General features: G+C 42.5%; 4 protein-coding genes across 6 annotated transcripts; all 4 read left to right on the top strand.

The window, feature by feature from the left end:
• Positions 1–4,639: 4,639 nt before the first annotated feature.
• LOC106610072 (uncharacterized) lies at positions 4,640–24,277 on the top strand. Of its 2 annotated transcripts, XM_082978191.1 has the most exons (7): positions 4,640–5,117; positions 5,519–5,649; positions 5,849–6,013; positions 11,567–11,728; positions 18,099–18,210; positions 18,434–18,561; positions 21,879–24,277. In XM_082978191.1, exons 1-7 carry the CDS (start codon positions 4,859–4,861, stop codon positions 22,824–22,826), a joined length of 1,905 nt encoding a protein of 634 aa, XP_082834317.1. In that variant the 5' UTR covers positions 4,640–4,858; the 3' UTR covers positions 22,827–24,277. The 2 variants fall into 2 exon arrangements, with proteins under 2 accessions (XP_082834317.1, XP_014064687.2); XM_014209212.3 differs by lacking the exon at positions 21,879–24,277 and having other exon boundaries at positions 18,434–21,602.
• Positions 24,278–24,381: 104 nt separating this feature from the next.
• LOC106610093 (uncharacterized) lies at positions 24,382–29,398 on the top strand. 2 transcript variants are annotated; one of them, XR_014392995.1, is made up of 5 exons: positions 24,704–25,412; positions 25,694–25,824; positions 26,007–26,180; positions 28,396–28,520; positions 28,890–29,398. XR_014392995.1 is itself a non-coding variant. In XM_014209256.3 (3 exons), exons 1-3 carry the CDS (start codon positions 25,157–25,159, stop codon positions 27,279–27,281), a joined length of 1,662 nt encoding a protein of 553 aa, XP_014064731.1. In that variant the 5' UTR covers positions 24,382–25,156; the 3' UTR covers positions 27,282–28,381. The 2 variants fall into 2 exon arrangements, 1 of the variants encoding a protein (XP_014064731.1); XM_014209256.3 differs by lacking the exons at positions 28,396–28,520; positions 28,890–29,398 and having other exon boundaries at positions 24,382–25,412; positions 26,007–28,381.
• An 8,150-nt stretch (positions 29,399–37,548) lies between these two features.
• LOC106610102 (uncharacterized) lies at positions 37,549–49,339 on the top strand. Its single transcript, XM_014209271.3, has 3 exons — positions 37,549–38,013; positions 46,515–46,645; positions 47,003–49,339. The coding sequence occupies exons 1-3, from the start codon at positions 37,758–37,760 to the stop codon at positions 48,170–48,172; spliced, it is 1,557 nt and encodes a 518-aa protein (XP_014064746.3). The 5' UTR covers positions 37,549–37,757; the 3' UTR covers positions 48,173–49,339.
• Positions 49,340–61,931: 12,592 nt separating this feature from the next.
• On the top strand, positions 61,932–71,038 carry LOC106610127 (uncharacterized). Its single transcript, XM_082978395.1, has 7 exons — positions 61,932–62,413; positions 62,825–62,955; positions 63,139–63,312; positions 65,479–65,643; positions 66,021–66,132; positions 66,335–66,456; positions 68,727–71,038. Exons 1-7 carry the CDS (start codon positions 62,137–62,139, stop codon positions 69,633–69,635), a joined length of 1,890 nt encoding a protein of 629 aa, XP_082834521.1. The 5' UTR covers positions 61,932–62,136; the 3' UTR covers positions 69,636–71,038.
• The last annotated feature ends 846 nt before the right edge of the window (positions 71,039–71,884 follow it).

The raw sequence follows: 71,884 nt of genomic DNA, 5'->3' as shown, positions 1-71,884 counted from the left end.
ACCTTGCAATACAATCTTATCTAAAAACAGTTGGACAATGTGCTCTTCAATAAGAAAACCAGTTAGATTTCTAAACCAGATGAGTTCTCAAATAGCAGGTGCCCAATACCGTGGTGGACCTGCACAATGTTGGATGCATTGGAATATAAGGTATGGCGAATGATAAAGAGCCTGTAGGATTATACAAAAAGCAGTTGGGAAATGAATGTTTGCATTTTAAACACTAAATGTTCAGTGAATGTGAGTATAATTAGGTAGTTCACATTATTAACTTTCCTACTAACCTTCTAAAAGTTAACAGTGCCAAAATCTTGCCAATCCATTCATTATTCTACTAACTATGACTGAGTGTGAGACATGTTTTTCATGATGTACGCTCCATGTGTATACGTTTGAACAAACAACACCATCATAAAGTGTTTCACCATGTATTTGTATTTATCTTGAAGAACAATCTGGCCTTAATGGCCATCTACTCTCATCTCCACCTGGCACGGCCAGAAGAGGACTGGCCACCCCTCAGAGCCTGGTTCCTCTCTAGGTTTCTTCCTAGGTTCCTGCCTTTCCAGGGAGGTTTTCCTAGCCCCCTTGCTTCTACATCGGCATCGTTTACTGTTCGGAGTTTTAGGCTGGGTTTCTGTATAAACACTTTGTGACATCTGCTGATGTAAAAAAGGCTTTATAAATGAATGTGATTCTTTGATTATTGAGTACGGAGACAAATAGCAAAGGTATCTCAGGCAGTATTTGGAGTATGTAAATATAGTGTAACCTACCAATCAATGTATATCAAGTGCCATGGAGGGCACAATCTCACAATGTTGCAGTCCAGAAATGAGAGCTTTACCATCTATGCCAAAAGCCGGGCCTCTGATGGAGACTGTAGAACTGTCAGATGCATTCTTCAGTATTACCCCTTCTCTCTAGGCGCATGTGTGTGTCCAGGCACTATAGGCATATTGAAAGGATCCCACCCTGGTCACCAATGTAGCTGACCGATGTAGAGAGAGACAAGGACCTTAGCAGAATGCAATCTAAAGCTTGTGTGGTCCAGAGATGAGAACTCTACCATCTTTGGCAAAAGCCTGGGCTCCTGACGGGAACAATAGAATTGTCCACACTCCATGTTAAAATAGTAATATAAAACAAGTTTGTCACCTGTCAGATGTGAGCTGCTGTCTGAAGAGGAACATCTATAGCTTGCTCCCAAAGACTGAAATAAGATAAATATCTGTTTTTGAGTGCACTTGAAATATGCAGCATGCAACACGAATTGTTTTGTTCATATGAAGAGGTAACTCCATTGACCATTTAGCCAATTTATTGAAAGCTAACCAATGTTTGACTAGTCAAGCCAGCGACTGTAAATGTCAATTTGTGTTTCATTAGCTAGCGATCTCAGTCAGTGAATAGTAGTGGTGGAAAAAAAAAAAAAGTAAAGATACCTTTATAGAAAATTACTCAAGTAGAAGTGAAAGTCACCCAGTAAAGTACTACTTGAGTAAGTCTAAAAGTATTTGGTTTGAAATATACTTAAGTATCAAAAGTTAAATGTAATTGCTAAAATATACTTAAGTATCAAAAGTAAAATGTATAAATAATTTCCAATTCCAGACTGCATTATTTTCTTGTTTATTTTAATTTACAGATAGCCAGGGGCACCACTCAGACATAATTTACAAACAAAGCATGTGTTTAGTGAGTCATCAGATCAGAGGCATAAGGTTGACCAGGGATGTTGATAAGTGTGTGAATTTTATAATTTTCCTGTCCTGCTAAGCATACTAAATGTAAAGAGTACATTTTGGGTGTCAGGGAAAATGTATGGAGTAAAAAGTATATAATTTTCTTTAGGAATGTAGTAAAGTTAAAGTTCTAAAAAATATAAATATTAAAGTACAGATACCCCAAAAAAACGACAAGAAATACTTTCAAGTTTTTTTTTACTTAAGTACTACACCACTGGTGAATAGCACTTGGTTGATCTCTTGGAACAGGACACAGGAGAGCTGAATAGATCATGTGAGACAAAAGTGAGAGACAAGAATGAATTAGTAGTTTGTTTGTGAACTAGAAAATGAACATCCTGACTGTCTGAGGCAGGCTGCTCTGCAATCATCCTACTATTGACAGGGATAATGTGGCATTTCTTATTTGTCAGTAGGAATGAAATTAGTGGGTCCTGCCTTGACGACTGTATTAGATTTACAGTACGTGTCCTATAGATTCTGTCGTCTTAAACTGTTACCTAGAATAAACTGATAGCTGTATCGCTAGCATGTCATTCCAGGAAAGGGGCGTTTAAGCAATCTGCTCCTGCTAGCAAGCAACAGATCGCCTTGTTGTAACTATCAAGCTAGCTACATCTAACAGTCTGGGAGGACAGAGCACTACCACTCAACACCTCCTGCAACTGTTCTGCAGTAAAACCTTGCAATCCCAAGTATTTCTCTGCCGCTGCCACCACAACCTCTATTTTCGGCGACTTTCGATCCATTTCTGCAGTACAATTGACAACCATAGCAATGAATGCCAAGAAACCTACCTTACTGAAGCACATATTGACTTCACCTTCACTTGACCGCTGGCTACGTCCCTTCCGTCTTCAAGAGAGCGAGAGTTGCACCCCTTCTGAAAAAACCTACACTCGATCCCTCCGATGTCAACAACTACAGACCAGTATCCCTTCTTTCTTTTCTCTCCAAAACTCTTGAACGTGCCGTCCTTGGCCAGCTCTCCTGCTATCTCTCTCAGAATGAGCTTCTTGATCCTAATCAGTCAGGTTTCAAGACTGGGCATTCAACTGAGACTGCTCTTCTCTGTGTCACGGAGGCTCTCCGCACTGCTAAAGCTAACTCTCTCTCCTCTGCTCTCATCCTTCTAGACCTATCTGCTGCCTTTGATACTGTGAACCATCAGATCCTCCTCTCCACCCTCTCCGAGTTGGGCATCTCCGGCGCGGCCCACGCTTGGATTGCGTCCTACCTGACAGGTCGCTCCTACCAGGTGGCGTGGCGAGAATCTGTCTCCGCACCATGCGCTCTCACCACTGGTGTCCCCCAGGGCTCTGTTCTAGGCCCTCTCCTATTCTCGCTATACACCAAGTCACTTGGCTCTGTCATATCCTCACATGGTCTCTCCTATCATTGCTATGCAGACGACACACAATTAATCTTCTCCTTTCCCCCTTCTGATAACCAGGCGGCGAATCGCATCTCTGCATGTCTGTCAGACATATCAGTGTGGATGACGGATCACCACCTCAAGCTGAACCTCGGCAAGACGGAGCTGCTCTTCCTCCCGGGGAAGGACTGCCCGTTCCATGATCTCGCCATCACGGTTGACAACTCCCTTGTGTCCTCCTCCCAGAGTGCTAAGAACCTTGGCGTGATCCTGGACAACACCCTGTCGTTCTCCACTAACATCAAGGCGGTGACCCGATCCTGTAGGTTCATGCTCTACAACATTCGCAGAGTACGACCCTGCCTCACACAGGAAGCGGCGCAGGTCCTAATCCAGGCACTTGTCATCTCCCGTCTGGATTACTGCAACTCGCTGTTGGCTGGGCTCCCTGCCTGTGCCATTAAACCCCTACAACTCATCCAGAACGCCGCAGCCCGTCTGGTGTTCAACCTTCCCAAGTTCTCTCACGTCACCCCGCTCCTCCGCTCTCTCCACTGGCTTCCAGTTGAAGCTCGCATCCGCTACAAGACCATGGTGATTGCCTACGGAGCTGTGAAGGGAACGGCACCTCCATACCTTCAGGCTCTGATCAGGCCCTACACCCAAACAAGGGCACTGCGTTCATCCACCTCTGGCCTGCTGGCCCCCCTACCTCTGAGGAAGCACAGTTCCCGCTCAGCCCAGTCAAAACTGTAAGCTGCTCTGGCACCCCAATGGTGGAACAAGCTCCCTCACGACGCCAGGACAGCGGAGTCAATCACCACCTTCCGGAGACACCTGAAACCCCACCTCTTTAAGGAATACCTAGGATAGGATAAAGTAATCCTTCTAACCCCCCCCCCCCCCCCCTTAAAAGATTTAGATGCACTATTGTAAAGTGGTTGTTCCACTGGATATCATAAGGTGAATGCACCAATTTGTAAGTCGCTCTGGATAAGAGCGTCTGCTAAATGACTTAAATGTAAATGTAAATATTCTTTCCATCACTCTCTATTAGTTTCTGCGTACTCACAGAAATCCTCTCAGGATCCCTCACCCTGTAGCGACCTTACTCTACCACTCTCTTAACTGCTTCAGCATGTTTTTTGGGACTCAGGGATTTGACAGCATTACAAGGAATCCTGACGACTTAATGCTCCATCCTCACAGGCACCTGAGCCTGTTTAGGGATGGGATTTAAACTGTGACTGAAGGAGTGGAATGATATTTTAATGTGCTACTGTTGTGTGATCTCGGTTTAACCCCCCCCCCCTTCCCACAATGGAATATTTTGTTTCAATACCCCGTACAGTAAGTGGAGGCAATACACCACAATAGGTGTAGTTTGCCATAAAACCTTAAAGAAGGAGATTTGATGTGTAACACAAGCAGCAGTACCGTAATTCAAAGAACAGCGCGCATTCCCTTCTCATTTAGCCACACCCTTTGAGCTATGACGCCACCCAATAACATCGTTTCTCTTCAGTGTAAACGGAAATGAACAGTGACCAAGAAGAATTTACACATTAGCGTTTTTATTGTTGATATTAAGACGTGTATTGACAACATGGAACTCAAAATGTGACTTATTTAACTGCACAGCATCACATACTTACCCCATGTAGTCTTTAATTCGCGTTGGAGACAGGACTTGGTTGATAGACGTTTTTTAGATAACGCTAGTTAGCTGCTAACAATGGCTAACTGTATGGTTTTTCACACTCAAATAGCCTCCATCATGGAGGTGCTAGCAAATGCAGCCGTAGCAGATATCTGTAAACTCGTAGACGACGACTATGCAGTGTTTCGTTTGGAAATTACTCAAAGCCAGAAAGAAAACAGAGCATTGCGGAGGAAACTACAGCTACTGGAACTGAAGGTGGCACGAGAGCGCGTCACCTCCAGTCGTCCAAGTAGTGTCAAGATCCTCGACCGATACAGAGGAATGGCAAGAGGTACATTTTGCAGAAGGCTGAGGCTGCGCGGCCTAACGCCATCCATATATAACTCAGTGCCTGTCGCCCCGTTCCCCTCTGCACATGTGTTATGTGTTAACTGGAATTGGGTCTTGGTCAGTTTTTGGATAGTATGCAATAATTCACCAGATTACTTAGCTATCTTGAACAAAGAAACAATATAAAATTCTAGCCAGATTAATTTACTGCATTAAACGAACGCAATATGTTGCATGGAACATAATACATTGATCAATAAAAAGTATATCAACTAGTTATGCTAAGTGTTACCTTACATCCTTACCAATTCTAGACAGTGTCAAAACTGTCAATAGTGTACAATATAGCGTTGAGCATTGACAGTAGCTAATGTAACAACCCCCCCCCCAATTCACTCTCAGGTGAAGGACATCTCACTGGAGGCCACAGGAGCTTTGTGAAGCCAGCGGGACACAATACATGGCAAGATGATCAACCAATCACTGTTGATGAGGGGAGTGGAACTTCAACCCAGCATGTTATTGTGATAGAGGTTAGTGTAATAGTGTTGCATAAAAAATTACATTTACTTTGTAAATTAAATTTGGCCCGTTTATTTCAGAAAGGCTCCCCTCAGCTATTCACTTGCTTACATGTACATCTGCCATAGGGGAACTTGTAAGACTTTCCTAAGATGCTGTTATACAATTCAACTCATGTACCAGTAATAACCTCCTCTCTTCTTGTGTCAGTCTACAGATGCAGAGGCTGCAGGTCCTGGGGTCAAGCAGGAGAGTTCTGAAGGAGAGGAAATTCAACGGCACAGCAGAGACATCCAGACTGGAGCACCCGCTGTACCCACGGAGGACCCCACCACCGCTCCAGCGCAGCCCAGGACCCGACGCAACATCATGGAGGTCAGTGGAACGCTGAACGCCGTTCTCAAGACAGAAACAGACACAGAGACTTTAACTGAAACACAAAGGCTAGACACAGGATCTGACCACAGATCAGGCCAAGGGAGACTGGTCTGTCACACAGGATCTGATCCTGCTCCTGGCTCAGAGTATTTACTTTACGGTAATCCGAGCCCGAGGACGGTTCAGTCCCAACGGGACTCAGGTGACGCGTTACATGATCCATCTTGTTCTTACACTACAGAGATGGACCCTGGCAACATATCCTTGGGTTTAGAGACACAGACTAATCTATCTAGAGGGGACTGGAACCGGTACAGTAGTAGTAGTGTATACTCTGAAGGATGCCTAGATAAGCAAGGGGAGGGTTTGGTTGTAGATGAAGTGAAAGTGGAGTGTGAGGTTCCTCTCACATGGAATGCAGATAGTCACCTAGGATACGGACTCTCACAGAGCAGAGGTTTCTTAGATTACAGGGAAAGCTCAGAGACAAATCCGAATGTCGCAACCCACTCCCCTTTACACTCGCTCAGGGATCGCGACCCAGTGTCCACGTCGATTGGGCCTTCCGATTCTCACGGCCACATCCTTTTCGATCAGGTATCGAACTCAAACGACAGGGCTAGAGCTCAGGGAGGGGGAGCAGCATCAGGCAATAGTAAAGAGAAACGGTTCCTCTGCATGTTCTGTAACAAAGGCTTCAGCTGCCCCCAGAAGGTGGAGATCCACCAGAGGGTCCACACAGGAGAGAAACCCTTCAGCTGTACACAGTGTCACAAACGCTTTGCTCAGGCTTGTGACCTGAAGAGGCACCAAAGGGTCCACACAGGGGAGAAACCCTACAGCTGCCCCCAATGTGATAAGAGGTTCTCCCACCAGCACCATCTGAAGAGGCACATGAAGGTCCACACAAGATAGAGACTAGGTGGAGGGCCGAAAAACATTAAGTTGATTGATCCCTGTCGAGGGAGGAGCTGATTTTTGTAGATGACAGTAAAACATTCTTATGATGACTATTACATGTGTTGGTACCTTCAATTCTTGCACATTTTCTCATAAAAAGTATATTCCAAAATTCTGTTGGGCAAATTTTCTAAACTGCTTAATTTTGAACCAATCAGAACTCCAGCACAAACACCTTGTGATGAAGGCAGCCAATGGACTGCTTCTATCTACGACGTAAATACTGCCTCTTGTGAAAACGCAAGCTGCTGTCTGATGAAGAGGAACAGATATAGCTAACTCCCAAAGACTGAAATAAGATAAATATCTGTTTAAGTGCACTGGAAATATGCAGCATGCAACATGAATTGTCTTGATTTTATGTAGAGAGAACGCCGTTTACAATTTAGCCAATTTATTGAAAGCTAGCCAATGTTATTTTGACTAGCCTAGTCAGCTACTGCAAATGTAAATTTATGTTTCATTAGCTTTTTGTCAGTGAATTCAATTTTTTAAATCATGTTTTGTCTCATTTCAAGTAACTAGCTGCAAACTTAAATAAACATTTAATCATCATAAATGCTCCATAGAAACCCAAATAAAAGCATGTAGATAGAAAGATGTGTGTGTCATGAATGGAGGTGTAAAAATGTTGGCTGCATATATGCATATTAGCCAAATCATATAGCATACCTTGCAGTACAATCTTCTCTAAAAACAGTTGTACAATGTGCTTTGCAATAAGAAAACCAGAGTTTGATTTCTAAACCAGATGAGTTCTCAAATTGCAGCTAACAAATCTCATGCATAATGTTGGATGCATTAGAATATAAAGTATGGAAAATGATAAAGAGCCCTTAGGATTATAGAAAAAAAACAGTTGGGAAATGAATGTTTCTTTGTTTTGTTTGAGTTTCAAATACAAAATGTTCAGTGAATGTGAATATATTTAGGTGGTTTAAATTATACATGTTCCTACTAACCTTCTAAAAGTTGACAGTGCCAAGATTTTGCAAATCCATTCATTATTCTACTAACTATGACTGAATGTGAGACAAGTTTCCCATAATGTACGTTTCATGCATATACAGTGCCTTCGGAAAGTATTCAGACCCCTTGACTTTTTCCACATTTTGTTACGTTAGCCTTATTTTAAAATTGATTAAATAGTTTTTCTTCATCAATCTACACACAATACCCCATAATGAAAAAGCAAAAACTGGTTTTTATACATTTTTGCTAATAAAAAAACATAACTGAAATACCTTATTTACATAAGTATTCAGACCCTTTGCTATGAGACTCGAAATTGAGCTCAGGTGCATCCTGTTTCAATCGATTATCCTTGAGCCATTTCTACAACTTGATTGGCGTCCACCTGTGGTAAATTCAATTGATTGGACATGATTTGGAAAGGCACACACGTCTATATAAGGTCCCACAGTTGACAGTGCATGTCAGAGCAAAAACCAAGCCATGAGTTCGAAGGAATTGTCCGTAGAGCTCCGAGACAGGATTGTGTCGAGGCACAGATCTGGGGAAGGGTACCAAAAAAATTTCTGCAGCATTGAATGTCCCCAAGAACACAGTGGCCCTGATCATTCTTAAATAGAAGAAGTTTGGAACCACTAAGATTCTTCCTAGAGCTGGCCGCCCGGCAAAACTGAGCAATCGGCAGAGAAGGGCCTTGGTCAGAGAGGTGACCAAGAACCCAATGGTCACTTTGACAGAGCTCCAGAGTTCCTCTGTCGAGATGGGATAAACTTCCAGAAGGACAACCATCTCTGCAGCACTCCACCAATCAGGCCTTTATGGTAGAGGGGCCAGACGGAAGCCACTCCTCAGTAAAAGGCACATGCCAGCCCGCTTGGAGTTTGACAAAAGGCACCTAAAGGACACTCAGGCCATGAGAAACAAGATTCTCTCGTCTGATGAATCCAAGATTGAACTCTTTGGCCTGAATGCCAAGCGTCACATCTGGAGGAAACCTGGTATCATCCCTATGGTGAAGCATGGTGGTGGCAGCATCATGCTGTGGGGATGTTTTTCAGCAGCAGGGACTGGGAGACTAGTCAGGATCAAGGGAAAGATGAACGGAGCAAAGTACAGAAAGATCCTTGGTGAAAACCTGCTCCAGAGTGCTTAGCACCTCAGACTGGGGCGAAGGTTCACCTTCCAACAAGACAACGACCCTAAGCACACAGCCAAGACAAAGCAGGAGTGGCTTCGGGACAAGTCTCTGAATGTCCTTGAGTGGCCCAGCCAGAGCCCGGACTTGAACCCGATCGAACATCTCTGGAGAGACCTGAAAATAGCTGTGCAGAAACGCTCCCCAACCAACCTGACAGAGCTTGAGAGGATCTCCAGAGAAGAATGGGAGAAACTTCCCAAATACAGGTGTGCCAAGCCTGTAGTGTCGTACCCAAGAAGACTCGAGGCTGTAATCACTGCCAAAGGTGCTTCAACAAAGTAGTGAGTGAAGGGTCTGAATACTTATTTAAATGTGATATTTCATTATATATTTTATTTAATAAATGTGCAAAACTTTTTTGCTTTGTCATTTTGGGGTATTGTGTGTAGATTGAGGGGGAAAAATAATTTGATCAATTTTAGAATAAGGCTGTAACGTAAGAAAATGTGGAAAAAGTCAAGAGGTCTGAATACTTTCCGAAGGTGTGGACTGACAGTGAAATGCTTACTTACGGCCCTTCCCAACAATGCAGAGAAAGAAAAGAGAGATAATAGAAAAGGAACAAATGTATTCAGAATTAATAAATATACACTCTGAAAACCAGCTCCTCCCTCGACAGAAGATCATGTAGCTTGCTAAAGCCCATCACCTGTACGCACTGCAGGAAGAGTTTCTGGGAGAGGAGCTACCTCAGGATACACCAGCAGAAAAAACATTCCACTCTATTACATAGACAGTAAGGCTGGAATTTGCCAGGGACCTCATGATAAAATATTATCACAATAGTTAGGTTCCGATGCAATATTTCTACGTTTCTCACAATTGTATATGTATTCCGATTCGATATTGCGATTTGATGTTCCAAACATATTGCTCATTATATGTCTGCTGCAGAGAGAGGAGAGAGCGTGAGAAAACTAGTTTTTATAAATCTGGGAAATAAAAGTGCTGAAAACATGTTGTCTCACTATTTGAAAAGAAGATGGAGAACAAGCTATAGGATAAAAAATACCTGAGGTTTTTCGCAGGTATGGCCGGCTAGCACCAGCTAACGCTACCTACAGTAGCAAAAAAGTACTAATAATAAAACTTTTTTTTAAATAAATTGGTAATTGGAGTCAAATATCGATATAGTATCTCAAAATTATATTGCAATATGTAACTGACATGTTAAGCAATATGTAACACGATTTGTAACCATTCCAATCATTAAATACATATTAATTTTCATTGTTGTCAACAGAAAAGATCCACAGATGCATTTGGATTAATGAGAGTAACAGATTTCAGTGTTGAATATTCCTGAGCAAAATATTGCATCCAGACATTGTGTGATATATAAGGCAGCGGTCTAAGACACATCGGTCTAAGGCACTGCATCTCAGCGCTAGAGGCGTCACTACAGACCCTGGTTCAATTCCAGGCTGTAGCACAACCGGCCGTGATTGGGAGTCCCATAGTGCGGCGCACAATTGGCCCAGCATCGTCCGGGTTAGGCCGTCATTGTAAATAAGAATTTGTTCTTAACTGACTTGCCTAGTTAAATAAAGGTTAAATACAAATATATTAACACTAAAAAGTCTGTTACATCAAATAAAAATTTAATGTATTTATAAAGCTCTTTTTACATCAGCAAATGTCATAAAGTGCTTTCCAGACGTCCAGCCTAAAACCCCAAACAGTAAACAATGCAGATGTAGAAGCACGGTGGCTAGGAAAAACTCCCTAGAAAGGCAGGAACCTAGGAAGAAACCTAGAGAGGAACCAGGCTCTGAGGGGTGGCCAGTCCTTTTCTCGCTGTGCCAGGTGGAGATAAGAGTACATGGCCATTAAGGTCAGATTGTTCTTTAAGATGTTCATATTGTGTTTCTACTGTGTAGGCTATATGTGTAGGCTATATGATGTTCACAAATGCCTGTATCATTACTTCTATTCAACTACTTTATTTTTTATGAGTAAATGAATGCAGTTTATCAAGTTCATGCAGTTTTTAGTTGAGACGTATGTGTGGTTTATAAATTGTGTATTTAAAACTCAGACTTTTCATTCCAAGACTTTCATTGAGACTCTCTTTAGTATACATCACACCTGATCTCACCCTATTCTGCATACACCCGACAGTGCTTTATAACCATTATACACTTACTAAATATACCTACACACTAACAAACACCTACTGTACACGTCAAAATAGTTAAGTCAGGTTTGTCTGATGGTGACTTTTGACTTATTGTAGCTGACTTTTTTACCCACAACGTCATATTTATGTCCACCAACAATGAAGTCATTCTATAACTACAGTATAGGACTCATGTAGTGGGGATGGGTAAACACTCCATGTTGAAAGTGTGTTTATTATCTGTGTGTACGTACCGGAGCGAGTGTATGTCTGTGTAATCTGGATCACATGTCTATTCCAGGATGAGGGTCCAGAGGTGCTGCTGGTGAAGGAGGAGGGGTGTGAGGAGGGTCTGGGGAACACTGAGGGGACCATGGTCATGGATGACAACCAGACTACACCTCCTCCTGAACCCACAGAGGAACCAGCTGAGCAGCACAGGACCACACATAGTCTCACTGAGGTGAGCCCACTGTAAACTACTGTCTGAATGGTATTAGGTCAGAGCTTGGATCCACAAAGCCTCTCTGAGTTGGAGTGCTGAACTAGGATCAGTTTAGCCTTTTAGACCATGATGAATAAGACAATATAGACAGATGGGGACCTGATCCTCGATCAGCACTTCTACACTGAGACTACCCTGGGGCCGTATCCACAAAGTGTCTCAGAAAAGGTCACAGGAATTTGGTTATAACCTGTTTTAAGACAACAGCAAAAAACTGAGCTCAGAATATGTTTTAGGATGATGTTAAGACACTGCTCAGACAAACTGAGCCAGGAGTAAAATCCACTCATAAAAGTTTCTCAGCTGGTAATCATGAGAGTTTGAGTTACCGTAAAGGAAAGATAGTGATGGCGCTCATTGACATTGTTACGAGGCCTTCCCAACAATGCAGTGAGAAAGAAAATAGAGAAATAATAGAAAAATAATAACAGAATAATAAATACACAATGAGTAACGATACACGGGGTACCAGTACTAGGATAATTGAGGTAGATATGTACATATAACTAGGAATAAAGTGACTAGTCAACAGGACAGATAATAAACAGCAGCGTATGTGACGAGTCAAAAAAAGTTAGTGCAAAAAGGTCAATGAAGATAGTCCGGGTAGCTATTTGGTTAACTATTTTAACTCACTATTTATCAGTCTTATGGCTTGGGGATAGAAGCTGTTCAGGGTCCTGTTGGTTCCAGACTAGGGCTGTGGCGGTCACGAAATGTTGTCAGCTGATGATTGTCAAGCAAATATCTGTCGGTCTCATGGTAATTGACCGTTAATTAACATAAACACATTTAGCATCTCCTGGCTTCCACACTCCTGCCTAAAAGCCACTGATGTTGACCTTTGGAACATCTACATTTTAAAAAGTCTAACAAGTCCATGTAATTATAGCCTACACCTTCACAATAAATCCATTATTTATTTTAGACAGGTCTAAAGAAGCATGATATGAAGAAAATGTAGTCTATTTCAGAAGAACAGAATAGCATGTCCTTATGTTAGGTCCTGATCTGGATATGCCATACGGCTGTGGGCTACACTAGTTAATTTAGCAGACAAGATTTGCTTAGAATTCCGTGGCATTATTTTATAGTATGAAGAATCCAATTGAACAAAGCTGAATAAAATAGAAAGGATATTTTTTCCAAATGATTTGAGGGAGTGCACATGCGGCTATTCTGTGTTGAGTTGTTAACAAATAAATAATTACTCCTATATTCTTAATTTAGAGTTATTAATCTATCTTTAGTTGTTCTACAAACGTTGGTCTATATGTTTTGATTTGTAATACATTGTAAGGCTGCATGATGCGACTCTAATGATGATTTTTTTTTTGTCGCTTGAAAGGCATGAGCTCTGCTTTGTTTTTTTTTGCGCAGGCTGTACACACTTCATCAGTCTCTCATTCACAATTTGAGAAGCACTTGATAATGCCTCGAATTTCCCGGCGGCATCCCCTTTGTGTGGCCATAATGCACCCTAAAAACAATCCATGCCTTTTGCAGCCCTTCACCTTGATTGCTGCATGCTCTGTAGCACTTCTCACTCACACGGCTCTCCATCACGTGATCTGGTCTTTCTCACAGGCTACAAGTGAAGGCAGACACATCGGGTACGCAACTGCGCACGTCCTTATCCAATTCCATGGTGCACATTGAAGATATTGGAAGAACTGTCCACATTTACTTTTCGTCAGCCAACAAGATGAGTCGGCCTAACGAGCAGCAAAAGCACTAGCCTATGTCAATCTACTATCCCCCATAGTACAAAAGTTGGCCTATTATATTCTGTGTGAGAAATAAATATTCCAAACATAGTCTGGGACAGTTGTGGGATGCAATAGATCACAAATTAATACAACCACTAGCATCAAAAAAACTTTTTTACGCAATGCGGCTGATGCAACAGATCAGAATGTTTAGCTTAAAATGTTGATAAACTATTAGGCTATTTGTTCACATTATAAGTGCAGCAATGCGCACACGGCAGTAGGCTATAAGCGCAAATATTTCATTAGCGGGAAAACACCATTATCACAAATGCAATTGTGCATGGAATACTGTTATTATAAAGGTGCATTTTCATGGTGAAAATGATCTTTCCCAAACTTGACACTCACACACTGCTTATGTATGCCAGTTAGGCTCTGCACCCCTTGTGAAATGGATTAATGTGCTTAATTTTAAGAAGTTATTTGGCCACTTTGTAGTTGTGATACAAACATTATCAAGCAGGCCTATGGGCTAGGCTACATGAGGTGTGCGATTATGATAAAAAAAATAAAAACATTTCAAGTATTTTTTTCTTGCCTTGTGCTGAGCAAGTGATAATATATAATTCACAAGTGATAAGTTAATAGTCACCCATCAGACTATTCTTGATTTAATTTTATCTTTACATATACTAAATAATATATATAGCCTTCCCTGTAGCTCAGTTGGTAGAGCATGGTGTTTGCAACACCAGGGTTGTGGGTTTGATTCCCACGGGGGGCCAGCACAGAAAAAAAAAAATGTATATAATTGTATGAAATGTATGCATTCACTACTGTAAGTCGCTCTGGATAAGAGCGTCTGCTAAATGACTAAAATGTAAAATGTAAATATATGTGTGAAATTTGTTTTGATTTAGAATGGACCATTATCATGCACCTGTCTCGAAACAGGGTCAGCGGGAAAAAATACATTTAATCTCTGCACTTAAATAGCGAATGGAGGATGCTTTTCCCGTGGTTCATTTTCATGCCAGCCAGGTAGGCTATACTCCTGTTGTAAAGATAAGCAATGAGCTTAATATTTGCTTAATATTAGGAAAGTTGAGAAATAAATATAGTAGGCCTAGCCTATAGAAATCTGATGGGATCCTCCTTTTTTTTTTAAGAGGCCATCACTCTATTTTATTGCGCAATTTCATAGCCATTGAAATGTTACGCAACATGAGCTCATGAAGTGTTTGATTAGATTTTCGATTACATTTGCATTGATGCCAGAGTGATTAGAGGGACAATAGAGTGCTGAGTACCAGGAAGTTAGCAGGTTTGGTAGGCTACTAATGACCATCAGCAGCATCAGAGCTTGGAGAAGCCTAATTACCGTGACTAAATGGTGACGCGGAATTTGACTGCCTTCATGACTTGTGACTGCCGGTGTGGCGGTAAGGTCACTGCAACAGCCCTATTCCAGACTTGGTGCATCGGTACCGCTTGCCCTGCGGTAGCAGAGAGAACAGTCTATGACTTCGGTGGCTGGGGTCTTTGACAATTTTTAGGGCCTTCCTCTGACACCGCCTGGTATAAAGGTTCTGGATGGCAGGGAGCTTGACCCCAGTGAGGTACTGGATTGTATGCATTACCCTCTGTAGCGCTTTGCGGTTGGATGCTAAGCAGTTGCCATACCAAGCGGTGATGCAGCCAGTCAAGATGCTCTCAATGGTGCAGCTGTAGAACCTTTTGAGGATCTGAGGGCCCATGCCAAATCTTTTCAGCCTCCTGAGGGGGAAGAGGCATTGTCGTGCCCTCTTCACGACTGTGTTGGTGTGTGTGTAGACCATGATAGGTCCTTAGTGATGTGGACACTGTAGAACTTGTAGAACTCGATCCACTCCACTACAGTCCGGTCGATGTGAATGGGGGCGTGCTCAGCCCTCCGTTTCCTGTAGTCCATGATCAGCTCCTTTGCCTTGCTGATGTTGAGGGAGAGGTTGTTGTCCTAGCACCACACTGCCACTTCTCTGACCTTCTCCCTGTAGGCTGTCTCATCGTCGTCGGTGATCAGGCCTACCACTGTCGTGTCGTCAGCAAACTTAATGGTGTTGGAATCGTGCGCGTCCACACAATCGCGATGAACAGGGAGTACAGGAGGGGACTAAGCTTAGTGGTGAGCTTTGAAGGCACTATCGGGTTAAACGCTGAGCTGTAGTCAATGAACAGCATTGTCACCTCTTGACCAGGTGGGAGAGGGCAGTATGGAGTTCAATAGAGATGGCGTCATCTGTGGCTCTGTTGGGTCGGTATGCGAATTGGAGTGGGTCCATGGTGTCTGGTGTGATGGTGTTGATGTGAGCAATGACCAGCCTTTCAAAGCATTTCATGGCTACAGATGTGAGTGCTACGAGGCGATAGTCATTTAGACAGGTTACCTAGGTGTTCTTGGGCACAGGGACTATGGTGGTCTGCTTTAAACATGTAGGTATTACAGACTGGGTCAGGAAGAGGTTGAAAATGTCAGTGAAGACACTTGCCAGCTGGTCAGCGGATGCTCGGAGTACGCATCTGGTAATCCGTGTGGCCCTGCGGCCTTGTGAATGTTAGAACTTTAAACAGGTTCTCTCACATCAGCTACGGAGAGTATGATCATACAGTTGTCTTAAACAGCTGGTGCTCTCATGCATGGTTCAGTGTTGCTTGCCTCGAAGCGAGCATAGAAGGCATTTAGTATGCGTCTCTGTGTGTGGAGTAAAGGTGATCTAGAGTTTTTTTTCGCCACTAGTTGCACAGGTGACATGCTGGTAGAAATTAGGTAAAACGGATATCAGTTTTCCTGCATTAAAATCACCGTCCACTAGGAGCACCTCCTCTGGATGAGCATCTTCTTGTTTGCTTATGGCCCTATACAGCTCGTTGAGTGTGGTCTTAGTCCCATCATCTGTTTGGGGTGGTAAATAGACAGCTATGGAAGATATAGTATTCTAACTCATGCGAGCAGAACCTCGAGACTTCCTTAATATTAGAGATCGCACACCAGCTGTTGTTAACAAAGAGACATACACCTCCCCCTTGAGCTTACTGGATGCTGCCGTTCTGTCCTACTGCTGCCAGATGTATATTATCCATGTTCATGTTCAGCCAAGACTCCGAGAACCATAGGTTATTACAGTTCTTCAGGTGCCGTTGATAGGATAGTCTCAAATGGAGCTCGCCCATTTTGTTTTTCAGTGATTGTATGTTCGCCAATAGAAGGGAGGTTAGAGGTGGTTTATGTACTCGCCGACGTAGTTTGTCAGGGCGCCTGCATGTTGGCCTCTCTTGCGCAGTCTTTTTCATTTCCGAGTCTTTGGGATTAGGGCCTGGTCCGGGGTGAGAAGTAGGTCCTGCTCCTCTGACTCATTGAAGTAAAAATATTAATCCAAATTGAGGTTAGTGATCGCTGTTCTGATGTCCAGAAGCTCTTTTCGGTCATAAGAATTAGAATTATGGGGAATAACTCATCGCGATGAGGCATTGCCAGCTTTGGACTATAGAATGCTTCAGACAACCATCAAATGTTGCAATGGTAAAATGTTTCATATAATTTTACTTTGCCTACTCTTAATTCTTGCCTAATATTTTTGCATGCATAACCTTTTTTGTAACCAATTCCGATGGTTGTTAAAAGCAGAATTTTGTTAATGGGCTATTACAGTTATATCAACACATTCGTCACTACCGTTTAACAACTCTAAATCGCTTTGGCACAGTAGGCATAATCCAACTTGCCGATAATGTTGAATAAAACGTTTGAACAGTCTATAATTTTCATTCAACATAATCAAAGTTAACATAGGCCTTACCATGTGAAACTGATAGACCTTTCAAATGTTTTATGCAACATTATCTAGATGCTTTCAATTTCCAAACCTATAGGCATGCCCAATTTAAGTATATTTTTTAAAGATAGACTGTCAACGTCTATCAAGGTGATATTGCGCTCCAGAGGGATAACCTAAAATAACATAATATAAGTTATTGAAATAATCTTTAAAAAAAATTGGGATTATTTATTAGTCTAGTGGTTAAAACAATTTAGGCATATAATGTGAAATCATTGTCAAAACCGCAAGAGATACTGTTGCAGGTAGGTTGCAGGTCTACATCATTTACGGGTTGATCATATTCAAATATAAACACATTCTTTCAACAACTCCAAAGTAATTGCCTATGGTGCAGGAACCACTGACTCGCTGACCTTTTCTATTATCAAGACACTTGCTGGTAACTCAACTATAGTTAGGACAGCTCATGAGGTCTCCTAAATATCTGTAGACTAGATGGGACTCTTACGACTAAAGATGCTTCAAGCATAGCTTTTATTTTTACCCATTAGAGTAGGAGAACTTCTACTCTGAGACACTGTGTGGATGCGGGCCATGGTCTTGATTAATTTTGTCTTAAGTGTGGGACCATGCTTTTCATTTATTAAACCATTAAAGAGTATCAAGTAATAAAATCAACTAACATGTTTGTATAGTACTCATAGCAATCTCTCATTGCCCAATCAGACGATGCTGCATAGCAGGGTGCTCATATGAGATTTCTTGATCCAACAACCTCTCACTCTGTATCTCTTACAGTCAGTAGACATGGAGGATGGGAAGCCTGATCTGCTGCTGGTCAAAGAGGAGACCTTAGAAGACGGACCAGAGAGCATTGACCTGCTGAGTGGACTAAAGATGGGGGAGCAAGGTAAGGGAGAAATACAGTAGCCTACATACAGTAATATGTCTTCAATGGGAATAGTAATGTGCCTGGCTATTATTCTTTCAGAAAATTAAATCAATACAACTTATGTTTACATACAAAAACACACAATGCATGAATTTGACCAGGTAATTGACAAAAAAAACTCCATATGTAGGGTTTTCCCTGCCATGTTTTTTAAAGTATATTTTGTAACCTCTTCCTTCAGGTGATTGGTTGAAGGAAGATGTTAAAAGAGGAGACTGGGCAGCCATCTTGGATTCCCAGACCGGAGCAGCCAAGGGTCGAGGAGACGACATCACCGAGCTGGCCAGGGCCAGAGGCGACATAGTGGAGGTCAGTGGATGGGACAGCGTCCTCAACTCTGGGCTGGGGAACAACACTGTTAACCACAACCAGAAACAGACAGTCGAACATAAAACAACAGCCAAACTTAGTTTCCATGACAACAGACTGGCTGAGACCAGGGCAAGGCGTAGATTTGGTCTGCAGGGACGGGGTGGTGTTGGTGTGAGTCGGGAGAGAACAGATACAGACTCGGCTAGCGATGCTCCGTCCTGCTCCTATAGTTGTGATTCAGAGAGACTGATGGAGCCTCAGGTTAACCCCTTAACAGGTGCTGCCTTCAGCCTGCCTTCTATAGGATCTATCAACTGGAACATGGACCCTGCGACAACACAGACACTCCCTGGCCTTCATCCTCCTCACACTCTCCTAATGTTAAACCAGACCTCAGACAATGCCAGTGCCTCAACACCAAATGGCAACACAAGCCCATTGACAAATGACAGTAGTGGAGACGGAATCAGAAAAGGTGGTGGCGCCAAAGAGAAGCGATTCCCGTGTTCGTTCTGTGGGAAAGCCTTCAGTTTCCCCCAACAGGTGGAGATCCACCAGAGGATGCACACAGGGGAGAAACCTTTCTGCTGCAACCTGTGCCGGGCCAATTTCTCCCAATTATCCAGCCTGAAGAGGCACCAGAGGGTCCACACAGGGGAGAAACCTTTCGGTTGCCACCTGTGCCGGGTCAGTTTTTCCCACATGTCCAGCCTGAAGAGGCACCTGAATGTCCACACGGGAGAGAGGCCGTTCGCCTGTACGCACTGCGAGAAGAGGTTCTCAGAGAGAAGCTACCTCAGGTTACACCAGCAGAAAATGCACACGGCCCATGTATAGTGTAGAGTAGTATTAGTTAGTTTGTAGTTAATTATGTTTGTTTTGGATGTAGTAGGGAACTGGATCAGAGGAACTGAGGAAAGAATTACTATGATGAGGCAGAGTAGATGATATGGTTGGTGTGATGGGGTCTATAAAAATGCTTCACTGATGAGAAGTGACAACATTGTCCTGTTGTTTGATGCGTGTGTTTTATAATGAGGAACTGATAGTGCCTTAATTCATGTTTACTTGACAAAGTAATGAAGCTGTGTGTAATGTTAAACCTTTTCCAAAGTATTCTCATTCTTTTTATTAAAGTGAGGGTACCAGATTTACAGAAAAGGTCAAGTGTTACCATAGTGAGAAACATTATTCTACTTGTTACTAGGGCTTTTGCGGTAATCCAGCATCCATGAGTCATGACCTCAATAAAATTCTATGTGACCAGTCATGGTAATCTCCTTTTAAGCACTCTGGACATGTGTTAGTGGTACCCAACTCGGTAACGGATCATCAGGTCGCTAATGGCCTGGTACTCAGGGCTCTATCGTCCTTCTAGACTCTCTGACATCAACACAAATGTCATCGAAAATCACAAGCACTTATCATCAAAACAGTATGTGCTTTTAAAACTTACCTCACTGTGATTGGTTGATTGGTTGTCGTTCTGCCCTTGAACAAGGCAGTTAACCCACTGTTCCTAGGCCGTCATTGAAAATAAGAATTTGTTCTTAACTTACTTGCCTAGTTAAATAAAGGTCAAATAAAAAACTGAGTGGAAAAAAAGCTCATAAAAAACGGATTTAAGATATCTTTGGTACAAAATTGGCCTAGCCTAAATAAAACAAATTCAGTCTACATTATAGTGAATTTGTATTTTGTTTTGAATTGCCTAGTAATAGGGCACATTTTATATTTTTCATAATTAATAGGCTGACACATTACCTTTAGCTACAGAATATCTCACCACCATGTGCTTCCATCTCCTCCCCCGCTTTCCTTCATGACATTCTTCAGCGCGCAGAGAGAGGCGCTGTCAACAGTTTAATGAAATACCGTATACAGTTTCGGTGTGAAAACATGTTACTATCGATGTTCTCTTACAGATTTCACTTAGTTTCCCAAATGAAGCACTCGGTAGCTGCAGGAACAGGGTTGGAGTGCCCATGGCATACAGAGTTTGGGCGGAATATCTATCACATGTTGCGCCGCGACATAACCGTAGTTTACCCGATATGGGACGAAGCGGCGATTCGCTATTCGATACGGATGATATGTATTTTTTTTCTCTTGCCCATGTTTCTGCCAATTTGATAATGGGCCATTCTAGATCTAAACTAATTTTACATATTATTTACGATTAAATTGAGAATAGTCTGGTGAAATAATGGTCATTTGATGAGAGCTGGAGGGAACAGCATGTGCAGCCTGAGACAAGGAACAGAGCACAAGCTTTTCTTTGAAGTTTTCTCAAAATCGCCAATAGCCTATTGTCGCATCATGCAGCCCATATATATTTTGATTTCTAAGGCATTCTAAGGTTTGTATCATTCACAACTAAAATGGCCAAATTACTGAAAATCTAGCATATAGGACCTGTTTCAAATTATGACTTTTACGCTCAACATAGACACTTCATATGCGCACTCCTCTGGAATGGGAAAAATATAATTTCTATTTTAAGTTCAATTATAATCTTCTTACTATAAAATCATATAATATAAAATAATGGCATGGGACTTAAGGATATCTTGTCTGCTAAATGAACAAGCCTACAGCACGGCGCATAGCCATAAAATGATGTATTTTTGACAGTGTACAGTAGGGAAACTCATATTCTATTCTTCTGAAATACATTTTCTTCATATCATGTATCTTTAGACTGGCCTAAAATAAATCATGGCTTTATTGTGATGGTGTATATTCAATTAATTGATGATATCTTTAAATGTAGATGTTCCAAAGTTCATCAGCAGCTTGTATGCATGGAGGCCTGGAGATGCTCAACGTGTTTATGTTAATTACTGGTCAATTACGTGAGACTGACTGTCTTGCATGACAATAACCAGCTGACAGAATGTCATGACCACCACTGCCCTACTGATTTTGTCATGACCACCACAGCCCAACTTATTGTTTTCTTTAATAAAAAGTACTGTACTTTACATTATGTAAGTGTATTACCATTTTAGTTGAAATTAAATACAAAATTGACTCTGTGCTGACTGGCTTGTTTTTTTGTGTATCATTGCAGGGACTGAGTTTCCCTTATTTCAGTCGAACCAAAACATTATACTTAATTGTTGAATCAACACATATGGAATTTTTTTTAAATAATAAACTCCAATGGCTCCATATTGTTAGGTACTTGAATCACAGTGTTAGAGATGGGCTTGACTGTGGGTTAACATTTTATAATATGTCATGTTTCTGTGTGTACACCAGAGTTTCTTATATGAACCTTTTATATGCTCTTTTGTAAAATTTGTGTTTAGTCTGCAGTCCATGAGGACCTGCTGATATCCGGTGTTGCTGGCAGGAGAGAGTGGACCTCTGAAGAGGCTGGTCACAAACCCTGGCCCTGGACTAAGACCCTGGATCAGGAGCCATCGTTATTCCGTCCCGATTCGGAACTAGGACCGACCCACGAGGGGCAGAGATTCCACCACTACACAGAACACAACCAGTGGATAGGTGGACTGAACAACCTCAGTCCTGGTGGTCATCAGAGAGACCGAGGCTCCAGTCAGGGATCCAGTCTGCAGCCCAGACCCTTCTCTTCACAGTCTCAGTGCAGGGATGAAGCAGGGCCTGGGGCTGATAGAGCTGGACCCTCCTGTTCCTATGATTCAAACACCACAGTATCCATGATGAACAGAGCAGGTCACTCTAGGCTTCAGCCTTCACAGAGAGTGGTGGGAGACACCCCGGGTGGTAGTCTAACAGGAAGTCTGTCTTCTCCTTCAGGATCTCGTCTAATGCCTGGTGACTGGGTTCATAGAAGGCCTGGGTCTGGACCTGGGTCTAGCCTTCCTCGGTTACCTCATGGTTACCTCACCAATACAGACAGGGTCAGGATGGGCGTTCACCACGAGAGGCACCTAACCTATAACACAGCACACAATCCCAACAACACCCAAACAATGGCTAGAGGTCAAGGAGGGAGCTCAAAGACTAACCACCTGACGGTGGTGGCTCCTGCTTCTACCTCCTCTGGTGTCATAGGGTCACAACGTAAGAGGCCAAGCAATAGGACAGATGCTGACAAGCCGTATGCCTGCCCCACATGTGGGAAGAGCTTTGCGGAGGCAAGGTATGTGAAGCAGCACCAGACCATTCACACCAAGGAGAGGCCCTTCAAGTGTAAACTATGTTCCAAGAGCTTCTCCTTCCTGAGTTACCTCATCAGACATAGGAGTGCCCACAATGGGGATAAATCGTAGCAATTCTTTAGCTGAACTATTATACTTATCATGTGAAGTGTCATGGGCTAAGAGTTTTTATTTTTTATTACTATGTCCCTCAGTTGAGCATCTGGGTATGCTAACGTTCTCCCATAATACTGATTGGTTGTTTGGTGTGCTGACATAGCCGACACACTGTCATTGAAATCTAACACTATATAAATACAGTGCATTTGGAAAGTATTCAGACCCTTCACTCAGTACATTATGGAAGCACCTTTGGCAGTGATTACAGCCTCGAGTCTTCTTGGGTATGATGTTACAAGCTTGGCACACCTGTATTTGGGGAGTTTTTCCCCCATTCTTCTCTGCAGACCCTCAAGCTCTGTCAGGTTGGATGGTGGGCGTCGCTGCACAGCTATTTTCAGGTCTCTCCAGAGATGTATGATCGGGTTCAATTTCGGGCTCTGGCTGGGCCACTCAAGGACATTCAAAGACTTGTCCTGAAGACACTCCTGCGTTGTCTTGGCTGTGTGCTTAGGGTTGTTGTCCTGTTGGATGGTGAACCTTTTCCCCAGTCTGAGGTCCTGAGCGCTCTGGAGCAGGATTTCATCAAGGATCTCTCTGTACTTTTCTCTGTTCATCTTTCCCTCAATCCTGACTAGTCTCCCAGTCCCTGCCTCTGAAAAACATCCCCACAGCATAATGCTGCCACCACCATGCTTCACCGTAGGGATGGTGCCAGGTTTCCTCCAGACGTGACGCTTGGCATTCAGGCCAAAGAGTTCAATCTTGTTTCTCATGGTCTGAGAATCTTTATGTGCCTTTTGGCAAACTCAAAGCGGGCTGTCATGTGCCTTTTACTGAGGAGTGGCTTCTGTCTGGCCAGTCCACCATAAAGTCCTGATTAGTGGAGTGCTGCAGAGATGGTTGTCCTTCTAGAAGTTTATCCCATCTCCACAGAGGAACTCTGGAGTTCTGTTAGTGTGACCATCTGGTTCTTGGTCACCTCCCTGACCAAGGCCCTTCTCCCCCGATTGCTTAGTTTGGCCAGGTGGCCAGCTCTAGGAAGAGTCTTGGTGGTTCCAAACTTCTTCCATTTAAAAATAATGGAGGCCACTGTGTTAATGGGGGATTTTCAATGCTGCAAAAATATTTTGGTACACTTCCCCAGATATGTGCCTCGATACATTCCTTTCTCGGAGCTCTTCGGACAATTCCTTCGACCTCATGGCTTGGTTTTTGCTCTGACATGCACTGTCAACTGTGGGACCTTATATAGACAAATCCAAATCATGTCCGATCAATTGAATTTACCACAGGTGGACTCCAATAAAGTTGTAGAAACATATCAATAATGATCAATGAAAACCGGATGCACCTGAGCTCAATTTCGAGTCTCATAGCAAAGGGGCTGAATACTTATGTACATAAGGTATCTGTTTTTTATTTGTAATAAATTAGCAAAAATGTCAAAAAACCTATTTTCACGTTGTCATTATAGGGTATTGTGTGTAGATTGAGGAAAATAATTAATTTAATCAATTTTAGAATAAGACTAAAATGTCGAAATGCACTGTATATTCCCCTTTGGAATTTGGTTTTACCTTTTGTTCTAGTCATAACAAATATAATGTCCCTCCCAACATCATTTTGCATAATCAGGTGGTACCTGTTCCTTTAAATACTATAATTAGGTGGTCAAATCTGTTAATTAATGAGAAATCATGTTGTCATTTTGATATGTTGACTTTTTATTAACTTGTTTATCATTTAGAATTAAAATGGGCTTAATCTTGCCTCGAACCCATGAAAGGGTTTCCACTAGATTCTACGGCCACAGTCATAATTGGCAATATCGTAAAAATGAATGAAATAAAAAAGGCTTTTTGGTCATTATTTAAGGTTATGCATAAGGTTATCAGAGTGGTTAAGGTTAGTTTTAAAATCAAATGTTAAGAGACATTGTGGAAATAGGCAGGCTTTAGACAATTATGATTTTGGCTGTGGATGCTAGTGACGACTGCTTGAAAGATACTGATCATGAACAGGAGGTTTGACGTGTAACGTAATAAGCAGTACCGTAATTCAAATTACAGCGCGCATTCCCTTCATTTAGCCACACCCTTCTATGACGCCTACCAATAACATCATTTCTCTTCAGTGTAAACGGAAGTAAATTACGAGGAACAACATTCACGTGTTTGTCGTTGCTATTTAGACATTTATTAACACCATGGCACTTAAAATTACTAATTTAACGGCACAGAATCACATACTTACCATATTTAGTCTTTAATACATGTTAGAGACAGGACTTTGTGATAGATATATAGTTAACGGTAGCTAGCTGCTAACGTTAGCTAACAATGACTAACGGTATGGTTTTCCACACGCAAATAGCCTCCATCATGGAGGTGCTAGCGAATGCAGCCGTGGCAGAGATATGTAAACTCGTAGACGACGACTATGCAGTGTTTCGTTTGGAAATAACTCAAAGCCAGAAAGAAAACAAAGCATTGCGGAGGAAACTACAGCTATTTGAACTGAAGATGGCACGGGACCGCGTCCTAGCCAGTCGTTCCAGTATCAAGATCCTCGACCGGTACAGAGGAATGGCAAGAGGTATATTCTGCAGAAGGCGGAGGCTACCCCCCCCCCCCCCCCCCCCCCTCATATTCTAACCATATTGTATTTACTGCATTTCCTATGATTTACTCAGTAAAACAACTATGTGATGCATGGAACATAATACAATACAGAGAAATAAATAGCATATCAAGACGTTATGAGAAGTGTTACCTTAAATCGTTTCCAATTCTAGACAGTGTCAATAGGGTACAATATACAGTTGAGCATTGACAGTACCTAACTTAACCCCATCTTTCCCCCAATCACTCTCTCAGGTGAAGGACATCTCACTGGAGGCCACAGGAGCTTTGTGAAGCCAGTGGGACACAATACATGGAGCGATGACCAACCAATCACTGTTGATGAGGGGAGTGGAACCTCAACCCAGCACATTATCATGATAGAGGTTAGTGTCATAGTGTTGCATAAAAAAATGCTACTTTGTAAATCAATAGCCTGTTTATTTCAGCAAGGCTTTCTTCAGCTATTGACTTGCATACATGCACATTTACCATACGGGAGCTTGTTGGACTTCCCTACGACATTGTTATCCAATTTAGGTAATAACCTCCTCTCTTCTTGTGTCAGTCTATAGATGCAGAGACTGCAGGTCCTGGGGTCAAGCAGGAGAGGTCTGAAGGAGAGGAGGACCCACGGCACAGTAGAAACATCCAGACTGGAATGGCTGGAGTGCACCCTGTAGCCACAGAGGACCCCACCACCGCCACAGTGCAGCCCAGGACCCAACGCAGCATCACGGAGGTCAGAGACAGACACAAGTCAGAGACAGACACAGAGACTTTAACTGTAACACAAAGCCGTTTACACACAGGATCTGACCACAGATCAGACCCAGAGAGACTGGGGCTGGGGCCACTGGGCTGTCCTCCTGCTCCTGGCTCAGAGTATTTACTTTACGGTAACCCGAACATGAGGGCTGTTAATTCCCATCTGGACTCAGGTGATGTGTTAGAGACTGGCAATGATCCGTCTTGTTCTTACACTACAGAGATGGACCCTGGCAACATGCGATTGGGTTTAGAGACACACACTGATCTGTCTAGAGTGGACTGGAACCAGTACAGTAGTAGTGTATACTCTGAAGGGTGCCTAGATAAGAAAGGGGAGGTTATAGTTGTAGATGAGGTGACTGTGAAAGTGGAGGGTGACCCTCCCACATGGAATGCAGATAGTCACCTAGAAGACAGACACTCACAGGGCAGAGATTTCTTAGATTACAGGGACAGTTTAGAGACAAATCAACATGTTGTGACCCACTCCCCTTTACACGCACTCAGGGATCACGACCCAGTGTCAACGTCGATGGGGAACTCCGATTCACACAGCCGCGTCCTTTTCGATCAGGTATTGAACTCAGACGACAGGCCTAGAGCCCAGGTAAAGGGAGGGGGAGAAACATCAGGCGGTATTAAAGAGAAACAGTTTCTCTGCACGTTCTGTAACAAAGGCTTCAGCTGCCCCCAGAAGGTGGAGATCCACCAGAGGGTCCACACAGGGGTGAAACCCTTCAGCTGTACCCAGTGTCACATGCGCTTCGCCCAGGCTGGCAACCTGAAGAGGCACCAGATGGTCCACACAGGAGTGAAACCCTTCAGCTGTCCCCAGTGTCCCATGTGCTTTGCTCAGGCTGGTGACCTGAAGAGGCACCAGAGGGTGCACACAGGGGAAAAACCTTACAGCTGTACCCAGTGTCCCATGCGCTTCGCCCAGGCTGGTCACTTGAAGATGCACCTGAAGGTCCACACTGGAGAGAGGCCGTTCGCCTGTACTCACTGCGGGAAGAGATTCTCAGAGAGAAGCTACCTCAGGATACACCAGCAGAAAAAACATTCCACTCTATAACAGAAAGTAACCATTCCAATCGATAGCTTCTGATGTTTAGATCCTACCCTGCATTAAAGACACAGATGAATTTTCATTGTCAATCAAAAATAGCCACAGATGCATTTGAATAATGAGAGTAACAGATTTCAGTGTTTAATATTCCTGAGTAGAATATTGCATCCAGACATTGTGTGATGCACTGTATGATATACTGTACAACCCTAAAAAAGTCTGTTAGATAGTGTTTGTACTGTGTCGGATATAAGATGTTCACAAATGCCTGTTTCATTACTTCCATTCAACTACTATTTTTTAATGAGAAAATGAATGCAGTTTATCGAGTTAATGCAGATTTTTAGTTGAGAAGTATGTGTGGTTTTCATATGGTGTATTTCAAGACTTCCTCCTGTGATTCAACTTTTCCTGTTGTAAAGTGATATCCCAAGTATAAATACAATGTTGAACAAAAGTTTTTTTTGTTTTTTTTTACACAACTGCAAACTTCAAGGAGTACGGCATTCAATTAGTTGGTTTGATGGGAAGTTGTGATGCCATTGGCCTAGTGAACAAAAGAAGAAAGGCCCAACTCACCCATTTGTGCTATGTCCTGGACCACCTATTGAGATGTGCCTTTTTGTTAAGTAAATCAGGTGTTAAGAGGTGAAAAGGAGACTGGATTGGCACCTTAACACTTGTTCATGTTTAATAAACACAAAATGGGACTTTTCATTCTAAGACTCATTGAGACTCTCTTTAGAGACATCCCATTTCACCCTATTCTGCATACACCGAACAGTGCTTTATAACCATTATACACTTACTAAATATACCTACACATACCCACTAAATATACCTACACATACCCACACACTGACAAACACATACTGTACACGTCAAAATAGTTTAGTCAGGTTTGTCGGATGACTGACTTATCATAGCTGACTTATTTTTACCCACATATTTATGTCCACCATGATGGGTTTAACAACAATGAAGTCATTCTGTAACTACAGTGTAGGACTCAAGCGTAGTGATGATGGGCAAACACTCCATGTTTCAAGTGTGTTTATTATCTGTGTACGTACCTGAGGGAGTGCATGTCTGTGTAATCTGTATCATCTGTCTCTTCCAGGAGGAAGAGGGTCCAGAGGTGCTGCTGATGAATGAGGAGGGGTGTGTGGAGGGTCTAGACTACACCTTCTCCTGAACCCACAGAGGAACCAGCTGAGCAGCACAGGACCACACAGTCACACTGAGGTGAGCCACTGTAAACAATTGTCTGCATGTTATTAAGTCAGGTCCAATATCCACAAAGCAACTCAGAGTAGAAGTGATTATCTAGGATCATATTTGCCCTTTACATAATAATGAATAACACTATGTAGACAGATCCTTGATCAGCACTTCTATTCTGAGACTGCAGATAAGGGACCATGCTTTTGAATTATCTAACCATTAAAGAGTCAAGTAATCAAATCATCTATCACTTTTCCAGTTTTAAATCAACTAACATGTTTCCATTGTACTCATAGCAGTCCCTCATTGCCCAACCAGAAGATGCTCCATAGCAGGTTGCTCATATCAGATTTCTTGATCCAACATCCTCTCACTCTGTATCTCTTACAGTCAGTAGACATGGAGGATGGGAAGCCTGATCTGCTGCTGGTCAAAGAGGAGAAAATAGAAGATGAACCAGAGAGCATTGATCTGCTGAGTGGACTAAAGATGGGGGAGCAAAGTAAAGGAGAAATACATATAGCCTTCATACAGTAATAGAGCTTCAATGGGATGCCATCTTGGATTCCCAGACCAGTGAAGGCAAGGGCCCAGGGGACATCAGCAAGCAGGCCAGGACCAGAGGCGACATAGTGGAGGGGGATTGCTGTGGGATTATTTAAGATACTCTTTGAAGAGATAGGGTTTCAGATGTTTTCGGAAGATGGGCAGGGACTCTGCTGGTCTAGCTTCCGGAGGAAGCTGGTTCAGGGCATAAAATTAACACCTGCTAAATGCGGGTAGATTTACCTATTGACGGGTAAGAATTTCTATTTCACCAGCCACGTTGGTGGGTGGTCAATTTGCAGGGCTCTACAGTGCCAGCATTACATTTGCAAATAAAAATAGTAAAAAGACAAGTATGAGCACATCTTTTGTTTCATAGCTGCTAGTTGCACAAAGAAATATGAATCCTATATCCCACGTCGCGCAGAAACACTGCCTGGCTGGGAAGTTGTGTGCACTGAGTGAAGTGCTGAGAGATTCATTTTTAGAGGCGCTGCACACAGGCATAAAAGTTTGTCTAATTTACTCAAAAGTCTACAAAGTGAGACTTTATCCTCAAGTTTCTTGGCTATTTACATTGTTTTGTTCATAAGCTTGGCTGTTTTTCAACATTCGTTTGATTCTGCTACTTCAACTGATAGTTTAGAGACACCCTAGTCAGGTCCCAAATCTCACAAGCACACAGACACACCTAACACGACTCGAAGTGGCCCCGATACCACGTTAACCTTCCCCTTAAAGTGGAAGCTGAACATTTTCTCTTATCTGATATTTTGGTTAAAAGACTCAGGTCACTAAATGTTTTATGAAGTTGAGCAAAATACCACATTACTTCATACTAATACATTTCTTGTTTTGAAACATGACAAAGCATCGTCATCTGTTTTATTGTTGTTGATGTAAAAAATCAGAGTGCCTGGTAAATGTTTATCTACCTTCCACAGTGGCTGGTGGTCCAAAAAGTATATTTTAGGCCCTGAGCTGGTTCCACCATTGGGGTGTCAGGACAGAGAAGAGCTTGGACCGGGCTGATCAGGAGCTGCCCTCCCGTAGGGGTGGGAGGGCTGAAGAGTCCAGAGGTGCCAGAACGGAGTACTTGGATTGGGGTGTAGGGTTTGAGCATAGCCGGAAGGTAGGGAGGGGCAGTTCCTCTTGCTGCTCCGTAGGCAAATACCATGGTCTTGTACTGTATGCGATCTTGGACTGGAAGCCAGTGGAGTGTGCGGAGGAGTGGGCTGACATGGGAGAATTTGTGAAGGTTGAACACCAGACGGGCTGCAGCGTTCTTGATAACTTGCAGGGGTTTGATGACACAAGCGGCGAGCCCCGCCAACAGAGTTGCAGTAGTCCAGACGGTGTCGAAGACAGTGGATAGATCAAGGACGATGAGGAGAGAGAGTCAACAGTGCAGAGAGCCTCCTTAACACAGAGAAGAGCAGTCTCGGTTGAGTGACCATCTAGAAGCCTGACTGGTTAGGGTCAAGAACATCGTTTTGGGAGAGTTCGTCAGAGACCGCACACTAGTGTTTTGGAAAGAAAATAAATAAGGAATACCAGTCTGTAGTTTGACGTCAGAGGGGTCGAGTGTTGGTTTCTTGAGGATGGGATGACTGCCCATTTTGAAGTCAAGAGGGGACGCAGCCAGTGGTCAGGGATGAGGGAAGAGAGGAATGGGAGGTCTCCAGAGTTGGTCTGTAGAAGGGAGGAGGGGGTCGAGCGGGCAGGTTGTCGGGCAGCTAGACCTCACTAGTTGCAGAATTTCATATGGAGAGAGGGGAGAAAGAGGTCAGGGAGTAGGGTAGTTCTGTGTGACTGGGACCAGTGGACTCAATAGGCTGAGTGAATGAGAAGCGGATGTCATCAACCTTCTTTTCAAAGTGGTTGACAAAGTTATCTGCAGAATGGGAGGGGGTGGACAATTAAAGAGGGAGAAGGTGGAAAAGAGTTTCCTAGAGTTGGAGGCAGAAGATTGAAATTTAGAGTGATGTAAAGTGGCTTTTGCAGCAGATACAGAGGAAGAGGAGGTGGAGAGGAGGGAGTGAATGTAGGATAGGTCCTCCGGAAGTTTAGTTTTCCTCTATTTTCACTCAGCTGCCCGCAGACCTGTTCTCTAAGCGCGCAATGAGTAACTCAGCCACAGAGCCGGAGGAGAGGACCGAGTCTTCCAGGAGGAAAAGGGACAGTGTGAGTCATAGGATGTGAAAAGGGAGGATGATAGGGTCAAAGAGACAGGAGGGAGAAGGATTTAGCAGAAGGGAGAGATAATATAGAAAAGGAGAGAGTTGTGGGAGAGAGCGAGCGAAGATTGCGACAGTGCATGACCATCTGGGTCGGGGCTAAGTGGCTAGGGTTGGAGCAGAGGGAGACAGAAAAAGAAACAAATTAGTGATCAGAGACCTGGAAGGGGGATGCTGTGAGATTAGTAGGTGAGCAGTCTCTACTAAATATGAAATCAAGTGTATTGCCTGCCTTGTGAGTGGGAGGGGACTGGGAAAGGGTGATGTCAAAGGGAGGGGAAAGAAAGAGTTGGAAAGAAATTAATCAAAGGCAGACGTCGGGAGGTTGAAGTCACCCAGTACGAGCGGTGACACATCGTCAGAAAATGAGCTTATCAAGGAGTTCATTGAGGAACTCAAAGGGCACCTGGTGGAGGATTTGATAACAATGTTATTATTGCACACAGGGGAGAAATCGTACACCTGCCCCCAGTGTGAGAAGAGGTTCTCCCTCCAGCACTGACTGAAGAGGCACCAGAGGGTCCACACAGAGGAGAAACCCTACAACTGCCCCTAGTGTGAGAAGATATTCTCCCACCAGCAACAGCTGAAGATGCCCCTGAAGGTCCACATGGGAGAAAGGACCTTCGTCTGTACGCATTGCGGGAAGAGGTTCTCAGAGAGGAGCAACCTCATGATACACCAGCAGAAAATGCACACAGCCCAAGAATAGTGTATAGTGTGATATGTAGTACTAGTTCGTTTTTGTACATTTTATTATTTTGGATTTGGATGTATAGAGAACTGGATGAGGTGAACTGAGGAAAGAATGAGTGTGATGAGGCAGAGTCGATGATATATTGGTGGGATGGTGTCTAAAAATGCTTCACTGATGAAAAGTGATAAAGTTGTACTGTTCTTTGATGCTGGTGTTTTATAATGAGGAGATGATAGTGTTTTAATGTTTACTTGGGATAAAGTAGTGAAGCGGTGTGTAACATAATGTTGAAACTTTTTCAAAGTATTCTAAAATGAATTTGTTCAAAGCGAGGGTACCATAATTTACAGAAAATGTAGTGTTACCATAGTGAGAAAAGTTATTCTACTTGTCACATGTATTATTGTGTGCAATAAGAATAGTGTACTTCATGTTATGTGAGTGTATGACCATTTTGTTGAAATTAAATACAAAATTGACTCAGTGCAGACTGACTTGGTTATTTTTGTATAATTGCAGGAACTGAGGAACCCTTCTCAGTCAAACCAAAACATGATACTTAATTCTTGAATCAACACATATGGCCATTTAATAAACTCCACTTTCTCCAAATCGTTAGGTACTTGAATCACAGTACCTAATACTAAGATGGGCTTAATATTATGTTTCTGTGTGTACAGTGAAGAGTTTCTTAGAGTTCTTTCAGAAAGTATTCACAACCCTTGACTTTTTCCACATTTTGTTGTGTTACAGCCTGAATTTAAAATGGATTACATTTAGATTTTTTTTCACTGACCTACACACAATACACCACAATATCAAAGTGTAATTATGTTTTTACACATTTTTATAAATCAATTAAAAATGAAAATATTAAATGTCTTGAGTCAATAAGTATTCAACCCCTTTTGTTATGGCAAGCTAAATAAGTTCAGGAGTAGAAATGTGCTTAACAAGTCACATAAGTTGCATGGACTCACTCTGTGTGCAATAACAGTGTTAAACATGATTTTTGACTGACAGCCTCATCTCTGTACCCCCCACACAATTATTTGTAAGGTCCCTCAATTGAGCAATGAATTTCAAACACAGATTCAACCACAAAGACCAGACCAGGGAGGTTTTCCAATACCTCGCAAATAAAGGCAACTATTGGTAGATGGATAAAAATGTAAAAAAGCAGTATTCCCTTGAGCATGGTGAAGTTTTTAATTACACTTTGAATGGTGTATCAATACACCCACTCACTACGAAGATACAGGCGTCCTCCCTAACTCAGTTGCCGGAGAGGAAGGAACCCGCTAAGGGATTTCACCATGATTCCAATGGTGACTTTAAAACAGTTACAGAGTTTAATGGCTGTGATCGGAGAAAACTGAGGATGGCAAACTTAATTGACAGAGTGAAAAGAAGGATGTGTGTGCAGAATAAAAATATTCCAAAACATGCATCCTGTTTGCAATAAGGAAAATAAGTAAAACTGCTAAAAATGTGGCAAAGAAATGAACTTTATGTCCTGAATACAAAGCGTTATGTTCAGGGAAAATCCAACAACACATCACTGAGTACCACTCGTCAAGCATGGTGGTAGATGCATAACGTTATGGGTATGCTTGTCATTGGCAAGGACTAGAGAGTTGTTTTTGTTGATAAAAATAAACAGAAGCACAGGCAAAATCCTAGAGGAACACCAGGTTCAGTCTGCTTTCCCTCAGACACTGGGAGACAAATGTACCTTTCAGCAGGACAGTAATCTACAACACAAGGTCAAATATACACTGGAGTTGCTTACCAAAACAACCTTGAATGTTCCTGAGTGGCCTAGTTACAGTTTTGACTTAAATCGATTTTGACTTAAATCTATAGCAAGACTTGAAAATGGCTGTCTAGCAATGATCAACAACAACTTGACAGAGGTTGAAGAATTTGTTAAAGAATAATGTGCAAGTATTGTACAATCCAGGTGTGCAAAGCTCTTAATTCTTAGGGATAGGGGGCAGTATTCGGAAGTTTGGATGACTGAGGTGCCCAAAGTAAACTGCCTGTTACTCAGGCCCAGAAGCTAGGATATGCATATAATTGGATAGAACACACTCTAAAGTTTCTAAAACTGTTAAAATAATGTCTATATATAACAGAACTGATATGGCAGGCGAAAACCCGAGGAGAATCCATCCAGAAATTAATTTTTTTGAGGTTACCACTCAAAGAAATGGCTGTCTATGGTAATATCAAAGGAATACCTCCCAGATTGCAGTTCATAGGGCTTCCAGTAGATGTCAGCAGTCTTTAGAAAAGAGTTTCAGGCCTGTTTTTTGAAAAATGAGCTAGAATTTGTAGTTTTTCTAGGTGGTTCCCATTTTGGCTGTAGTATTGTGGCGCGCGTGGATGAGGGCGCGCACTTCGTTATTTATCTCCGGTAATGAACATACTATTTTCCGTCTTAAATTGTATCATTTATTTACATATTAGGGTACCTGAGGTTTGATTAGAAACGTTGTTTGACTTGTTTGGACGAAGTTTATTGGTAACTTTTGGGATTCCTTTGTATGCATTTTGAATGAGGGAAACCGGTGGATTACTGAATCAAGCGCGCCAACTAAACTGACTTTTTTGGGATATAAAGAAGGACTGTCTCGAACAAAACGAACAATTGTTATGTAGCTGGGACCCTTGGGATTGCAAACAGAGGAAGATCTACAAAGGTAAGTGATTTATTGTATCGCTATTTCTGACTTTTGTGACGCCTCTGCTTGTTTAGAAAATGTTTGTAATGCTTTTGTATGCGGGCGCTGTCCTCAGATAATCGCATGGTATGCTTTCGCCATAAAGCCTTTTTGTTAATCTGACAAAGCGGCTGGATTAACAAGAAGTTAAGCTTTTAAACGATGTAAGACACTTGTATTTTCATGAATGTTTAATATTACGAATTTTGTATTTTGAATTTCGCACTCTGCAATTTCACTGGATGTTGGCGAGGTGGGACTGATCCGCAAGAGGTTTTTAAGCTTGTTCAGACTGCAGGCCTTAACGCTCAAATCAGATTTCTTTTTCAAATCCGTTTTGGACTACTGACTGTCCAAACAGCAAATTACAATTGACAAAATCGGATGTGTGTGTTCAGACAGCAGTCATTTGCTGACAAAGATACACTAGTTGTCATAGTAACGACGGGTGTGTGTGCAGTGGTGTAGGCCAATTGGTGGTGGTGCTTGTGCTGATGTAGCAAGCTAAGGTGACAACAATGCTTGCCATGGACGTTTCCCAGTTGTTTTGAATGTTCAAAATCATAGGTTAAGAACACGTTTAAAGACTCAAAGGATAAGATGATCCAACTTTCAAAACAAGTATTTTTTGGCGAGTCACAGCCGTCAACTAGCTAGCTGCCATAGCTGTTTAGTTTTCTAGCACATTCACGTATTTGTATGTAAACAATTAACAAGCTAGTTATCTACATAACCACATGTTTTTGTCCAATTGTCAGAGTAGCCAGCAAGCAACAAGCTATGCCGAATAACAGTCTAAAAAAAACACTTGAGGGAAAATAATCGGATATGACTTGTGTGGCCAGGAATCAGATTTGTATCTGACTTCAAACCACCTACAAAAATGTGGCTTGAAATATTCGATTCCATGTGCTTTTTGACTGTTCAGAATACAGGAAATATAACAGATTCTAATCAGATATGCAAATAAATTAGATTTGATTAATTAATTTTAGATTAGATTTGATTAACTGTCAATGTGAGCAGCTTTAGAGACTTACCCAGAAAGACTCACCTGTAATCGCTGGCAAAGGTGATTCTAACATGTATTGACTGAGGGATGTGAATACTTATGTAAAATGACATATCTGCATTTCATTTTCAATACATTTGAAAAAAATCGAAAAACATGTTTTCACTTTGCTATTATGGTGTATTGTGTGTAGATTTGTGAGGGGAAAAAATATTGAATACATTTTGAATTCAGGCTGTAACACAACAAAATGTGGAATAAGTCAAGACGAATGAAAAGTTTCTAAAGGCACTGTATGCTCTGATAATGTAACCTCTACAAAATAAATGCCTTTCTTATAATTTCACATTGTTTTTATGTCAACATATAAAAAACCATGACAATTACTATAAGAAAAATACAATATTTGTATATACATGTTCAGGTATGAGTTGTCATGGTTAAGGATGGACAGCACTTCCTACTGAAGTGTTTATTTATCTACAGCTATGCCTTTGGTCTCCCATCCTGGGGTTTAACCAAGCCAAGCCCTGCTTAGCTTTGATATTTGTCACGGACTACTAGCAATGTGAATGAGAATAATTGTTGAGAGATCTCCACTTAATAATTAAATAGAATCACCGCTATCCAACAATTCTTCCTCCTATCCTTCTACTCCTACTCCTTCAGGTTTTCCCCTGTCTCCTGCTACTCCTCGCAGCAGACTTGGCTTCATTCTTCAATAAGTGTGACGTTGCGTGCTTCAATGACGTCAGACAGTTGTATGCAAGTGCTTTGAAATGTTGTATGTCCCACGTACGTGAGACCTTAGAAGGCTTAGCTTACATGTCTCTCGTATTTTTTTGAATACAATCCAAGCAAAAGCTCGTTATTACTATGGTCCAAGTGTTTTGAAATTCAAATGTCCCATGCACGCATATCTCCCATATCTGTTATGTGTATTATTGCTATGAACCCCCCATGGCTGTAGCAAACATTGCCACTTAGTAATTTACTTACTCGGCCACATACTATTGGCTGTAATTATACTGATGTACGTCACCATGTCACTGTGTTCATCAATGCAACAACGACCAAAACATGCTCAAGTCAAGTCCCTCTTAACCGTTTCCGTTATTAAAAACCAAGAGCTCACACGCTTATCTATCATCTGTGGTATGGGATCTTTACAAAAAGTCCTTGACTTCAAGCTGTTGTCAGTAAATGGCCTGAAGCCTTCAGGTCTTGTGATGACTGGGGGCAAATATTAAACATAAACAAATGTGAACCTGTACATGATATTCCAGACTGACTGTTCTCTACAAATTTAATCCATGTAGGACATTTTAACGTCTGTTTAGGAGGGTAATTCACTTGTCATTTGAAACAGGCTTGTGTAAATCCCTGTTTTTAGAGACAGTAAACCTAGGAAGAACAAGGACAGGGATGTAATCGTTCGTCCAAACAGTTGTGCAAGTAAAACGAGAGTTTCTATTGAACAAATTCAGTTATGTCCCCATTCTTTTTACAGTCTATGTAGGTCCCTCCCCGTATCGTTCCATTTGCTTCCATTTAAGAAACGTTTTGCAACAGAATCGGCGTAATGCATATAATAAAATACAAATTAATACGGCCCAGCTGAATATTTACCTTACTGAGGTGATGTAGATGGAATAAAGTAATTACTTCTATTCTACTATATTCTTGCTAACACACTGTTCTTTATAAACAAGTCTGCTCTGAGTTTGAAATATACTGATCATAGGACATTTGATGTGTAGTAACCGTAACTAAAAGAACAGCACGCGTTCATCTCTCACTTAACCACACCCTTTAGCTATGACGCCAACCAATAAGATCCTTACACGGAAGTGAACGAGAACAATTTCGTCACTTAGCGTTTTAGTTATTTAGACCTTTGTTAACACCCGGGAACTCAAAATATGACTTATTTAACTTCCCAGTATCACATACTTACCCCAAGTCGTGTTTAATTCGTGTTGGTGAAAGCACTTGTTGATGTATGTTATCTAGGTAATGCTATTTAGCTAGCTGCTAACAATGGCTAACTGTAACGAAATGGGTTTTCACACTCAAATAGCATCTGTCATGGAGGTGCTAGCGAATGCAGCCGTGGCAGAGATCTGTAAACTCGTAGACGACGACTATGCAGTGTTTCGTTTGGAAATTTCTCAAAGCCAGAAAGAAAACAGCGGATTACGGAGGAAACTACAGCTACTGGAACTGGAGGTGGCACGGGAGCGTCGTCCCAGTAGTGTCAAGATCCTCGAACGATACAAAACAGGATTGGCAAGAGGTACATGTTGCAGAAGGCCGAGGGTGCTGTCGCCCCGTTTCCCATGTGTTCAGATGTTTTACCAAGAATTGGGTCTTGGTCAGTTTTCGGATAGTATGGAAAAATGTCCGTGATTACTTAACTACCTATCTTGTGCAAAGACACTATCGTATTCTAACCAGATAAGCGAGACTGTTGGATGAAGAATTAAAGCAGTTAGCGTCGCTGCCTCGAAGAAACATTCACCATATTTTGGGGATGTCATACGCTTACAATGTTTATTATAGCTTGAACAGACACTAATTATTTTTGTTTGGGATCTTTGTAAAATACCTATTTTACCTAGCTAGAATGCTAACGCGCATTGACATAGGCTGTAGTATTTTATTTATTTAACTAGGCAAGTCAGCTAAGAACAAATTCTTATTTACAATGACGGCCAAACCCGGACGACGCTGGCCCAATTGTGCGCTGCCCTATGGGACTCCCAATCACGGCCGGTTGTGATACAGCCTGGAATCGAACCAGGGTGTCTGTAGTGACGCCTCAAACACTGCGCCACTCGGGAGCCCAGTGGCCTAAAGTTTGCCCAAGAGCCATTTTACTGGTTGAAGTTGTTTAAAAAAAAAAAAGTGTAATGCAGTTGATTTGTGATGAGACCAGTGGCGATTTTACCATGTAAATCTTGGTGGGGCAAAAAAAAACTAAATGTGGGATGCATGCCAGCAAAGCCACAACACCAAACAATACATGAATTGCACTATAACGGTGACAAACGGTGCCCACAAACTGTTAGGGCCTACATAAAGCTGTCCCAACACCTTACCACTGCTACACCTGGCTATCAGTCGAGCCTTGTCTGGCAGTGAAACAGTTCATTCAGCCTCATTTACTGCCTTTAAAAAAAACATGGCTAACTTGCTTAAACAAATGTGGTTTCTACTGACAATTGAGATGTACAAACTATGGCATAAGGGAAGACAAGCGGATGAGGCAATCTGTAATTTTGATTAAGACAATGAGCAAGCGACAACGGACGTAGTCATAACTATTTGTTGAGCACTTTTGAAATGTACAGCGACAGAATTCAGAACATGGGCCGTTCTTACAGTGTTTTCCCTGTACACCAAGTCAGAACCGTAGGATAAATAAAGGGGGCATATAAACAGACAATGAAAGCTCTTACAATATTCAATGAATACATTTCTCTAAAACAGGTTATAGGCTACATGTGCACCACCAAGTTAGAACAGTAGGTGAAATTAAGAGGTGAAAATATACCAAATGATTAGGGTGAGGCACATTGAATGCCATTTGGGTCTTGCGTCAAATAACACAATTCTATTATAGAATGTTAAGCACTCACTTTGTGATGTCACTTAAACAAGAAGGTGGCGGGGCGGTCCTTTGTGGGCAAATTTTGTCATCAAAGTCTGGCATTATTTGGATTTATGGTGGGAATTCGGGGAAAAAACACACAGCCACTCCATTGAACAGCAGGCTAGTGGTTGCTTTGCAATGCTTGCAGTTAGCCACTGATACCTTCCATACCACTCCTTGTTGAATGTGCGATTTCAAACTTGTCGCGTAATCTTTGTCCAATGGCCGATGAGCACCGATACGTTTTATCTATAATTTCTCTTCATATGACAAGGATTAAAAAGGATTTGCCAGTAAATTGTCGACTTGATTCATGATGATGACTGCTAACTAAGACTTTGAAAGTAAGATGTTGACATCAAGTCAAAGCTACTGTACATATAATGTGATTTTATGTAATTTTATCTGTGGCCAATGATCTTGAGCCTTCTTGGAAGGGCACTTGTAATATAACTCTATGGCAGGACCCAAAGGGCTGAAACTTTGGATGTCTACCCTTACTAAAGACTTAAACTTGGCGATGACGTAGTGTCCCCATGAGTGACAGAACACTAAGCCAATCATGGCGCAATGCTCCTATTTTCTGCTGGCTCACCCTAACACCACAGAAAGCACTGAGCTAAGCTGAAACACCTGCATTTTGGAGCTGCTTTACTCAAGAAAGCAAAAAAAGAGACCATGTTTATATGCGGCTTTATTAGCTCAATTATATATATTTTTACGTTTGTTTGCAAACTGATATGTGACAGGTATTAATGCCAAAATAACATGCAAAACAGGCAAGCTCCACATTTTTCTTATAAATATACACTACCGGTCAAAAGTTTTAGAACACCTACTCATTGAAGGGTTTTTCTTTATTTTTACTATTTTCTATATTGTAGAATAATAGTGACGACGTCAAAACTATGAAATGACATACGGAATCATGTAGTAACCAAAAAAGTGTTAAAGGACACCAATAAGCAGAAGAGACTTGCTTAGGCCAAGAAACACGAGCAATGGACATTTGACAGGTGGAAATCTGTCCTTTGGTCTGATGAGTCCAAATTGGAGATTTTTGGTTCCAACAGATGAAATACACATGTGATCTCCACATGTGTATTTCCCACCGTAAAGCATGGGAGGTGGTGATATGGTATGGGGGTGCTTTGCTGGTGACATTGTCTGTGATTTATTTAGAATTCAAGGCACACGTAACCAGCATGGCTACCACAGCATTTTGCAGCGATACTCCATCCCATCTGGTTTGGGCTCAGTGGGACTATCATTTGTTTTTCAACAGGACAATGACCCAACACACCTCCAGGCTGTGTAAGGGCTATTTGACCAAGAAGGAGAGTGATGGAGTACTGCATCAGATGACCTGGTCTCCACAATCACCCAACCTCAACCCAAATGAGATGGTTTGGGATGAGTTGGACTGTAGAGTGAAGGAAAAGCAGCCAACAAGTGCTCAGCACATGTGGGAACTCCTTCAAGACTGTTGGAAAAGCATTCCAGGTGAAGCTGGTTGAGAGAATGCCAAGAGTGTGCAAAGCTGTCAAAGAAAATGGTGGCTATTTGAAGAATCTCAAATATAAAATATATTTTGATTTGTTTAATAGAGGTTTCTTTGCAGTAATTCGACCATGAAGGCCTGATTCACACAGTCTCCTCTGAACAGTTGATGTTGATATATCTGTTACTTGAATTCTGTGAAGCATTTATTTGGGCTGCAATTTCTGAGGCTGGTAACTCTAATGAACTTATCCTCTGCAGCAGAGGTAACTCTTGGTCTTCCTTTCCTGTGGCGGTCCTCATGAGAGCCAGGTCCATCATAGCGCTTGATGGTTTTTGTGACTGCACTTGAAGAAACTTTCAAAGTTCTTGACATTTTCCGCATTGACTGACCTTCATGTCTTAAATTAATGATAGACTGTTGTTTCACTTTGCTTATTCGAGCTGTTCTTGCCATAATACGGACTTGGTCTTTTACCAAATAGGGCTATCTTCTGTATACCACCCCTACCTTGTCACAACACAACTGATTGGCGCAAACTCATTAAGAAGGAAAGAAATTGCACAAATGAACTTTTAACAAGGCACACCTGTTAATTGAAATGCATTCCAGGTGACGATCTCATGAAGCTGGTTGAGAGAATGCCAAGAGTGTGCAAAGCTGTCACCAAGGCAATCGGAGATTGTAACATTCTCTGTTTCACGGGAACATGGCTCACTCGGGATATGTTATCAGTTGGTACAGCCACCCGTTTTTTTTTCACGCATCACGCCGACAGAAACAAACTTCTCTCTGGTAAGAAGAAGGGCGTATGCCTTATGATTAACGAGTCGTGATGTGATCATAACATACAGGAACTCAAGCCCTTTTGTTCACCTGACCTAGAATTCCTTACAATCAAATGCCGACTGCATTATCTACCAAGAGAATTCTCTTCGATTATAATCACAGCCGTGTATATCCCCTCCAAATCAGACACCTCAACCGCCCAGATAGAACTTCATTGGACTTTGTAAACTGGAAACCATATATCCTTAGTCTGCATTTATTGTAGCTGGGGATTTTAACAAAGCTAATCTGAAAACAAGGCACCCTAAATTTTATCAGCATATCGAATTCACGACCCGGGCTGGCAGTGTTCTGGATCATTGCTACTCTAACTTCTGCGACGCATACAAAGCCCTCCCTCGCCCTCCTTTCGGTAAATCTGACAGCGACTCCATTTTGTTGTTCCCAGCCTATAGACACAAACTAAAACAGGAAACGCCCGTGCTCAGGTCTGTTCAACGTTGGTCCAATCAACTGGATTCCACTCTTCAAGATTGCTTCGATCACGTTGACTGGGATATGTTCCGGATAGCCTCAGACAGCAACATTGATGTATACGCTGATTCGGTGAGCGAGTATATTAGCAAGTGCATCGGTGATGTTGTACCCACGGTGACTATTGAAACCTTCCCCAACCAGAAACCATGGATTGGTGGCAGCATTCGAGCAAACCTGAGCGCGAACCACTGCTTTTAATCATGGCAAGGCGACCGGAAACATGACCGAATACAAACAGTGTAGCTATTCCCTCCAAGGCAATCAAACAAGCTAAGCGTCAGTATAGAGACAAAGTAGAGTCACAATTCAACGGCTCAAACACGAGACTTATGTGGCAGGGTCTACAGTCAATCACGGATTACAAAAAGAAAACCAGCCCCGTCGCGGACACTGACGTCTTGCTCCCAGACAAATTAAACAACTTCTTTGCTCGCTTTGAGGACAATACAGTGCCACTGACACGACCCGTTACCAAAACCTGTGGGCTGTCCTTAACCGCGGCCAACATGAGTAAAACATTTAAACATTTTAACCCTCGCGAGGCTGCCGGCCCAGACGGCATCCCTAGCCGCGTCCTCAGAGCATGCGCAGACCAGCTGGCTGGTGTGTTTCCAGACTTATTCAATCAATCCCTATCCCAGTCTGCTGTTCCCACATGCTTCAAGAGGGCCACCATTGTTCCTGTTCCCAAGAAAGCTAAGGTAACTGAGCTAAACGACTATCGCCCCAGTAGCACTCACTTTCGTCATCATGAAGTGCTTTGAGAGACTAGTCAAGGATCGTATCACCTCCACCCTACCTGACACCCTAGACCCAGTCCAATTTGCTTACCGCCCCAATAGGTCCACAGACGACGCAATCGCAATCACACTGCACACTGCCCTAACCCATCTGGACAAGAGGAATACCTATGTAAGAATGCTTTTAATCGATTACAACTCAGCATTTAACACCATAGTACCCTCCAAACTCGTCATTAAGCTCGAGACCCTGGGTCTCGACCCCCGCCATGTGCAACTGAGTCCTGGACTTTCTGACGGGCCGCCCCCAGGTGGTGAGGGTAGGAAACAACATCTCCACCCCGCTGATCCTCAACACTGGGGCCCCACAAGGGTGTGTTCTCAGCCCTCTCCTGTACTCCCTGTTCACCCATGACTGCATGGCTATGCACGCCTCCAACTCAATCATCAAGTTTGCAGACGACACTACAGTGGTAGGTTTGATTACCAATGACGAGACGGCCTACAAGGAGGAGGTGAGGGCCCTCGGAGTGTGGTGTCAGGAAAATAACCTCACACTCAATGTCAACAAAACAAAGGAGATGATCGTGGACTTCGGGAAACAGCAGAGGGAGCACCCCCTTATCCACATCGACGGGACAGCAGTGGAGAAGGTGGAAAGTTTTAAGTTCCTCGGCGTACATACACATCATGTACAAACTGAAATGGTCCACCCACACAGAGAGCGTGGTGAAGAAGGCGCAACATCGCCTCTTCAACCTCAAGAGGCTGAAGAAATTTGGCTTGTCACCAAAAACACTCACAAACTTTTACAGATGCACAATCGAGAGCATCCTGTCGGGCTGTATCACCGCCTGGTACGGCAACTGCTCCGCCCACAACCGTAAGGCTCTCCAGAGGGTAGTGAGGTCTGCACAACGCATCACTGGGGGCAAACTACCTGCCCTCCAGGACACCTACACCACCTGATGTCACAGGAAGGCCAAAAAGATCATGAAATACAACAACCACCCGAGCCACTGCCTGTTCACCACGCTATCATCCAGAAGGCGAGGTCAGTACAGGTGCATCAAAGCTGGAACCGAGAGACTGAAAAACAGCTTCTATCTCAAGGCCATCAGACTGTTAAACAGCCATCACTAACATTGAGTGGCTCCTGCCAACATACTGACTCAAATCTCTAGCCACTTTAATAATAAAAAATTGGATGTAATAAATGTATCACTAGTCACTTTAAACAATGTTTACATTACTCATCTCATATGTATATACTGTGCTCTATACCATCTACTGCATCTTGCCTATGCCGCACGGCCATCGCTCATCCATATTCAGTGGGGGGGGGGGGGTGTATTTGATCCGCTGCTGATTTTGTACGTTTGCCCACTGACAAAGAAAGGATCAGTCTATAATTTTAATGGTAGGTTTATATGAACAGTGAGAGACAGAATAACAACAAAAATATCCAGAAAAACGCATGTCAAAAATGTTATAAATTGATTTGCATTTTAATGAGGGAAATAAGTATTTGACCCCCTCTCAATCAGAAAGATTTCCGGCTCCCAGGTGTCTTTTATACAGGTAATGAGCTGAGATTAGGAGCACACTCTTAAAGGGAGTGCTCCTAACTGCAGCTTGTTACCTGTAAAAAAAAAAAAGACACCTGTCCACAGAAGCAATCAATCAATCAGATTCCAAACTCTCCATCATGGCCAAGACCAAAGAGCTCTCCAAGGATGTCAGGGACAAGATTGTAGACCTACACAAGGCTGGAATGGGCTACAAGACCCTCGCCAAGCAGCTTGGTGAGAAGGTAACAACAGTTGGTGCGATTATTCGCAAATGGAAGAAACACAAAATAACTCTCAATATCCCTCGGCCTTGGGCTCCATGCAAGATCTCACCTCGTGGAGTTGCAATGATCATGAGAATGATGAGGAATCAGCCCAGAACTACACGGGAGGATCTTGTCAATGATCTCAAGGCAGCTGGGACCATAGTCGCCAAGAAAACAATTGGTAACACACTACGCCGTGAAGGACTGAAATCCTGCAGCGCCCGCAAGGTCCCCCTGCTCAAGAATACATGTACGTCTGAAGTTTTCCAATGAACATCTGAATGATTCAGAGGACAACTGGGTGAAATTTTGTGGTCAGATGAGACCAAAATTGAGCTCTTTGACATCAACTCAACTCGCTGTGTTTGGAGGAGGAATGCTGCCTATGACCCCAAGAACACCATCTCCACTGTCAAACATGGAGGTGGAAACATTATGCTTTGGGGGTGTTTTTCTGCTAAGGGGACAGGACAACTTCACCGCATCAAAGGGACGATGGACGGGGCCATGTACTGTCAAATCTTGGGTGAGAACCTCCTTCCCTCAGCCAGGGCATTGAAAATGGGTCGTTGATGGGTATTCCAGTATGACAGTGACCCAAAACACACGGCCAAGGGAACAAAGGAGTGGCTCAAGAAAGACGCACATTAAGGTCCTGGAGTGGCCTAGCCAGTCTCCAGACCTTAATCCCATAGAAAATCTGTGGAGGGAGCTGAAGGTTCGAGTTGCCAAATGTCAGCCTCGAAACCTTAATGACTTGGAGAAGATCTGCAAAGAGGAGTGGGACAAAATCCCTCCCAAGATGTGTGCAAACCTGGTGGCCAACTACAAGAAACGTCTGACCTCTGTGATTTCCAACAAGGGTTTTGCCACCAAGTACTAAGTCATGTTTTGCAGAGGGGTCAAATACTTATTTCCCTCATTAAAATGCAAATCATTTTATAACATTTTTGACATGCGGTTTTCTGGATTTCTTTGTTGTTATTCTGTCTCTCACTGTTCTAATAAACCTATTAAAATTATAGACTGATCATTTCTTTGTCAGTGGGCAAACGTACAAAATCAGCAGGGGATCAAATACTTTTTTCCCCCACTGTAGTTATATGTACATATTCTTATTCATTCCTTTACACGTGTGTGTGTGTGTGTGTGTGTGTGTGTGTGTGTATATAAGGTAGTTGTTGTGAAATTGTTAGATTACTTGTTAGATATTACTGCACAGTTGGAACTAGAAGCACAAGCATTTCATTACACATGGTTAGCAGATGTTAATGCGAGTGTATGTGACCAATAAAATTTGATTTGACTTCGAGGATTATAAAACATATTTTGATTTGTTGAACACTTTTTAGGTACTACATGATTGCATATGTTAATTTCATAGTTGATGTCTTCACTATTATTTTACAATGTAGAAAATAGTAAAAATAAAGAAAAACCCTTGAATGAGTAGGTGTCCAAACTTTTGACTGGTACTGTACATGCAAAACACAGGCAAATATAGTTTTTTGACTTCACACAAGGCTTAAAATCCTATTATAATCCAAAGGTAGTGTGAAATACATTTACATGTTTCTCATGAATGTATGTTTTTTTGGTGTGTTTTCAGATTACTCCCTTGTGTTCAGTAATCAAATTGCATGCATTTCCCTTGTGTGGCAATGTTTGCAAACACAGAAAGATGTCTATACCACTGTAGTTAACCTAACAACCGCTTTTCACCCAATCACTCTCTCAGGTGAAGGACATCTCACTGGAGGCCACAGGAGTTTTATGAAGCCAGCGGGACACAATACATGGAATGATGACCAACCAATTACTGTTGATGAGGAGAGTGGATCCTCAACCCAGCATGTTGTTGTGATAGAGGTTAGTGCAGGGCTCTCCAACCCTGTTCCTGGAGGGCTACTGTCCTGTCCTCCAACCCTAATCTAGTGCACCTGATTCTAATAATTAGCTGGTTGATAAACTGAGTCAGGTTACTTAGAACTGGGGTTGAAGTGAAAACCTACAGAAGGGTATCTCTCCAGGGACATGGTTGGAGAGCCCTGGCTTAGTGTAATAGTGTTGCATTACAAATTACAGTTACTTTGTAAATCAAATGTGGCCCATTTATTTCGGAAAGGCACCCTTCAGCCATTCACATGTACATTTGCCATAAGGGAGCTTGTGAGACTTATCCAATTCTACGCATGTACCGGAAATAACCTCCCCTCTTCTTGTCAGTCTGCAGATGCAGGTCCTGGGTTCAAGCTAGAGAGGTCTGAAGGAGACGAGGACCCACGGCACAGCAGAAACATCCAGACTGGAGTCGAGGACCCTACCACCGCCGCAGCGCAGCCCAGGACCCGACGCAGCATCACGGAGGTCAATGGAACGCTGAACGCCGTCCTCAAGTCAAAGACGGACACCAAGACGTTAACTGTAACACACAGTCTCTTACACACAGGACCTGACCAAATATCAGACCCAGGTCTAGGGAGACTGGGCTGTCCTCCTGCCCCCGGCTCAGACTATTTACCGGTATTTCACCAGAGCCAGAGGACGGTTAATTCCCGTGGGGATGGAGATGGTGACGCGTTAGACACTGGTGGTGATGATCCTGCTTGTTCTTACACTACAGAGAAGGACTCTGGCAACATGCCCCTGGATTTAGAGACACAGACTGATCTGTCTATAGGGGACTGGAATCAGTACAGTAGTAGTGTATACTCTGAAGGGTACTTGGATAAGAAAGGGGAGGGGCTTGTCATAAATGAAGTGACTGTGAAATTGGAGGGCGACGTTCCTTCTACATGGAATGCAGATAATCACCTAGGAGAAGGACACTCGCAGGGCAGAGATTTTTTAGACTACAGGGAAAGCTTAGAGACAAATCCAAATGTTGCGACCCACTCCCCTTTACACACGCTCAGAGATCGAGACTCTGTGTCCACGTCGATGGGATCTTCAGATTCACACAGCCATGTCTTTTTCGATCAGGGATTGAACTCAAACAACAGGGCTAAAGCCCAGGCTCGGGGAGGGGGAGCAACATCAGGCAATAGTAAAGAGAAACGGTTCCTCTGCATGTTCTGTAACAAAGGCTTCAGCTGCCCCCAGAAGGTGGAGATCCACCAGAGGGTCCACACAGGGGAGAAACCATTCAGCTGCACCCAGTGCCACATGCGCTTCACCGAGGCTGGCACCCTGAAGCGGCACCAGAGGGTCCACACAGGGGAGAAACCTTACAGCTGCCCCCAGTGCGAGAAGAGGTTCTCCCGCCAGGACAAACTGAAGAGGCACCTGAAGGTCCACACGGGAGAGAGGCCGTTCGCCTGTACGCACTGCGGGAAGAGGTTCTCGGAGAGGAGCTACCTCAGAATACATCAGGAGAAAACCCATTCCACTCTATAACATAGAAAGTAACCATTCCATTTGATAGCTTCTGGCGTTTAGATCAAAGCCTGCATTAAAGGTAGATTTTCAATTTCTGCAACAACTAAGAGTGTTGGAAGTGCAAGGCCCAGACATTGTGGAATATACACTGAGTGTATAAAACATTAGAAACACCCGCTCTTTCCATGACATAGACTGACCAGGTGAAAGCTATGATCCCTTATTGATGTCACCTGTTAAATTCACTTCAATCAGTGTAGATGAAGGGAAGGAGACGGGTTAAAGAAGGATTGTTAAGCCTTGAGACATGGATTGTGTATGTGTGCCATTCAGAGGGTGACTGGGCAACACAAAATACTGAAGTGCCTTTGAACGGGGAGGGTATGTTAGTAGGTGCCAGGCGCACCAGCTTGTCAAGAACTGCAATGTCCAACAGTTTCCCGTGTGTTTTAAGAATGGTCCACCACCGAAATGGCATCCAGCCAACTTGACATAACTGTGGGAAGCCTTCGAGTCAGTATGGGCCAGCATCCCTGGTGAAAGCTTTTGACACCTTGTAGAGTCCATCCATGCCCCAACGAATTGAGGCTGTTCTGAGGGCCAAAGGAGGTGCAACTCCATATTAGGAAGGTCAAATCAAATTGTATTTGTCACATGCGCCGAATACAACAGGTAGACCTTACAGTGAAATGCTTACTCACAAGCCCTTAACCAACAATGCAGTTTTAAGAAAAGTAAGTGTTAAGCAGTAAAATAACAGTAGCGAGGCTATATACAGGAGGTACCGGTACAGAGTCAGGAGTCTTGTGACTTGGGGTTAGAAGCTGGTAAGAAGCCTTTTGGACCTAGACTTGGTGCTTCGGTACCAAGTCTAGAGAGAACAGAAGGTGTTTCTAATGTTTTGTACACTCACTGTATAAGACATGTATACACCTAAAAAGTAGTTAACATATTGTTTGTACTGTGTAGGCTATATGATGTTTACAAATGCATCTTTCATTACTTCCATTGAACAACTTAATATTTTTCCCAAGATATTATTTTAATGTGAAAATGAATGAAGTTCATCAGGTTCATGCAGCTCTGTAGTTGAGACGTGTGTGTGTGTGTGTGTGTGTGTGGTTTTCATATGGTGTATTAACTTGTTTATGTTTAATAAACACAAAATGGGACTTTTTAGTCTAAGACTTTTGTTGAGATTCTCTTTCGTATACATCACATCTGATCTTACCCTATTCTGCATCCACCCAACAGCACTTTATAACCAATTTACACTTAATAAATATATCTACACATATCCAAACACTACCAAACACCTACTGTACACATCAAAATAGTTTAATCATGTTTGTCTGACTTATTTTTTTATTGTGTTTTTGGCTTTAATATTGCGGATAGATTGACGCTTACATCAATGTAATTGTCTGCATAATTTCCAATCCCCCATATTTTGGGGAAAATGTATACACACACACACACTTTAAAAATATATTTTCCTTTATTATTCCCTGCTAACCCTACCACCCCTAATTGGAGAAAACTAATAAACAATAACACATATGCTTCTACTTCCAGCTTATACATACTATATACATTTTACAGACATAATCTATTTTTACAATAGTTATATTTTGTTTGTTTTTTAGTCCTGGCCTTCCTCTATTTCTGATGTCCATCCAGTTTGATTTCTATTTGCCATATATTTGTAACTGTGCTATTTCACAAAAGTTCTCAACCTATATACATTTTACAGACCCCGTATGTTTTACATTTGTTATCTTATTAGTTCCACCCTTCAGCTCCATTCAACCCCTCCCATTCTTCAGCCATTCCTGGACCTGTGACCAAAAATGGGCTACATATGGACAGTACCAGAATAAATGATCTAATGACTGCCTCCTCACAGCAGAATCTGCAGAGCTGGGAAGGTTGTATTCCCCATATAAATTTATATTGGTTGCAATAATTTTGTATAATTTAAATTGCAAAATTCAAAATTTGAATAGGCTAGTTTTGCATGTCAATTCATAAACCATGTGCCATGGAATCGGTACATCGAAAATCTCTCCCCAACTATTTTGCCATTTATATGGCACAGCTGTCAATTTTTTGGTCCTTAAATGAAACTGGTATATATTTTTATATCACAATTTTCTTTAACCAATTTTGGTCTTTAATGCAGGGCTGACAGATAAGTTCCTTACTTTTTCCCTCTTCCACTTGCCTCTTCCATTGTTTGTCTGACTTTTAACTTATCATTGCGGACTTATTTTTTTACCCACATATTTATGTCCACCATGATGGGTTTAACAACAATGAAGTCATTCTGTAACTACAGTATAGGACTCAAATGTAGTGGGGATAGGTAACACGCATACTTGCGAACATAATTAATTTTCTCTTGCTCAAAATACGTATCAGCCAATTAAAACCATTGATGTACTTGCACGTAACAGAACGCTGAATTGTAGCTGAGGTGCGTTCAGTTCGCTTGAACGTTGCGGAAAGGTTAGTACTGAACGACACGTTTCCCAAAAACATTCTTGTACGTTCTTTAACAGACTTTGGTGGGTGTGGCTTGAAGCAATGAGTGACTTATTTAAAGGGCAGTGGCCATGCTGACGGCGTTACCCAACCCTTCCCCGTTTTTTAACTGGTCGTTCAGTACAGCATAGTTTCCGTTCAACTGTACGTTCCAGAATGTAAAAACGTAGTGAATGCAGCCCTGGTCCCATCAGATAACATGGCACACATTAGCCCTATGCTTTCCTCACCAGGTGGCAGTAATTATATCCCGTAACAAATTCTTAATAAGATCTTTAAAGATCTTCCCTTATATCCCCCAACCAATATTATTTCTTAAAATAGGTCAACCTTGGCCACTAAAAGGATATTATAAACCTACAAATTCAAGGTTTGTTTTTGTTTCGTTGGTCTGTAACAAAATGTTCTGTGCCAATATTGCATTGATGCATCCTTGACTAGACGACTAGTTACTACTGTTAAACATTTTCAAATGTTTTTATATATGACAAATTCCCACGTTTCTGTTTCACACACATCCATGTGCTTTTATGGAACAAATAAAAATAAGGTTGGTTTATCTTACATCATAAGAAAAAAACAGAAGAACCTTGTGGATTTGTCAAATAGCAATCATGTAGGCTACCATTATCACCATCACTTCTAGGCAGCACACACTGCTAAAGCGGTTGACCTGAAATCTATAGTGCACTTTAACCATGAGCCCCTCCCGCAACAATATTTTTTGTTAGGAAAAAAACAGTTTACTGCTGGTCCTTGATGCTCGATTCAAAACACATGTGACTAAGTGGATGACTATAATAATGCATAGCCTATAAAATGTTGTGGGCAACTCCAGTCCTCGAGGGCCTGATTGGTGTCACACTTTTTCTCCATCCCTCGCAAACACAGCTGATTAATCAAATTGCATTCTAAACTGAAGATCATGATTAGGTGATTATTGGAGTCAGGTGTGTTAGCTGGGGCTGGGGCAAAACTGTGACACCAATCAGGCCCTCGAGGACTGGAATTGCCCACCGCTGTTGTAGGCCTTCATGTAAGTGTAGCCTACATAAGAATATAGCCTACACTAATGTGTTCTCGCCAGGAGAGGGCGTAATTACTCTGGGTAAGCTCCACTAGGCTTTAACCTCACCGCACTGGAAGCCGAGGCTACAGTTAATCATCATAAATTCAGGTGTACCATGCGAAGTTCCATATGCATTAGTAGGTTATAGCATAAGAAGGACACTATCTGATGTGAATTAATGTAGGCTATAGCTCTACTATTGATTGGACGGTGTCTGGGTGAGCCTTTTCTTGTTTGCTTATGGCCCTATACACCAGTATCTGTTTGTGGTGGTAAATAAATGGCTATGACAATTATGGATGATAACTCTTGGTAAATATACTGAACAAAAATATAAATGCAACATGCAACAATTTCAAAAATGTTTCTGAGTTACAGTTCATATAAAGAAATCAGTCAATCGAAATAAATTCATTACGCACTAATCAACGGATTTCATATGACTGGGAATACAGATAGGCATCTGTTGATCAAATACATAAAAATAAAAAATGGGCCTCATAATGGACCTCAGGATCTCGTCACGGTATCTCTGTGCATTCAAATTGCCATTAATAAAATGTAACTGTGTTCGTGGTCTGTACCTTATGCCTGCCCATACCATAACCCCACCGCCACCATGGGGCACTCGGTTCACAATGTTGACATCAGTAAACCGCTCGCACATATGACGCCATACACGTGGGTAGAGAAATTAACATTTAATTCTCTGGCAACAGTTCTGGTGGAAATTCCTGCAGTCAGCATGCCAATTGCACGCTCCCTCAACTTGAAACATCTGTGGCATTGTGTTGTTTGAGAAAACTGCACATTTTAGTGGTCTTTTATTGTCCCCAGAACAATGTGCATCTGTGTAATAGATCATGCTGTTTATTCAGCTTCTTGATATGCAATACCTGACAGCTGGATGGATTATCTTGGCAAAGAAGAAATGCTCACTAACAGGGATGTAAACAAATTTGTGCACATTTGAGAGAAATCAGCTTTTTTTTATGGAACATTTCTGGTAACTTTTATTTCAGCTCATGAAACATTTGAACAACACTTCACATGTTAAATCAGTCAAATGTATTTATTAAGCCCTTTTTACATCAGCCAATGTAACAAAGTGCTGTACAGAAACCCAGCCTAAAACCTCAAACAGCAAGCAATGCATATCTAGAAGCACGGTGGCTAGGAAAAACTCCCTAGAAAGGCCGGATCTTAGGAAGAAACCTAGAGAGGAAACAGGCTCTGGGGTCAGTCTTCTTCTGGCTGTGCCGAGTGGAGATTATAACAGAACATGGCCAAGATGATGTTCAAACGTTCATAGATAACCAGCAGGGTCAGATAATAATAATCACAGTGGTTGTAGAGGGTGCAACAGGTCAGGAGAAAATGTCAGTTGGCTTTTAATAGCCGATCATTCAGAGTTAGAGACAGCAGGTGCGGTAGAGAGTCCAAAACAGCAGGTCCGGGACAAGGTAGCACATCTGGTGAACAGGTCAGGGTTCCATATCCGCAGGCAGAACAGTTGAAACTGGAGCAGCAGCATGACCAGGTGGACTGGGGACAGCAAGGAGTCATCAGGCCAGGTAGTCATGAGGCATGGTCCTAGAGCTCAGGTCCTCCGAGAGAAGAGCGAAAGAATAGAGGGAGCATATTTAAATTCACACAGGACACTGGGTAAGACAGGAGAAATACTACAGATATAACAGACTGACCCTAGCCCACCGACACACAAACTATTGCAGAATAAATATTGGAGGCTGAGACAGGATGGGTCGGGAGACACTGTGGCCCTGTCCAACGATACCCCCGTACAGGGCCAAACAGGCAGGATATAACCCCATACACTTTGCCAAGGCACAGCCTCCACACCGCTAGAAGGATATCTTCAACCACCAACCTACTACCCTGAGACAAGGCCAAGTATAGCCTATGAAGATCTCCCCCACGGCGCCAACCCGGACAGGAAGATCACGTCAGTGACTCAACCCACTCAAATGACGCACCCCTCCTAGGGACGGCATGGAAGAGCACCAGTAAGCCAGTGACTCAGCCCCCATAATAGGGTTAGAGGCAGAGAATCCCAGTGGAGTGAGGGGAACCAGCCAGGCAGAGACAGCAAGGGCGGTTCGTCGCTCCAGTGCCTTTCCGTTAACCTTCACAGTCCTGGGCCAGACTACACTCAATCATAGGACCTACTGAAGAGATGAGTCTTCAATAAAGACTTAAAAGGTCGAGACTGAGTCTGCTTCTCTCACATGGATAGGCAGACCATTCCATAAAAATAGAGCTCTATAGGAGAAAGCCCTGCCTCCAGCTGTTTGCTTAGAAATTCTAGTGACAGTAAAGAGGCCTGCGTCTTGTGACCGTAGCGTACGTGTATGTATGTACGGCAGGACCAAATCGGAAAGATCGGTATGAGCAAGCTCATGTAATGCTTTGTAGGTTAACTAACAGTCCTAGCCTTAACAGGAATCCAGTATAGTGAGGCTAGCACTGGAGTAATATGATCAAATTTTTTGGTTCAAGATTCTAGCAGCCGTGTTTAGCACTAACAGAAGTTTAGTTAGTGCTTTATCCGGGTAGCTGGAAGTAGACCATTGCAGTAGTCTAATCTAAAAGTGACAAAATCATGGATACATATTTCTGCATCATTTTTGGACAGAAGGTTTCTGATTTTTTCAATGTTACGACTATGGAAAAAAGCTGTCCTTGAAATATTCTTGATATGTTTGTCAAAAGAGAGCTCAGGGTCCAGAGTAACGCCGAGGTCCTTCACAGTTTTATTTGAGATGACTGTACAACCATCAAGATTAATTGTCAGATCCAACAGAAGATATCTTTGTTTCTTGGGACCTAGAACTAGCATCTCTGTTTTGTCTGAGTTTAAAAGTAAAACATTTGCCCCCATCCACTTCCTTATGTCTGAAACACAGGCTTCCAGGGAGGGCAATTTTGGGGCTTCACCCTGTTTCATCGAAATGTACAGCTGTGTATCGTCCGCATAGCAGTGAATATTAACATTATGTTTCTGAATGACATCACCAAGAGGTAAAATATATAGTGAAAACAACAGTGGTCCTAAAACAGAACCTTGAGGAACACTGAAATGTACAGTTGATTTGTCAGAAGACAAACCATCCACAGAGACAAACTGTTATCTTTCCGACAGATTAGATCTAAACCAGGCTAGAACTTGTGTAGACCTATTAGGGTTTCCAATCTCTCCAAAAGAATGTGGTGATCGATGGTATCAAAAGCAGCACTAAGGTCTAGGAGCACGAGGACAGATGCAGAGCCTTGGTCTGACGCCATTAAAAGGTAATTTACCACCTTCACGAGTGCAGTCTCAGTGCTATGATGGCGTCTAAAACCAGACTGAAGCGTTTTGTATACATTGTTTGTCTTCAAGAAGGCAGGGAGTTGCTGTGCAACAGCTTTTTCTAAAATGTTTGAGAGAAATGGGAGATTCGATATAGACCAATTTCGTTTTTTATATTTTCTGGGTCAAGGTTTGGCTTTTTCAATAGAGGCTTTATTACTGCCACTTTTAGTGAGTTTGGTACACATCCGGTGGATAGGGAGCCGTTTATTATGTTCAACATAGGAGGGCCAAGCACAGGAAGCAGCTCTTTCAGTAGTTTAGTTGTTATAGGGTCCAGTATGCAGCTTGAAGATTCAGAGGCCAATACTATTTTCATCAATGTGTCAAGAGATTTACAGTTGAAGTCGGAAGTTTACATACACTTTAGGTTGGAATCATTAAAACTCGTTTTTCAACCCCTCCACAAATTTCTTGTTAACAAACTATAGTTTTGGCAAGTCGGTTAGGACATCTCCTTTGTGCATGACAAGTCATTTTTCCCACAATTGTTTACAGACAGATTATTTCACTTATAACTCACTGTATCACAATTCCAGTGGGTCAGAAGTTTACATACACTAAGTTGACTGTGCCTTTAAAATGTTTGGAAAAATCCAGAAAATTATGTCATGGCTTTAGAAGCTTCTGATGGGCTAATTGACATAATTTGAGTCAATTGGAGTTGTACCTGTGGATGTATTTCAAGGCCTACCTTCAAACTCAGTGCCTCTTTGCTTGACATCATGTGAAAATGAAAAGAAATCAGCCAAGACCTCAGAAATAAAATTGTAGACCTCCACAAGTCTGGTTCATCCTTGGGAGCAATTTCCAAACGCCTGAAGGTACCACGTTCATCTGTACAAGCAATAGTGCGCAAGTATAAACACCATGGGACCACGCAGCCGTCATACCGCTCTGGTCTCCTAGAGATGAAGGTACTTTGGTGCAAAAAGTGCAAATTAATCCCAGAACAACAGCAAAGGACATTGTGAAGATGCTGGAGGAAACAGGTACAAAAGTATCTATATCTACAGTAAAACAAGTCCTATATCGACATACGCTCAGCAAGGAAGAAGCCACTGCTCCAAAACCGCCATAAAAAAGCCAGACTACGGTTTGCAACTGCACATGGGGACAAAGATCATACTTTTTGGAGAAATGTCCTCTGGTCTGATGAAACAAAAATAGAACTGTTTGGCCATAATGACCATCGTTATGTTTGGAGGAAAAAGGGTGAGGCTTCCAAGCCGAAGAACACCATCCCAACCGTGAAGCATGGGGTTGACAGCATCATGTTGTGGGGGTGCTTTGCTGCAGGAGAGACTGGTGCACTTCACAAAATAGATGGCACCATGAGAAAGGAAAATTATGTGGATATATTGAAGCAACATCTCAAGACATAAGTCAGGAAGTTAAAGCTTGGTCGCAAATGGCTCTTCCAAATGAACAATGACCCCAAGCATACTTCCAAAGTTGTGGCAAAATGGCTTAAGGACAACAAAGTCAAGGTATTGGAGTGGCCATCACAAAGCCCTGACCTCAATCCTATAGAAAATTTGTGAGCAGAACTGAAAAAGCGTGCGCGAGCAAGGAGGCCTACAAACCTGACTCAGTTACACTGGCTCAGTCAGGAGGAATGAGCCAAAATTCATCCAACTTATTGTGGTAAGCTTGTGGAAGGCTATCCGAAACGTTTTGACCCAAGTTAAACAATTTAAAGGCAATGCTACCAAATACTAATTGAGTGTATGCAAACTTCTGACCCACAGGCAATGTGATGAAAGAAATAAATCATTGTCGCTACTATTATTCTGACATTTCACATTCTTAAAATAAAGTGGTGATCCTAACATTACCTAAGACAGGGAATTTCTACTAGGATTAAATGTCAGGAATTGTGAAAAACTGAGTTTAAATGTATTTGGCTAAGGTGAATGTAAACTTCCGACTTCAACTGTATTGACTCAAGACATTTCATTTGTAAAAAAAATAATACAAAAAAACATAATTCCACTTTGACATTATGGTGTATTGTGTGAAGGCCTGTGACCACAAAAATCTCAGTGGAAAAAGTCAAAGGGTGTGAATACTTTCTGAAGGCACTAATGCATAGTTCAGTCCTTTGCTTTTTACTTCAATGCATCTTTTATATTCATCTGTATTCTGTTAAAATATAACATGTTTCAAGTTAAAACTGTAGTTTGTTTGTATCCTGTTTAGTGAATGATTACTGTGACTATTAATGGCATATAGGACATGAAACTGTGTATATATTAATTTAGAAAGGTTGACCTTATCAGATAAGAGGAAATTGCCTAGGATCAGAGAGAAGGGTCAGGCCAGAACAGAAGGGGGTGTGATTCTGATCTAGCTAAACAAGAGAGGACCATGGACATTCCACAGGGGAAAGGAGGGAAACTTATTGGGGTCACAAAATGTATAGCTGGGGAGGTGACGCCTACAATGGAAGAGTATAAAGTGTGTTGTGAACTTTCTAAATGTATGCACTCAGCAGACTGTATCCTTGGTATTAAACACTTGAAACTTCTCTTGAGCTATTGGTCTCGATTCCTTATTGCAAAGAGGTTGCAATAGAGTTTTTCTTTTTAACAAGGGACAATATAGCCTATTGGATTATCCTGTTGTCTGGCTGCCCACTCTGGTGGTGCTGAAATTGGCAGTAACACATCACACTGACTGGCGGTAGCTTTTTGTCCATGGTCCCGAATCGTGGTTACAATGGTCACGGTGTTGGTGTGTGCTGTTTAAATGAGCGCATCTTGGGCAACCAGTCTTCGTGGGGCTTCACTTCATCGCGTACTTTCTTGAGTGCAAAATGACAGTTGTTGTGTATATGGCTGCATTTCAGATAGGCCAACCTTTTTGTGTATGTCGCAGTAGTATAGGAGCAATACCATGTGTAAACAAAAAACAAGTAGGCAAACGTACACTCTTACCATTCATTTGAATTACACAGTCAAAATATGACAGGCTACTGTAAAAGTGATGTCAATACTATGAAAACGACACAGCCTACTTTTTCGCCCCGTCCCTGCTCTCTTGCTATAGCATGTGTGTGTTGCTCTCGGAATGGGCATTTACTCTTATTCGCTGCAAATTTAAATGAGCTACTGCCATGTATGATAAGGGAATTTATATGTTTAAAGTAATGATAAGAGAATCTGAATGACATTAAGAGTAATGACTAAAGTATTTCACCCTAATAGTTACAGAAGCTTAGACAATGTGTTTAGACATAATACTAGAATATTGTGAGACAGTGGGAACATTGTGTTTGTGTGTGATAAAGAGGAACTGACAACAGACATGTTTTGGTACTGTGAGACCAAGGACAGGAGATCAAGTTCCTCCACCCAGGGAGGAACAGATGCACTTGTAGGAGTTATATAAAAGGCTGTGCGCATTATATGACTTTAGAACGTTCTCGTGAATAAACAGCCAACCTTTTGCATAAGCTGAGTCTTTGCCTAATTATTATTAAACCCAGGGTCTTACAAACCTCGGGGATTGGTCAAAGCTTAAGTAATTGTTAGTTATCATCATTGGGATTGAAAATTCTCGTGACAATGTAGGACATTTCACATCAGCTATGACTATAGAGTGTGCACTTAGTTTGATTTAGTTAGCTTTTCTGAAACGCAATCATACAGAAAATATTGCACAACTGGAGAAGTGGCGGCTTGGTTACGCTCATTGTGTCACAAATTCAACAGAAATGTAGCCTATAGTTAAGCAACAAGGCACGAGGGGGTGTGGCACATGGCCAATATATCACGGCTAAGGGCTGTTCTTTGGCACCATTAGCAGCCATTAGCCATGGTATATTGGCCATATACCACGAACCCCCGTGGTACCTTATTGATATTCTAAACTAGTTACTAAAGTAATTAGAGCAGTAAAAATAAATGTTTCGTCATACCCAAGGTATATGGTCTCATATACCACGGCTGTCAGCCAATCAGCATTCAGGGCTGGAACCACGCAGTTTATAATTCTAATTGAAATTTAAGCTATGAAGCCTGTAAGAATTTTTTATAAGCTATCGGTGCTCATCCTGTTGAGCTGATATGTGCGTGTTGGTAGGCGCAAATTATGTGTATGCCTACGGCAGCATTTCGGATACACATGTAGTAGTGGGGCGCATGTTTTTCTTGTGTTATTATATAAAGCGACGGTTGTGATTGCGTAAGGCTACGTTTAGGTACATTTGAACAGTAGTAGGACCAATCTACCTTGTGTTATTATGGCTCCAAAGCAATACTAGTTGTACTCCCACCCCCATGGATTTAAAATGCCTCCCTCTGGCATGTCATCCTGCTTCCAGGTCGGTTAAATCAAAAACACGAAGTGCCTGCGGCACTCCAGGACCAGGGTTGCCGACATTGGGTCGTCAGTAGTTACCACAGTCATAAAGTCATAAACCCAGCCTATTTCTACAATTTATCTTCTTAAAATGTGATTTTAAACCTAACCTTGACCTAGCTCTTGAAAACTCTAGGCATTCTCCTTACAGTTCAGCCATTAGCTTCGCCCACAACTGGCTCATGTGAACTACAATCCAGACGCTGTGTTTTAACATTTAGAAACATCAATAATCATAGTTTGCGGTGTGGCTTTCGAAACATATGGCCCTTATCTTTCATCAGTGATAAAGAATCATTCAAATAAAAAAGATACATTTACTGTAGCAGTTTTGCACAGATCCATACAGCTACCTCCATCAGACCAAACTACACTTGCCCAGTTATGCTTACAGGCTGACTACACCGCTTGTGATGCGTGCGTTGCAAAATAAATGTAGACATACATGTTATTCAATTATTGCACCCACACTGCTCGCGAGCGTCTGCGTTGCCAAGGGCTAAAATAGAAGTCAGTTCTATTTCTGACGCAGATCGCGCTGCAAGGCCTGCCTCTCCCATTTCCTCATTGGTTTGTAGAAGCAGGTACCCACATGACATCTCCTCATTGGTTATACCCATGTGGATGACTGAAAGACGAACAAGGTCAGTGGCGGTAATGCACCTAATTTATGACAGTTGCCAATAGCAATATAAAGTCAAGAGAAGAAAAAGCCTGGAAGGAAGAGAGATGACTAGAAACGATTCGGTTGACCGTTTTATGTGTGGATTAATTGGCGGAGTAGAGGACCTTGTGCATTTCGGGTAAAATAACTCAATGTTTATATCCCAGGACAAATTAGCTAGCAACAGAAAGCTAGCTAAAATGGACAAATTAACTAGCAAGTGCAAGCTAGCTGGCTAAATTGCCATAAATGTTTAATGCTTTTCGACCTGTCCCCAAATTAATGTAATTGGTTCAGAGTTTGTTTTGATATTTTAACCTGCGTGTCATGATCGCGTTTGGTGTGGGGGGACAAAATACATTTGCGCACGCGCACAGCCGGTTTGGGTTCCGTGTTACACACAGGTGTTCAGAGGATGCGAGATAGCTAATTAGCACAGGTGGTCTCCACTTGTCTTCAGGTGGTTTTCCGTAAACAAGTGCTGTAACATGGAGATATGGCCGTGTTGTAACACTAACACTATCAGGGTGTGTATATATTTAACATTTTGTTCTTTGAAAAATATTTCTTGCTGATATGAAAGGTCCTTATGCTTCCAAACCCATACCACAATCGACACGTATTAGTGTTCAGATTGAGAGTAATGGCTCTAAACAAAACTCCCCCGTACAGAAGACGCCTTTGTCAAATGACTCGTGTGTGTGATGTAATGAAACTGAGTCATGATCACAGGCTAACCTTAACCACACTGCTAACCTTAAATTAAGCCCAAAAAGCTAATTTTAGTTTTCATACATTTTTATGATATAGAAATTTTTTTACTTTGTGGCTGTGCCAACTAGTGGACGCCGGTTGCCTACCCGACATATACTGAACAAAATTATGAACGCAACATGTAAAGTGTTGGTTTCATGAGCAGAAATAAAAGATCCCAGTAATGTTCCATAAGCACAAAAAGCTTATTTCTCTCAAATGTTGTATACATCCCTGTTGGTGAACATTTCACCTTTGCCAGGATAATCCATCCACCTGACAAGTGGGCCATATCAAGAAACTGATTAAACGGCATGATCATTACACAGGTGCACCTTGTGCTGGGGACAATAAAAGGCCTCTCTAAAATGTGCAGTTTTGTCACATAACAATGCCAGAGATGTCTCAAGTTTTGATAGAGCGTGCAATTGGCTTGCTGAATGCTGGAATGTCCACCAGAGCTGTTGCCAGATAATTAAATGTACATTTCTCTACCATAAGCCACCTCCAACATCGTTTTAAAGAATTTGGCAGTACACCCAATAGGACTAAAAACTGCAGACAGAGTAACCACGCTAGCCCAGGACCTCCACATCCGGCTTCTTCCCCTGGGGGATCGTCTGAGACCAGCCACCCGGACAGCTGATGAAACTTTTGTGTATTTCTGTCTGTAATAAAGCCCTTTAGTGGAGAAGAACGTATTCTGATCGGTTGGGTCTGGGTCCCCGGTGGGTTGGTGGCTGGCCTGGATGCCAAGTAGGTGGGCCTATGCCTTCCCAGGCCCAGTCATGTGAAATCCATAGATTAAGGCCTAATGCATTTATTTCAATTGACTGATTTCCTTATATGAACTGTAACTTGTATGTTGCTTTTATATTTTGTTCTGTGTATATATAGATTTATATATAAATATATATATATTATATGTGTGTTCCTAGCCCGTGACTCCTCCGACCTGTGAATGGCAGCAAGCAATATGCAACATAGCGTCTAGTCTGCCGGAAACTCACACTAAGAAGACGTAAACGGAAGTGAACAGTGCCCACGTTAGCGTTTTTATTGCTGTTATTTAAACATTTATTAACACCCTAGAAAATACGAGTCTTTAACTGCACAGCATCACATACTTACCCCACGTAGTGTTTAATAAGCGTTGCAGACAGGACTTAGTTGATAGATGTTATTACATAACCCTAGCTTGCTAACGTGGGCTAAAAATGTCTAACTGTATGGTTTATCACGCTCAAATAGCCTCCATCATGGAGGTGCTAGCAAATGCAGCTGTGGCAGAGATATGTAAAGTCGTAGACGACGATTATGCAGTGTTTCGTTTGGAAATAACTCAAAGCCGGAAAGAAAACAGGACATTGCGGAGGAAACTACTGGAAATGAAGGTCGCACGGGAGCGCGCAGAGAGGACGACGCGAGAGCGCGTCCTCGCTAGTCGTCCCAATAGTGTCAAGATCCTCGACCGATACAGAGGATTGACAAGAGGTACATTTTGCTGAAGGCTGAGGATGCGCAGCCTGTCGCCGTTCGTATATCGCGCAGTGCCTGTTGCCCCGTTCCTCTTTGTACATATGATGTGTTACCAAGAATTTGGTCTTGGTCAGTTTTTGGATTGTATGGAATTATTCCCCTGATTACTTAGCTATCTCGCGCAAATACACAATATCATATTCTAACCAGATTTGAGATTTTCTGCATTTCCTATTATTTAGTCAACGAAAACAATGTGATGCATGGAACATAATACAACGATCAATAAATAGTATATCAAGAAGTTATTAGAAGTGTTACCTTACATCCTTGCCAATTGTAGACAGTGACAATAGTGTATAATATACCATTAAGCATTGACAGTAGCTAACCTAACCACCTCTTTTCCCCCAATCACTCTCTCAGGTGAAGGACATCTCACTGGAGGCCACAGGAGCTTTGTGAAGCCAGTGGGACACAATACATGGAGCGATGACCAACCAATCACTGTTGATGAGGGGAGTGGAACCTCAACCCAGCACATTATCATGATAGAGGTTAGTGTAATAGTGTTGCATAAAAAAAATAAAGTTACTTTGTAAATCGATGTCGCCTGGTTATCTCAGAAAGGCTCCCCTCAGCTATTCACTTGCTTAAATGTACATCATCATTTATCTCCCATAGGCAAGCTTATGAGACTTCCCTACAACATTGTTATCCTTGTTATCTTCTTGTGTCAGTCTGCAGATGCAGAGGCTGCAGGTCCTGTGGTCAAGCAGGAGAGGTCTGAAGGAGAGGAAATCCAACGGCACAGCAGAGACATCCAAACTGGAGCGTCTGGAGCACCCCCTGTAGCCACGGAGGACCCCACTACCACCGCAGTACATCCAAGGGCCCGACGCAGCATCACGGAGGTCAGTGGAACGCAGAACGCCATCCTCAAGTCAGAGACGGAGACCAAGACTTTAACTGTAACACACAGGATCTGACCACAGATCAGACCCAGAGGGGCTGGGGAGACTGGGCCGTCCTCCTGCTCCCGGCTGAGTATTTACCGGTATTTCACCAGAGTCAGAGGACGGTTCATTCCCATGGGGATGATGAAGCGTTAGACGCTGGCGGTGATGATCCGTCTTGTTTTTACACTACAGAGATGGACCCTGGCAACATATCCTTGGGTTTAGAGACACAGACTGATCTGTCTAGAGGGAACTGGAACCGATACAGTAGTAGTGTATACTCTGAAGGGTGCCAAGATAAGAAAGGGGAGGTTATAGTGGTAGATGAGGTGTGAAAATGGAGGGTGACGCTCCTACCACATGGAATGCAGATAGTGACCTTGGAGACAGACACTCACAGGGCAGAGATTTCTTACATTATTGGGAAAGCTTGGAGACAAATCCAAACGTCGCGACCCACTCCCATTTACACGCATTCAGGAATCTAGACCAGTGTCCACATGGATGGCACCTTCTGATTCACATGGCTGCGTCCTTTTTGATCAGGTATTGAACTCAATCGACAGGGCTAGAGCCCAGGCTCAGGGTGGGGGAGCCACATCAGTCAATAGTAAAGAGAAACGGTTCCTCTGCATGTTCTGTAACAAAGGCTTCAGCTGCCCCCAGAAGGTGGAGATCCACCAGAGGGTCCACACAGGGGTGTACCCAATGTGAGAAGAGGTTCTCCCACCAGGACACCCTGAAGAGGCTGTACCATTGAGAGCATCTTGACTGGCTGCATCACTGCTTGGTATGGCAATAGCACCGCCGTCGATCGCATTGCGCTGCAGAGCGTGGTGCGGACAACCCAGTACATCCAGGACCTCTATATCAGGCGGTGTGAAAGGAAGGCCCGGAAAATAGTTGAAGACTCCAGCCACCAAGCTATAGACTGTTCTCTCTGCTTCAGCACAGCAAGCGGTACCGGTGCATCAAGTCTGACATCAACAGCTTCAATCCCCAAGCCATAAGCCTGCAAAATAGCTAACAAAATGGCTACATGGACCATCTGGGTTGACCCTTGTATTTTATTTTTGCATTGTCTCTATGCACACTCCAGAACACACACAAACACTCAATTCATCATTTGCTCACACACATAATATGCACATACATTTATACTGACTCTACACCCACTCACATACATTCATCATATACGCTGCTGCTACTCTGTTTATCACATATCCTGATGCCTTGTCACCTTACCCCTACACATATCTACCTCTGTCGCTCCAGTATCACTGCAAATTGTAATATGTAATATGGTACTGGAACTGACTGTATATAGTATGCTTGTTTACTTTTTCCTTATGTTATATTTAGTATTACATTGTTATTGGTTACTGTATTGCTGGGTTTAGAGATTACAAGAAAGGCATTTCACTGTACTTGTGCCGGCGACATTAAAACTTGAAGAAAGGCAAGAAAGGCCGTTTGCCTGTACACACCGCAGGAAGAGGTTCTGCGAGAGGAACTACCTCATGATACACCAACAGAAAATACATTCCACTCTATAAAATAGGAAGTTACCATTCCACACGATAGCTTCTGACATTTAAAATCAAACCCTGCATTAATGACAAAGATACATTTGTGTTGTTGTCAGCAGAAAAAATCCATAGCTTTTGTGTGATTATAAGCCTAAAAAGTCTGCTTCATATTGCGTTTGTGCTATGTAGGTTATAGGATATTCACAGATTTTCCCAAGACACTGTTAATGAAAGCAGTTTCTCAAGTTCAAGCTGATTTTTTTTGGTGTGTGGTTTTCATATAGTGTATTTAACACTTGTTTAATGAACACAAAATGGGATTTTTTATTCTTAGACTTTCATTGAGACTCTTAACCCACACACTAACAAACGCCTACTGTACACGTCAAAATAGTTTGTCTGATGATTACCCACAACAACATTTATGTCCACCATGATGGGTTTAACAACAATGAAGTCATTCTGTAACTACAGTATAGGACTCAAACGTAGTGGGGATGGATAAACACTCCATGTTGAAAGTGTGTTTATCTGCGTGTACGTACCTGAGGGAGTGTATGTCTGTGTAATCTGTATCACCTGTCTCTTCCAGGAGGAGGAGGGTCCAGAGGTGCAGCTAGTGAGGAGGAGGGGTGTGAGGAGGGATCTGGGGAACCCTGAGGGGACCATGGTCATGGAAGACAACCAGACTACACCTCCTCCTGAACCCACAGAGGAACCAGCTGAGCAGCACAGGACCACACACAGTCTCACTGAGGTGAGCCCACTGTAAACTACTGTCTGAATGGTATTAGGTCAGGGCTCGTATCCACAAACCCTCTCAGAGTAGGAGTGCTGATCTAGGATCAGTTTTGCCTTTTAGATCATAATGAATAATACTATATAGACAGGTGAGGACCTGATACCCGATCAGCACTTCTACTCTGAGACTCTTTGTGGATACAGGCCCAGATCTTGATTAAGTGTGGGACCATGCCTTTCAATTATCAAACGATTAAAGATAGTCAAGTAGTCAAATCAACTAACATGTTTGCATAGTACTCATAGCAATCCCTCATTGCCCAATCACAAGATAGCAAGGTGCTCATATCAGATTTGTTGATCCAACATCCTCTCACTCTGTATCTCTTACAGTCAGTAGACATGGAGGATGGGAAGCCTGATCTGCTGCTAGTCAAAGAGGAGACAATAGAAGATGAACCAGAGAGCATTGATCTGCTGAGTGGATTAAAGATGGGGGAGCAAGGTAAGGGAGAAATACATATAGCCTACATACAGTAATAGATCTTCAATGGGAATAGTAATGCACCTGGCTATGATTTTGTCTTCATTCATCAAATTGAGTCAATACAATGTAGGTTTACGTACTAAATTATAATGTATGAACTTGACCAGGTCATTAACTCATGCCATGTTTATAAATTCTAATTTGTAACCTCTTCCTGCAGGTGATTGGCTGGAGGATAACAGAGGAGACTGGGTAGCCGTCTTGGATTCCCAGACCGGTGCGGCCAAGGGCCCGCAGGACGATATCACTGAGCAGGCCAGGACCAGAGGCGACATAGTAGAGGTCAGTGGATGGGACAGTGTTCTCAACTCTGTATTGGGGAACAACACCAGGGTCCATGTTCCAGTTGAAACAGACAGTCGAAAACAAAACACCCAAACTTAGCCTTCATTACAACAGACTGGCTGTGACCAGGGTGAAGTGTATTCAAACATGTAAAAATAAATTTGAACGCATTAAATTGTCCACCAGCAATAGTAGCTTGTCAAGGTTAAGTTTTCCCTCTCAATTTCTGAAATTACTCCCTCTAAAGTCTTGGCACCTTTAGGTTTGAATTTCAGTCTGATGAGGGGGGGGGCAGTCCAGTGTTGTGATTGGCTATTACGCAGCCTGCAACTTGTTGTGATTGCTTGAGTCGTCTGTTTGTGGGCCTTCAAACAGATGCAATACAGTGCCGTCTGTTTAGCCAGCTTGCCAGCTTGAGAAGTAAGCGCCAAACAACTTGGAAACCCAGCTGCTTGATAAGGAAATTAATTGTGAAATAAATTCAAATAGGTGTACTATAACTTACGTTGAGTGGAATCTACTCACCAAAGATACCTAGCTATTTGTTAACCAGCAATGTTTGTCTGTAAAATGGAAGCAATGAGTTCACTAATTCAAGGCAGGATCCAATATTTACGGTATTAAGCCCAAGGACACACAGCACATGGGGATTTTGAATTATATGAAGACCCCAAGGGGACAATCTGCTACAGTTCATACAGTACATAACAGGTCCCAAATAACAGAATGTAAACTGACGTGAATATGATAAACCAGCTTTATTCCCCAAATATATTTGCATGTACAGGAATTTGACTCTGTGAAATGGTGCTGCCACAATAAACAGACAAAATATATAGACTCAGAATTTCCACAAAACTTTAGACTAAACTATAAGCTACATGATAAATGATGCATGTAAGCGGTACAATTTTGTGATACTCAGAGACAATATAGCCATATTACCATAAAACTGTTTATATAATAGCCTCAGCTTGAGACTTGCATCATAATGGGTGTATAGAATGTATTAATAAGGATAAAGCTTTTATAATACATTGAGATGCTATTGTACTGATGTTAATGTGATAGAATTGTATTTCTGTAACCAAGTCTAGCTCAGTCATAGGCACGCCCCAGGGACACATACAGGACCAGGCGTCATTTGACAAGCCTGTTCTATGGGCACTATAAAACACCCCCTGATTTACATTTCTTCAGACCAGGTCCCCACTCCATGGCCAATAGGTTTTACCATCCAATTCCTCTACTGAAAGTGAACCTTACCACGTGGTTAACTTTTAGACTTGATACCGACAGAATAAGAACAAGTCTTTGATATTAATTATTAGTCTGCAGCTAAGTAAATTATATCATTGAACGCGAAGACCAACGAAACAACCATTCTATGACGACATTAATGAATGTCGCTCTGAAAGATCCATTCTAACCGAGAGAGAGAGAACGCGGACAAAACTTTCCATCAGAACAACGACACATGAGCGTAAATATATATTGATTGCAATTGTTCCCGAATGAGCGAGCCTTCAATTGTCAATTGTTAATATTAATGAACTCTGTGTACCTCCTCAGCTGACCGTTTATGACCCATTGTCTAACAGACCAGCCATGCCTGTTAGCCATTAGCGCACATTACTATACCAATCCTTTGTGACGATAATTACTGTTTGTATGTTTTCTGTTAATTACTTAGTGTAGTAAATAAATGATTTTAAGACAATTGATGTATGGATGATTTTAGTAAAGACTGGGTTCATGCAGATACAACAATTTACGACGTTTGGAATGAGACTGGACGCGAGGTAAAATACACCATTTAAACCAGAAGATAATCGGCCTATACTATAATAGAATATAATATTATAGTACAGGAAAGTTATATTAGGAAAATTATAGCTTTGTAATCTGAATATTCACCTTGGTGCCCCGATCTCCTAGTTAATTACAATTAAACGATTAATCAGTTTAGTCGCGTGATAATAATTACAGGGAGCTAATTGATAAACATGTCTTCAGTTTAATGGTACCCCCAAAGACACGACAGAAGTTATTGTCACATATCGTTTTGTGCAATAAATGTGATTGCCATTTTGTTTAAATTAAATACTAAATTGACTCAGTGCTGTCTGACTTGGTTATTTTTGTATCATTGCAAAGATTCTGATGGGCTTGACTGTGGTTAACATTTTATAATGTCATGTTTGTATGTACAGCAAAGAGTTTCTTACATAAACCTTTATGCTTTTCTGTACCATCTTTGTTTGCAGTCTGCAGTCCATGAAGACTTGCTGATATCCGGTGTTACTGGCGGGAGAGACTGGACCTCTGAAGCAGCTGATCACAAACCCTGGCACCAGATCAGGAACATGGATCAGGAGCCATCGCTCTTCCTTCCAGAGTCAGAACCCAACCGTGAGGAACAGAGACTCCACCACAACCACTACACAGAACACAACCAGTGGACAGGAGGACTAAACAACCTCAGTCCTGTTGGTCATCAGAGAGACAGAGGCTCCGGTCAGCAATCCATTATGCAGCCCAGACCCTTCTCGTCACGGTCTCAGTGCAGTGATGAAGCAGGGCCTGGGGCTGATAGAGATAGACCCTCCTGTTCCTATGATTCAAACACCACAGTATCCATGATGAACAGAGCAGGTCACCCTGGGCTTCAGCCTTCACAGAGAGTGGTGGGAGACCCCCCTGGTGCGAGTCTAACAGGAAGTCTGTCTTCTCCTTCAGGGTCTCATCTAATGCCCGGTGACTGGGTTCATAGAAGGCCTGGTCCTGGGTCTAGCCTTCCTCAGTTACCTCAGGGTTACCCCACCAATACAGACAGGGTCAGGATGGGTGTTCACCACAAGAGGTATCTAGCCTATAACACATCACACAATCCCAACAACACCCAAACAATGGCTAGAGGTCAAGGAGGGAGCTCAAAGACTAACCAATTGAGGGTGGCGACTCCCGTTTCTACCTCTGGTGTCATTGGGTCACAACGTGGGAGGCCGAGCATTAGGACGGATGCCGACAAGCCGTACGCCTGCCCCACGTGTGGGAAGCGCTTTACTGAGGCGAACTATGTGAAGCAGCACCAGACCGTTCACACCCTTCAAGTGCAGACTAAACTACAAGAGCTTATCAGACATAGGAGTGTCCACAACGGGGAGAAATCGTAGCAGTGTGTCTTCAGATGTACGCAGGGGATGTCAGGGAGTCATTCTTTAGCTGACATAGTTATAGTTATCATGTGAAGTGTCTTGGGGTAAGAGTGTAATTAACAACATACCCCCTCATTAACACTTTGTTAACTTGTTTTTAAGAGACAGTACATCTAGGCTAGAACAAGGACAGTTGAATATTTACCTTACTGAGGTGATGTCGATGGAATAAAGTAATTCTATTATTTTCTACTATATTCTTGCTAACACACTGTTCTTTCTAAACAAGTCTGCACTCAGCTTGAAAGATACTGATCATAAGAGATTTGATGTGTAATGTAATAAGCAGTACCGTATTTCAAAGAACAGCGTAAATAACTTTTTCATTTAACCACACCCTTTGAACTATTACGCCAACCAATAAAGACCACAGCCTTAACTTGTGGATTATGGAGAGTCTATGCTAATGGTGCCACGTCAGACACCCTACTCACTTGCACAGGTTCACCACAAGGGTGTCACCCCTCCTTTTTATTTTCTACACCAATGACTGAGGGCCCACGCCAACTGCCATTTTGTGAAGTTTGCCGATGACTCAGTCCTCCGGTCACTCCTCTCAAGAGCCTGACCATGGCCCAGCCATCCAGGACTTCATTGCCTGGTGTGGCAGTACGCTGCTGGAGTTGAATGTCTTTAAGACAAAATACAATTATTGTCGACTTCAGGAGGAAGCCCGCCAGTACGATGATCATTGATGGAGAGGAGGTGGACAATGTGGACCAGTATAAATATCTTGGCAACATCTTTGATAACACCCGGAAGTTTGAGCAAAACACAGACGACCATCATCAAAATAGCAGACACAATACTTCCTCAGGAAACTGAACTCATTAAGTGTCCACAAATCAATATTGCAATCCTTTTTACAGTTCTTTCATCGAGAGCATTCTGTGTTGTCCTTCGTATGCTGGTTTACATCCCTCTCTGTCAAGAACAGATACTGCCTTCAAGCCATTGTGAACACCTGCTCAAAGATCACCGGGCTGCCTTTCAGAAGTCTGGCCTCATTCTTTGAGCAGCATGCCAGGACGAAAGCCTATGACATTGTGGGGGAGAGCACCGTGTCATCAACCCGCAGTTCCATCTGCTCCCCTTTGGGACGTTGCCTGTGCTTTCTCAAGTGTTCCACCAATAGGCGCAGGGCGTTGTTTGTGCCCGAGGCCAATCGCCTGGTTAACAGGACAATTAATGAAGACCTAGGGACTATTCTGGAGATAATTAATGGCAGGGCTATACTAAGAACTGTGGCTACCATGGACTTAAAATGGCACCATGCACTTTTAACTGATGCCTTAGTTGTTTTTTTATGTCTCTTACATGTAAAAAAAAAAAAAAAAAAAAAAAAATTAAATAAAAAAGTGTGTGTTTGTCCTGTCTGAAGCACTGTCAGCCCTGAACAAATTGCCTCTCGGGGATGAATAAAGTTGTATTCTAAGTTTCGAGAAGTAGAATTGTTGTGCTTTTCTTTTTCTTTTGTGCATCCTTTGCCCAGAGGCAGCGGGCGCTCCGTGTCACACTCCTCAGGATCGACCTGTGTCATTCTTTGCTCTCTGGAGCAGGTAGCATTGAGTGTAGAGGTGGATCAACTGAAAATCAATATTTCTGGTGTTTGTGACGCCCGCCGTTTGTTGAGACGTAGATCCGGTGGCAATGGCAAGACTGAGAATACCCAGTCTGTCTTGAACTATGACAGAGTTTCTACCTGATAAGGTCAGATGAGGTTATATTTGCTATTCTGTGAGGCCCATGTTCCAAACCCGCTATGGTGCTTTAGTTGCAAAGGATTCAGACACGTTGCAGCAATGTCTAGAAGGGAGATCCCACATTGTGAGAAATGTGCAGGAGGGCATAGTCAGAGAGTGTTGGGATAGAGAAAGCACTGTGCGCCCTGTGAGAGAGACAAGTTGAGATTGACAGAATTCGAGTGGTGCAGAAAGTGTCCTATGCTGAGGCAGTGAAGAGAATAGAGGACAGCCCAAGGGTGAGTGAATAGGCCTGAAGAGAGAGCACCAGATAGGATGAGTTTTAGTAAAGTAGGGTTTCTTGCATTTATTGCTACGGTTATTAACAGTCCTGCACTGATGGAGTGTAAATCCCAGAAAATACAGGTAACTGCCAAAATAATGGAAACAATTGAGTAAATGAGGGATGCAAAGTATATTGAAAGCAGATGCTTCCACACAGGTTTAGTTCATGAGTTAATTAAG

This window comes from Salmo salar, chromosome 08 (assembly GCF_965601325.2).
Source record: "Salmo salar chromosome 08, fSalSal1, whole genome shotgun sequence".
Classification (NCBI taxonomy): Eukaryota; Metazoa; Chordata; class Actinopteri; order Salmoniformes; family Salmonidae; genus Salmo; species Salmo salar.
The sequence above is the reverse complement of the archived record's forward strand: the minus strand, read 5'-3'. Positions and strand labels throughout refer to the sequence as shown.

Bases quoted from the DNA above. Each gene is read 5' to 3' on its own strand.
- LOC106610072 (XM_082978191.1), top strand. From the start codon at position 4,859: ATGGCTAACTGTATGGTTTTTCACACTCAAATAGCCTCCATCATGGAG. The intron at 6,014-11,566 runs GTCAGTGGAACG...TGTCTATTCCAG, and splicing joins CCCGACGCAACATCATGGAG to GATGAGGGTCCAGAGGTGCT. The intron at 11,729-18,098 runs GTGAGCCCACTG...TATCTCTTACAG, and splicing joins CCACACATAGTCTCACTGAG to TCAGTAGACATGGAGGATGG.
- LOC106610127 (XM_082978395.1), top strand. From the start codon at position 62,137: ATGTCTAACTGTATGGTTTATCACGCTCAAATAGCCTCCATCATGGAG. The intron at 62,956-63,138 runs GTTAGTGTAATA...TTCTTGTGTCAG, and splicing joins AGCACATTATCATGATAGAG to TCTGCAGATGCAGAGGCTGC. The intron at 66,133-66,334 runs GTAAGGGAGAAA...CTCTTCCTGCAG, and splicing joins ATTAAAGATGGGGGAGCAAG to GTGATTGGCTGGAGGATAAC.
- LOC106610102 (XM_014209271.3), top strand. From the start codon at position 37,758: ATGGCTAACTGTAACGAAATGGGTTTTCACACTCAAATAGCATCTGTC. The intron at 38,014-46,514 runs GTACATGTTGCA...TCACTCTCTCAG, and splicing joins CAAAACAGGATTGGCAAGAG to GTGAAGGACATCTCACTGGA. The intron at 46,646-47,002 runs GTTAGTGCAGGG...TCTTCTTGTCAG, and splicing joins AGCATGTTGTTGTGATAGAG to TCTGCAGATGCAGGTCCTGG.
- LOC106610093 (XM_014209256.3), top strand. From the start codon at position 25,157: ATGACTAACGGTATGGTTTTCCACACGCAAATAGCCTCCATCATGGAG. The intron at 25,413-25,693 runs GTATATTCTGCA...TCACTCTCTCAG, and splicing joins GTACAGAGGAATGGCAAGAG to GTGAAGGACATCTCACTGGA. The intron at 25,825-26,006 runs GTTAGTGTCATA...TTCTTGTGTCAG, and splicing joins AGCACATTATCATGATAGAG to TCTATAGATGCAGAGACTGC.